General features: G+C 42.4%; 4 protein-coding genes and 1 long non-coding RNA gene across 6 annotated transcripts; 1 reads left to right on the plus strand and 4 right to left on the minus strand.

Moving 5' to 3' along the window:
• Positions 1 to 35,622: 35,622 nt before the first annotated feature.
• LOC308322803 (leukocyte cell-derived chemotaxin-2-like) lies at positions 35,623 to 37,993 on the minus strand. The gene is made up of 4 exons (XM_080774264.1): positions 37,856 to 37,993; positions 37,121 to 37,216; positions 36,719 to 36,885; positions 35,623 to 36,566 (listed from the first exon to the last, which is right to left on the minus strand). Exons 2-4 carry the CDS (start codon positions 37,210 to 37,212, stop codon positions 36,397 to 36,399), a joined length of 429 nt encoding a protein of 142 aa, XP_080630390.1. The 5' UTR covers positions 37,213 to 37,216; positions 37,856 to 37,993; the 3' UTR covers positions 35,623 to 36,396.
• A 5,488-nt stretch (positions 37,994 to 43,481) lies between these two features.
• LOC308322288 (leukocyte cell-derived chemotaxin-2-like) lies at positions 43,482 to 45,200 on the minus strand (the record flags this gene model as incomplete). Its single annotated transcript, XM_080773490.1, has 3 exons — positions 43,482 to 43,784; positions 44,432 to 44,608; positions 45,173 to 45,200. The coding sequence occupies 3 exons, from the start codon at positions 45,198 to 45,200 to the stop codon at positions 43,618 to 43,620; spliced, it is 372 nt and encodes a 123-aa protein (XP_080629616.1). The 3' UTR covers positions 43,482 to 43,617.
• A 1,509-nt stretch (positions 45,201 to 46,709) lies between these two features.
• On the minus strand, positions 46,710 to 49,983 carry LOC308322638 (uncharacterized protein). 2 transcript variants are annotated; one of them, XM_080774021.1, is made up of 5 exons: positions 49,922 to 49,939; positions 48,272 to 48,300; positions 48,073 to 48,155; positions 47,741 to 47,919; positions 46,710 to 47,205 (listed from the first exon to the last, which is right to left on the minus strand). In XM_080774021.1, exons 3-5 carry the CDS (start codon positions 48,104 to 48,106, stop codon positions 47,053 to 47,055), a joined length of 366 nt encoding a protein of 121 aa, XP_080630147.1. In that variant the 5' UTR covers positions 48,107 to 48,155; positions 48,272 to 48,300; positions 49,922 to 49,939; the 3' UTR covers positions 46,710 to 47,052. The 2 variants fall into 2 exon arrangements, with proteins under 2 accessions (XP_080630147.1, XP_080630148.1); XM_080774022.1 differs by lacking the exon at positions 48,272 to 48,300 and having other exon boundaries at positions 49,923 to 49,983.
• Positions 49,984 to 50,239: 256 nt separating this feature from the next.
• On the plus strand, positions 50,240 to 51,952 carry LOC308322364. The gene is made up of 3 exons (XR_013964701.1): positions 50,240 to 51,379; positions 51,429 to 51,681; positions 51,776 to 51,952. It is a non-coding gene; the product is annotated as an uncharacterized lncRNA (long non-coding RNA).
• Positions 51,953 to 52,065: 113 nt separating this feature from the next.
• On the minus strand, positions 52,066 to 57,023 carry LOC308322363 (proteinase-activated receptor 4). The gene is made up of 2 exons (XM_080773569.1): positions 56,590 to 57,023; positions 52,066 to 53,488 (listed from the first exon to the last, which is right to left on the minus strand). The coding sequence occupies exons 1-2, from the start codon at positions 56,717 to 56,719 to the stop codon at positions 52,419 to 52,421; spliced, it is 1,200 nt and encodes a 399-aa protein (XP_080629695.1). The 5' UTR covers positions 56,720 to 57,023; the 3' UTR covers positions 52,066 to 52,418.
• Positions 57,024 to 60,954: the final 3,931 nt, after the last annotated feature.

Genomic DNA, 60,954 nt, shown 5'->3' on the forward strand with positions numbered 1-60,954 from the left:
TTTTTTTACGCATTTTTCTTTTACGGATTGTTTTTTTACGCATTTTTCTTTTACGGATTGTTTTTTTACGCATTTTCTTTTACGAACACACAGATAATATTGGCATGGATCTGAGCCCATACCCACGGCTTATTTACTGCAAAAACAATATCCAATGTCCAATATAGCGCCGTCCATGGCAGCTGTGGTAACTGCATTCTGTAACTGTACTCTGCTGTTCACCGAAACAAATTCCTAACATGTTTTACACGTCATGGTAAATAAAGGCTTCTGATTCTGATAAAGGCTTCTGAGATAGAAGTAATTGAATGAGACAAAGAAGCATGAACGATTGCTAAAAGCTGTTCAGAAAGTTCAGAGAGTGACCGAGGTGACTCCTTTTTATGGAGATGGCAATGAAAACACCTCTCTCTATGTCTGCCTGTGGTTCTTTTATTTTCCTCTCTCCTTCTCAGACATTGTATGAGTGAATCCGAGGACAAACAAGCTGAAATCGAACAAAACTGGTAAATAGTATACTGTAGCTGTGCCTGTGTGGCATGATGGGAAGGGGGAAAATGAAATTGAAATGGATCATGTATGATTATGATCATTGTTAGCTATAGCTGGCTGGCATGTGGATCCTATTAGATGTTCACTGGGGACATATGTCTACCAGAAAGTGGCCTCATGTTAGAGGATCATCACAAATCAATACAGAATAACCAACCAGGCAATCTGTCACACACTGACTTCCATATACCTCTAGGCTAGTGGTAAATGTTTTTTTTAAGTACTCATACTTGTGCTCAGGCAGGCAGGCATGCAGGCAGGCAGGCAGACTGACTGACTGACTGACTGACTGACTGACTGACCATCCTTCCTAGCTACCTACCTACCAACCTACCATAGCTGAGTATTTGCCTACATACCTACAACTAAATTAAATGCCTACAAACCTGCCTGTCACTCTGCCTGCGTGCCGGATGGATGGATGGAGTGAGTGAGTGAAATGCCCATCAGTGGAAATGGGCATGGGCTCCTGGCAGTGCCGGTTCTAGGCCTTTTGAGGCCCTATAGGCAACATATTATACAGAGCCCAAAATGTTTATAAACAAATCACAAATGTTTATAAACAAATCACAAATGTTTATAAACAAATCACAAATGTTTATAAACAAATACCAAAATGTTTATAAACAAATCACAAATCCCTTGGTCCTACCCCCCCGACCATGAGACTTACTAGGTAAACTGGTAGTGGTCCTTAGACCACCTTAGACTTACAAATCCCAAATGTTTATAAACAAATCCCAAATGTTTGTAAACAAATCCCAAATGTTTATAAACAAATCCCAAATGTTTATAAACAAATCCCAAAATGTTTATAAACAAATCACAAATGTTTGTAAACAAATCACAAATGTTTATAAACAAATACCAAAATGTTTATAAACAAATCCCAAATCCCTTGGTCCTACCCCCCCCGACCATGAGACTTACTACAGGTCAACTGGTAGTGGTCCTACCCCCCCCATGAGACTTACAAATCCCAAATGTTTATAAACAAATCCCAAATGTTTGTAAACAAATCCCAAATGTTTATGAACAAATCCCAAAATGTTTATAAATAAATCACAAATGTTTATAAACAAATCACAAATGTTTATAAACAAATACCAAAATGTTTATAAACAAATCCCAAATCCCTTGGTCCTACCCCCCCGACCAATGCCTGGTGTTGTGTGGGAGATCAAATGGCACAGTATGTGCTGCTGTGGTGACTGACTGTGTGTGAGTGACGTATTCAATGCCCTCCACACCAGCTCTTCTGCAGTTCCACATTTGGTAGAGTATGTCTCCTGTCAATATCCTCCAGTTTGACAAACAAATAGACACCCGGAGAGAGACAACAAAGAATTGCGTTCCGGAGCAATAGTCATCAGTTCCGCTCCAAAGCCTGACAAACGTCGGGTCGACTGCTGAACAAATCGCGTGGCTCTGAAGCGCGGATACAGCGGCTTAGTTTGTTCCGCCATGTACGAAATGCCATTCTCCACGCCCCGGCGCGATGGAGGCGCGATGCGCAACCACATCTGTGTTGTCAACCAAGGTCCAATCTGCCAGACCACCCAGAGAGCGCCTGTCAATCACATGGCACGGGAAGTGGAAAATCGGCTGGGTGTTGTGTTTTTTTTCGCCCTCTTGTCCCGTCACACTCCCCGCTGCTTGCCATAACCCATACAGCTTCTGCTCAGCCTGACTCCATTACAAGCTTCATAGAGACATCATTTCAGAGGGACATGAAAGAGGGCCACCGTAGATCCACAGGTGTCCCAGACTGCTGAGGCGGCAAGTTAGGGGCGCAAAAAAAGGGGGCAGCCGACAACAGCCATCCAAAGTATACACGACGTTCCCTGAACGCCAACGGAAACCGCTGACACAGCAGTACTGCCGAGTCAGGGCTTTGAAACTAATTATGATGAAGTAGGTTGAACCATTTCCGCCTCCCGCCCACAACCCTTGTATACTAACCCATTCTGAACGGGAACCCATTTTGGTGTTAGCGTCATGTTATGCTTTAAGCTATTGAAAAATAGCAGACCTACAAGCTCATAGCGCGCCACCGAGTGGCGCGCTACGAGCTTGTAGGTCTGCTATTTTTTGAAAAATCGAAGAGCAACTGACATTTTTAGAATCTGATCTCAGGTCAGAATGGTGTCAATCAGACCAGTGTGTGTCCAGTGGAAACCTCGTATGAATCTGATCTCAGGTCAGAATGGGCTAAATCACAGCGGGGGCTATACGGGGCAGGCTCACTCGTCATCAGCCACTGCCCTACATGTTATAAATACACGGAGCTGCATGTGTACTGTACCAACGCTGGGGGTTAACACCTGTTTATTGGGGGTGCAGGGGCGCTCTCTGGTGTGAGGAGCTGCTCCTTTTGTAATGTCTTAATAATGCTTGTGAACTTACTCCACCACTACTTTCATTGCATTTTGCACAATGGAAGGAAAGAATTATAAATTATATTATATATACTATATATATATATATATATATATATACTAAGCCTAATATATTCATGGCATACATCTAATGAAACCATTATTGTATGAGATGGTCATTATTGATGACACAGTATATACCTTTTTATGCAGCCGTGATGGGACAGTTTCTAATTTGCTTTTGTGAAGCGATATATTGAGACATTTATTCCGCTTTTAATGACCAGACACTATGATCTATTATACTATTTGCCTTACCGGACATTTTTCTATGGGTGGGTCGTGTGTATGAATGTGCGTGCGTTTGCTCGGCAGCCAGGTCAGTCCGAGAGCCAATCAGAAGTCTTCTGTGGGACCACTCCTCCATGCACTCTGCAATAACATGTGCACGACACGTGCATGATTCATCATGTAAATGAGCAGTGTGTGGACTCTCTGTGCTGAGCAGGCAAAACATGGCACACTGATAGAAATGGCGTACAGTAAAAGTTGGCCTTTGCAGGGCCCGTCTCAAATCGGCCGTCCCTGACAATTATTAATGATGTTAAGTGGAACAGGACGTGCTATATATTAATGAGCTACCATAATCTGTCCTGAGTAGCTGTCAACGCCACTAATGTCCCATTAATTTTGTGCAAATGTTACATCAAGCAAAGTCATAGACTTACAACCTCCAAGTCCACCTGGACATTTTGTACCTCCGCTGTAGGTCAAATGGGACAAGAGATTGAGCGTGTAAATGAAGTATAAAATCCCACGGAAAGGACATTATGGGCTCGTACGTTGTAAGTAGGATAACTAGGGACATTTTGGAAGGATATATATTGAGCTGGGGGTGATGATAGACGCCACCTTATCATGGTCATCTCGTATTGACTATATTTGTAAGAGGATACAGCAGCATAATGTACGCCGACTTAGATCGTTTGGTGCTAGCAGTCAGATCTTGTCTCTTTTCTATACGTCTGTTGTTCAAACTGTGATGTTGTACTGTAGCATGGCCTGGTTTAACAGCCTGTCAATGGTATATAAGAACAAACTGTATAGCCAAATTAAGATCTGCGCTAAAATTGTTGGTAGACCAGTTGAGGTTGTGTTGGTTCCTTTAAAGAAGCCCAGACCAAGAGCATGCTCGGACTGGCAAAGAGCATCTCCTCTGACCCCTTACATGTTTTAAATGATGAATATCAACTGTTGCCCTCCATGAGGCGGTTTAGAGTCCCTACATTTAAGAAAAACAGACTAAAGAACTCATTTGTACACCAGTCTGTCTTGCTTCTAAACAAAAATCGCTAAACCAGTGGATATGTTCTCGTTCCTGATTGTTTCTGTTTTTTTTGTCCTGTAATGTCTACCATTTTGTAATGTATGTATGTCTATGTCTTGTCTGTTTCTTGAACGGTGACGTCATGGGCGCAAAACAAATTTCAGTGTAAGCTGACAATAAAGTTGTATCGTATCGTATCGTAGCTGAATTTCTACACCCACAAAATATAGCGGCACGTAAACTCGCTATTCTTTAGTCTCTCTGCTTGTTTTTTGTCTTTTTAGATCAGACTTCTTCTGACAATCAATCCCAATATATATGAGGAATAGAGTGGTTTCACAGAGATGTGAAAGAGTGGAGCAAAGCTTGGAGAGGCTGCTGTCTCAGGCTTTTTCTTCTCTCCTGGGGACTAATAATTGGTGGGTGCACTCAGCAGGGATAAACACGCCTTCGGCTGTGAGTGCACAACAAGAGACACGGTGCGACCTTTACAATACTGTTGATGAACATTGCCGACTGAGAGTTTGCCCTTTCTCCACCTGTGTCTCCGAACCGGCAGAAAATACTGCCTTCTAACTATAATTTCCCTCTCGCTGCTGAATCGCTATATTCACCCCTCTGCTGTACTCTATCTCAGCTCATAAAGTGTCGCTAGAACGACATACCAACACATTAAAGGCTTAACCACCTCTCAATCGGCGGTGCAGTGCACTAATGATGGCAATGTTGCTCAGCCCATCACCTTCATGCTCCACAGACGATGAACCAGAACCTTACAGATTTTCAAGGATCGAGAATAGAAGGTTTATTTGTCACTACTCGTACTAAAAGTACCCGGTATGTGAGGTCCTCATTTGTGACCTCATTGGTGGCTAAAATGACCACTTACGCCACTGCTATGCCTTATAGCCCAGGTCAGGATGTGTGCCTGACACTGACAATTCAAACATCCTCTCTTGGCGACCCATACTAATGCATCGCCCTGATGACAGGTTGTTTGCTTCACCAGTGCTGGTTCTGAATTGACCAGAACTGGTAAGTTCAATAACTAAGTAAGTCAGTCAATGCCTAGACAATGCCCCAACCCATGACTTATTTGGACAACTTCTGGAGACAATTGCATTACCGGTGGTGCCGGCTGTATAGGCGAACAGATAAATAAAGGACGCGTCTCTAATTATAAGTGTCACGTGTGATGTTTTTGGTGAGCAGAGAGCGTGTGTCTCCCTCGAGTCTCCCGACATCATTATCTCGCATTATTAATGCTGCTGCCGTAGATGCGGTTCAATGCAATTCTTCAGCGGAAAATAGTTTGCGTCTGAATCTGTCTTGACGGGCATGGGAGCAGGAGCACCTGCTATTTAAAGGACAGCCGACACTCTGGTTGGTTTAATTAATGTAATGCCCCAAACACACCTATGACTGATTCAGAGTCTATTGCATCTCACGTTGTGCACAGGTAACTCAGTTTAAATACCACAATTGGAGTTAATTGGACCAACCATTGCCATTGCGCTCTGCGTTATAGTCTATGCGCCATGTGCCATGTGCCATAGATCGTCTAAATAGGGCCCAGGCTTGTTGAGGTCATGATGTGCTTTGATTTATGGCAGTATCTGTTATACCATATCTAATCAAACCAAACCGAGGCATCAGACCAGCTTCACACCTCAGCAGCAGCGCAATCTCCTCGCTTTAACTGGGTTTTCCCTTGTGAGGCAACTAACTACGTGGGGCAGATGAAATCAGCCTCTCTTCTCCCCTAATCCCCCTCTCAATACTGCTACCACCAGACACATGTATATACATGTGACACACACACACACACACACACACACACACACACACACACACGCACACACACACACACACACACACGCACAACGCCACCTGCCTTGTGTCAGGCCGTCAGTGATGGGCAGGTCTCAGTGGCAGCCAAGGCAGGGACAATGAAGGACAACATCATTAAGTTGAAAACCAGCAGTGGTGAAGCAAACAACCTGTCTACTGTCATCAGGGTGATGCATTGGTATGGGTCGCCCGAGAGGACCTTTTAATTGTGCCCAAATGTGCAGTCACACACACACACACACTACACACACACACTACACACAAGTCCATACACACGTGCACAAATATACACATGCACAGACTTGAAAAAGGTCCCCACATGCAACACACAATCCATGTCACCAAATACGCATGTTTGTGATCATGCATGCACGAGTGATCATGTATGCACGAATGAGCATGCAGAGATGCACACAAACTTAGCATGTGTACAAACACGCACGCACGCACGCACGCACAGGGTACATTGTGTGAGGCTGCTTCTTTGTTTTCCTATTTGCTGTCACACACAATTTATGCATGTTGTCTTGCAGTATATCAGCTCTTAGTTGCCAGTATATGCTTGTCTCAAAGATTAAGCCATGCATGTCTAAGTACAAACAGCTTGTACAGTGAAACTGCCATTCTATGGACCAACTTTCCTGTGGCGTTTGTGGAATGTTGGCGACCTTGGTTGAATGTTACAAAATGTTTGCTGTTTTTCACTCTGCAAAGTATACTCTCACATTCGTCATATATAATAATAATCGACAATCCAGCCGTAACTGATCATTTACAATTTCTACTTAATATGTAATCTATTCCACGTAACTCGGGAACCGTTCGCCCCACCAACTTCAAATTTGACACACGCTCTCCACACCCCCACAGGGAGTGCAGTGCCCGGTGTCGAGTCGGTCGGACCCACGGTTGTCCAGAACCACCACAAAAGGGGCGGGCTCTGGACATGGCCCCTGCCCAGTGTCCGTATACTGTATGGAGCTGGACTGCTGGACATCTGCATATACTCCATTTGGGTATGTCTGACAAATAACTCTATATATGGACATAAAAGTTTCGTTTTTTCACAAGAAAAAGAAAGGCCTGGGCAAACGAGCCACGTACATTTCCTCAACTATATACATACAGTGCAGCTCCAAATTTGTCAGTCAGGAGGGGAGGGGAGGGGGGGAGGGGGGGACACTCAGATCGGTGAACCAATAGATCTGAATGTATAGAGCACTTGCATGGTTACTCAAATATGCTTTTCAAAATACATATAAACTTACAGTGCGTCAGTGTCATTTTACCTGTATGTGTGTATGCACTGTGCATGTGTTTCACTTGATTGCACTTCATTTTGCACTTATCAGTATAAACTATAATGGTTCGGACCGATACGTGACACCGCCCATACCCCTGTCACACCACCTTTTGTTTGGTGTATGTTTCCATGTATCTCTATCTGTCAGTCCATGTTATGACCATATATGGAGATCGCTGATGTCATCAGCATCTTCTTCTTTCGTGTATCGTCGTCATATGTCCAGCTCAGTGTCACAAAGCCACGCCATTGTTTCTGGTCCCACGTGGAAGAGGCCAGCCTCTGAAGGGAGGTCTGTACAGAGGACGGGTGGTAATTATGTGGTCGGATCTTGAGTCTGCATGGGGGCGCTGCCTTGGTTGTTATTTCGTGCAGGATATGCCAGTGGTTTTCTTGGGCTTTTTCTTCTCTCCTGGGGACTAATAATTGGTGGGTGCACTCAGCAGTGCGAGGGTTGCGGCCTCTCGTCGAAGGCCGGCTGGGGCAATTCCTGCTAGGACTGGCAGGGGTCAAACTTCCTCACGTGTGGGCTTCTACTCCAGACTGGAGCACAGTACTCTGCAGCAGAGAACCAGGGCTTGTGTGGAGATCCGTAGTGTCCTGGCGGAGGCTCCCCAAGTTGTGCCATAGCGAGGCTGCGGATAAGCGAGACCCTTGATGATACTTTGGCTGGACAGTGTCCTGTCCAGCCGAACCCTGAGGTACTTGGGGGCTAGTTGGTACTCTAGGCGCTTGTTGTCAACAGACACCGACAGTTCCCTCTTTGCCTCTCTGTTGCATAATATATGCCCATATGTGGGCATACCCCCTTTTGTGTCCATATATGGAGCTGACTGATTTGTTTGCGCATGATGCCAATAATGACACATTGAGGTTAGACAACACACTCCATATTTGGAAGTAGCTGCATTGAGAACTCCTTGTCCATCCATATGGTTATGAGTCATATAAGGTGCGTTCGGAAACTCGCACTAAGCGCACTGGTGTGCCCTCCTGTCGTTCGTTTATTTGGTGCACTCGGTGCGTTGTCATTCGAACATCTAGTGCCCCGGGTGTGCCGAGTGCCCGCACTGACCGACCCTATGCAGAAGTTGGGGTTGTCCAGTGTGAATGTGGCATCTCGAGTGCTTCTCAAGTTGGTTTTCCTTCAGACTGAAAAGCGAACACACTGGAAGGTGTGTTGCTTTAACTGGTCGTTCTGCCCAGTGCACAAAAAAAACACTGAGCCCATTCCTGGTGCGTATATTCGAACACACCCATAGTGACATGAGCATGAAGACATGGTCTTCCTTAAGCCAATATATAAATATTCTGCTTGATTTAAAAAGTATATATGTGAATTATGAAGCAATACTGTTGAATGCAGCATAATAAGTCCCATGTATGCCACTGCGGCCTATTGTTTCCACCTAGAGCAGTAGACGGATACAGTAGCCTACACTATACATTAAAGTACAGTACAGTAAATGCCACTGATTCTGACATGAATACATTTTGACAGGGTATCATCCGAGTGCAACTCATACAGCACACTACCGACATCCTTTACTTTTTAGGTAATTGCGGGATTAAAGTGATTCACATACTGAGATATGCAGAGAACGACCATGCAGGCTTTGGAGTTTCCTCCCAAATTAAATCTGCCTAAAAGCTGAGGGATTTTTACCTCCTATTACACTCGCAAATATTGGGCTCATGCATAATTTAACGTCCCGCCTATACCCAAATGGTGCAATTCACTTAATTATATATATTTTTACAGCACTTCAATAATTTATGCCCACGTATATGAGAGCCATTTGAACAGACTGACGCTCACTTAATTAACAAGGCTGCCAACTCAGTGAAGCTATCACAAAGAGCATTAGCCAGGATTAGCCAGTTTGAATGTTTCCCAAACCCACGCCTTATTTATTGCCTTCTAATGAGGAGGGAGTTTAGCTGTTCCAATGCTATAGCGTGAAGACGTCGCTGTCCGTCTATGCAGGACAATCATTACAAGCAAGAAGAGAGGAGAGGATGCTTGTCACATACAACATCCAAAACGTTAGGATTGGACTGTATGCACTGACCAGGCGCCGATCAATATGAGATTAAGCTGTTATGTCAATTTGGAGCTGATATAATTGGATTAATGGATTCCGCTATGGGGTGGGTCACTTTGGAAACAGCTCTGATTCACTCAGAAGGTGATTTATGGCTCCTGCCAATTTAAACAGGCCACTTAAAAATACGACTTTTTATAATAAATAACGTCAAGAGTGTCACACAGATCAATGTTGCCCAGAGAATGATGAAGAGATATGATTCTCGGTGTATGGCCTTGTTCGCTGAGAGAGTTGGAACAGACAGATCTCACTTAGCTGCACTTTAGCAATATGTACTTTAACATCTCATCTTGAAACTGCATTTCATGCAATGGAAGATGGATTACATGGGCTTTTTGGACTTGGAACAAATTCTACCGTGGCCCGAAATAGCTTCTTAGTGCCATCCCGGACTACTAATCAGTTTCTCATCATTGTCAGCCAAGATAAACGGGCCTCTACATTTTACATCTATTGAATGATAAGCATGAGGATTTGCATGCAGTTGATTACAATAATTTTCTAAATGGTGATGATTTTTTTTACAAGTAACACAAACAAATGTCAACCAATGTATATAGAACTATACTAGCCAGGTTGCTGAACAAAGACTTGGATTCAGATCTGCGCTCTGATTATCTTTCAGTCTAATGGCACATCACTGCCCGCTTTTACAGGAATATCATTTTGAAGAGCTGAAATCGAGTAATGCCGTCATCACAGCCTCATGAATAATTCCATTAAATGAAAACATGAAAAGAGAGAGAGAAAAAAAGTGATTTCTTACAGGTCCCCATAATGGCTTGCCAAAATATCAATTTGTGGAGGGGGAGAGTTCGTTGCATCTGATAAGTGAAAGCACTCAGTCTGAGACATCAAAACCGTATTATTTATCCCAGGGAGGCTCTGACAAAAGTGCACTGGTGCAGTGGATTTAATTTATAGCAAGTTATTTGACATAAGGCTGGAGCTGACAGGTTGAATAGGAAACAACAGCTGTCCTTTATTTCCAGGAAGTAAAGTTGGTTTCTGTCATCTTCGGAGACCAGAGCAAAGCATACAGATTGGTTTTCCAGACCTGAGGCCGCAGACTGGACAAAAATGTGAACTGCCATTTAAAGACATTGTACTCCAGTAATTCTATTTTCTTTGTCATACCAGACACAGGGGAATGATATGAAAGGAGCATTCCTCATAACCTGAAGGATTTGGGCAGAGACCTATATAGTTCAATATTCAGGGCCTTTTGAAATTGAGGAAACCTCAGCTATCCCAATAATCCCTGACTGCATTTTTCCTCTGAATGTTGAGTTGACGTTGAGGCACTGCACCCATGAACCTTTGAAAACAAAAGTTAAATTCAACCACTAAAAATAGAATGATATCACCACAGAAGGAGAATTATATTGATAGCATAGTAGAGAGTAAAGCAATTCCTATTTTTTTATCATAGTTTTATATATTGCACCCTGTGCAGTGGCCCATGAGGTAAATTTACTTTCAAAGATTTCCTCAGCAATGTTTTCTCTTTGTGTATGTGTCTCTCTCTCTCTCTCTCTAAAACCAGGTATAATATATCAATTGCTCTGATCTAGCACTGTTGGAGTGTGAACAAACAAATTGAATTGCGTCCCTGGCCCCAAATAGCTTTCCCCTACCCAAACCGTTTGACCCACGACGGGCATTCACCACATATTTCCATGGAACATCTCAATTCTCAGCCGATTACTCTGCGCACACACACACACACACACACACACACACACACACGCACGCACGCACGCACGCACGCACACGCGCACGCACACACTGTTCATTCATGGTGGCAATAGCACCCTTAGCAACACTTGCCAAGGTCAGAACAAATGGCTGGATTGTGCCATATAATGATAAAAGCAGTCCTAGAGACCTATTCCCTATTCTGTCACCCCCAATGTCAATGTGCCTTTCCAGAAGAAAATATGACCTCTCTCCACACTACAATCATGCACTTCATTCAGCTCGCTGGGATGCAATGAAATGCCAGCGCACTGCACAAGAACGATGGCGGCCACTTTAAGGTGTGAATCAACCAAGTCAAACCATGGACTGAACTGAGTAGACACCAGAGCTCAACTCACTCAGGCGCAGATTATGCAAGCCGGTGAAAGGATGAGGCCAATTGGAACACAATAGCAAAGCCAACTGGAGTTGTGACAAATCATGACAACAAACACACTTTGGACCAAACAAATAATTACAAAGAAGAAAATCAAGAAAAAAAGTGTTGTAACCCTTCCGTTTTCTTCTACTTTCGAATTATTTGTTCGGCCCGAAACTTTTTGTTTGTTGTCATGATTTCTCACAACTCGAGTTGGCTTTGTACGAGGCTTAAAAGGTCTTTAAATAAAAATGAACGGGGAATCATTTCCTGGGCCCTGGTAGGGGGCGGGACTGTGACGCTCTATACTGTAAAGTGTGTTTCAGTCTGTAAAATGATAATCCATTGAACCCTTGACTTAGTGACACCCCCCCACACTTAGTCACACAGCCCCCACACAAGCTTGCATTTGTACATGTATACTGTGCCATTACGCACATTCACAGTAGGGAGCCTCCAAATATAACAGTCTTCTCTTTTGGCCAATTAGAGGTGAAATTTCTTCTTCATCGTTTATCAATGGTTTATTTTGCCCGAACTTTGGACAAAGGATGTACTTCCAGTTGCAATATTGCGTCTCTATATGCTGTATAGTCTTCCACTGCCATCATTTTTGGTAAAGTATAGTGTAGAATGCTGTCTTCGGCCTTCAGCCAACAGTATAGCTAAGTGTTTACAAGACTGCAGCTCCGAAGATTGAAAATAGATGAGGTAATAACCTCTCAGAAAGCCTATACTGGTCAGAAGGTTATTGGACCTTTCGCTCACTAATTGTTGTCACTGCACACAGTGCACCGTACATCGTCCTCGATCTCTCACTTTGGTCACAAATGTAGTCAATGCAGATAAAACCATGACATGTCTCACCACATCCATTAAACTATGACCTGCCCTCTCCTGCCAAACAGGAAGCATGATAAAATGACCTCCATTGATTCTGTCCCCCTGTCCCTCCGTCCATTTCCTTTCACCACCACAACCACCAGCGGTATCTCCAACATTGCCATCCATCCCTCAGAGGAAGCTGTTTGGGAACTCCCTTCTCCGCATCCGACCGCTGGACCATCAAGCCCCTTAATCTAATTGTAGACATGTAAAGATTCACATTAAGCGGTTCAATGAGGCTTGGCGTAACAATTCTCTTCACAAGCTTCCTGTATCATAACTTACAGGAAAAGCCCCGGCTCTCCCTCGCCTCCCTGCCTCTGATTAAAGCAATTTATCATAGCGGGCCATTATTAAAAGGCATCTTCTGACACGTTGTAGCGTGGACAAGCCCTTACGCATCGCTGAAGACCATACATTTTGAGACAGAAGCTCAGCAATCACATAAAGAGTGGGTGTACAGCCCTGGCAAGCGCTGCCTCTCAGGTGGCATTTGTATAATTTTGGCTGGGTGGCTGCACTCCAAAAGAAAGGCTGTCACTGCTTCAAGCAAGGCTTTCGTGAGAGAGATTTTCAGCTGTTTTTGTTTTGTTTTCTTGTGTCTTTTTTGCATGTTTTTTTTAATTTATTTATAGGAGTGTGACATCCACCACTACTCAATTCAATTGTATTTATCCACCCGGGAGCGATTTATGTAGAGGCAGAGTGCATCTGACAACTAATAATCAAGCAACAGGCATAACAATAACTGAAGAAAGTAACAGAAGGAGAGACAGTGATAACTCAAAATGACAACCATTCATGAATTGAATGCCATTCATTCAACTGCCTCTGAACTTAACTGTTTCCAATTTCTTTTAAACAACAACCCATAGTGATAGTTTGTATTGTAATGGAAACTGTTGACATAATTTCTCAAATCTAACTTTCGGGGGCAATCACAACCCATGCATTCGTTATGTATAGTTAGAGCCTTCTTCAGCTTATAATTACCCATAAATCCTCAGAGGCGCCCGTACCTCCTATCCTGAAGACAAGGAGTGTCTGTAGACGTTGGCAGCAGAGACAGGGTCAGCCCTTGTTTTAATTAGCCATCTCCCAGTTGTCTGTCTACAGCTGGGGGGGGGGGTTATAGCCAGGTAAATAATGGCACAACTAATGATCTGAAGGGAGGAGAAGGATGTCATGAGGAAGAAAAGTGGGTACTGGTCTGGATGAGTATGGTTGTTTTGGACTTTTCTTTCTTTCAATGAAGTACTGTGGAAATGCTTTGCATTTGAAGCCAATTCATAGCCTTGTTTTGTCATACGTCATCAGTTGGTGCTTTTTCATCCCAGTTCTAGGTCTATGGGGTTAATAATAGGAAGATTCTGCATGATTCAAGGGGGGTGGATTTAGACATAAAAGACCATGTCCCCCGGATACTCTGTACTCTAGGCTATACAAACACAACTACTTCACAGGAACAATGTTGGAGTGATTTTTGGGGGGAAATATATGCTTTGCATGCCTAGATTATCAACTGCAACGCAACTTTGTCTGTAGTTTAGTCTGTAGCCTGGCTTGTGCTGGCAAATTGAATGGGACAGGACTGTTGTAATTGACCAGTGGATTGTGTACATCCCATAATTTAACAGTATAAGAATAATATTCTGGCCAGTTCAGCTCATGTAGTGTATTTATCCACTGACCTGACAAAACAGCAATAGCAATGCCATGGAAATTATGAACCTGTGTATTAACTTATGAAAATGTATTCTCCTGTCTCCTGTCTGACTACTGTTCCCTATCAATAAAGGCATAGAAGAATGACCAGCAAGTCCATAACTGAACGACCACCTCAACTTTTTTATATAGTACTACTGTATATATCACATTATAGCATTTTTTTTTTTTAAATGAATTGGCTGCACACTAGTACATGGCCCAGACGTCACCTGGACAACCTGTCAGTGAGCCCATGCTTCTTCATACTCAGTTAGTTAATTTCACCCAGGAGAGCAAAATAAATTGATTTTAACTCTGTTAACCCATTCTGAACGGGAACCCGTTTTGGTGTCAGCATCATGTTATGCTTTAGCTATTGAAAAATAGCAGACCTACAAGCTCATAGCGCGCCACCGAGTGGCGCGCTACGAGCTTGTAGGTCTGCTATTATTGAAAAATCGAAGAACGACTGACATTTTTTTAGAATCTGATCTCAGGTCAGAATGGGTTCATCAGACCAGTGTGTGTCCAGTGGAAACCTCGCATGAATCTGATCTCAGGTCAGAATGGGTTAAATTAAGTCTACTGAGGGACTCGGGGGCACCAGTCTCATGGGTTCATTTTATACCGATGTGCACATGATGAGGAGAGCTCCTGTGCCGATGGCAACTTTGTCAAGATTCGACAGAAAAGCTGAACTCTCTTGCGCGCTGTCTCTCACTCATTAATTGCACACACTCATTCTGACTCTCTCTCTCTCTCTCTCTCTCACACACACACACACACACACACACACACACACACACACACACACACAAAACCAAAGTTACACTTGCCATACACACGCATATAAAAAGACACATTTACATGTCGCATGCAACACAGCAAACTCTAATAAGAGATGTCTCTGTGAGGGGTTTAAACTTTCCACCTTTCAAAATCAGCAGCAAACCCTTAGTGTCGTCTGGGATGTCAATCAAGTCCAACCTGGTGGAAGCTTGGGGCTCCCTGTGGATACTGGAGAGGGAGCCAAGGTCGAAATGAAATGATTGGGAAAGACAGCACAATCCCCGCATATGCAAGGCTAATGGGGCAATCAATGGCTAACAAGCTACCGCGGAGGCAAAAACAAGCACGTCTGATGGGAAAGGAAAGCGCCATGGAGGTCAGAGCAGAGCTCTGCACTTGCAGAGCTGAGGGTACCAGGAATTGGTTAGCGACCCAGTGGGGATAGGAGATGGCCTATACATGCTGTCATCACTTAGTGGTCTGCTAAATTGTCTTTTTAAGAGGGAAACGGGAAGTGTCTGAGACTTAATGTTCTGATGCTTCTTTTAATGTGTCAATTGGTTGTGCTGTGATTACCTAGTCACCTCTATCATCTCCCACGGAGGTCAATGGAGAGATGAGGACAGCAGAACCAAGATTGTCCAAGGGGACTGTCCTGCAACTACAATATCACATATTATCACAGGTGCCTCTGGAAGACACCTATTTCATTGTCGATGGCATTTAATGTTTGTTAAGACAGAATCTACACTATAGCTGTTTATAGGAGGGGCTAGCGCCCCTCAATAATCATATAAATTCACAAAACCTGTGTGAGTGAGTGGTTGGACTGGTGTTGTCCAGAAGAGATAAACCAAAGAGCAAATGTCTATAGCCTGTCCAGTGTCCGTCTGTCTGTCCGTCCGTCCGTCCGTCCACAGGGAGTAATTGCATGATGTATAGCAGGTATAAATACAAAATGTAGTCATTCAATGTGTAGGTGAATAATCAATCCCCAGTAGTGAGAAATGGATTGAGATGCATGGAATTGATACAGCTCTACATATGGCAAGTTAAAGTGTGCCACCTCTCCTCCTCCCCTCTGTCCTTTTTATGGCATGTTCTCTGGTCTCTGCAAAACGTGCTTGTCTCCGAGATTATGGCAAAAGCTTAATATTTATGATTACTGAAAAAGGTTTCAGAGACTGGCTAAGCTACAGATGACTTTAAAATGCCATTTTCTAGATCACTACCCTGTAACACCTAATGCTGCTGTGCTTTAAGTAAAACAAATATTAGCATTTTAATCACAGCTATGCCCTCACAGCCAATTTTCTTTTTTAGAGAAACCATTACCAAGAAATATGTGTAAATATCAAGTGTTGCTAGTGCTTATAGCCAACACACTTCTCCATGTGGTATTGCCCAATACAGATGGCAATAGCCAGCTCTATTCACAATGGTAATAAACTTAGTTTCTATGTTATATTGCCTATTTTGGCAAATCTTGACATGGAGCCAGACTACAAGGTGCAACATACTAGAAGATAGACTCAATATAGAGCACTGAAGTCTGACGTCAATATCGGTAGAGGGCGCAAATCCACAGGTTCATGTACTTTTTATTTGCATTGTAATCCCCATAGGGGAATTTTAGATTGCCTCATATAAGTACTGTGAAAATAAGCATGTCATCCCGGCCGCTTCACTCATATGGATATGAAGAATCAACTGACTGAGAGAAAACGCTATGGTTACTGCTACTGAATTTGTTACATTTTCGCTAGAAACAGACTGTATCATATATGAGTGACACCTCCCTGACAATAAGGCAAAGACAGCTTGTTTATTTTTGCACCACAATGCTTATATGAAACGATTTTAGATGACCCCATGTTATTCTCCAGAGAAATTACTTCCGTGAACCGGGCAGAACCAGGGGATGAGCGAGTGACGTCAGGTCTTCGGCGCTCTATAATTAAAGGGGCATTCCACTCATTTTCAAGATTTTACATATGTCATTAATATACCTTAGAGCTGTTGTGTAATAATAATTAAAAAGCCCCCCCGTTCCTGTGTTACTGGAGGTCTGAAAATAATCATGGCTTGGATTTGATGGATTCTATGATGGCAAACCAGGCAACAAAGCAGCCTCAATCCATAATGCCCCTGCTATGCCACTATGCTATACTTTTGGTATACGTTATTTTGTTCTAAAGGACCGTTTTAGGCCTTGGGACATTGTCCGGAGCACTGCTGTTTATTCAGTTGTGCATTTCTTCTCTTTAAGAAGAGGTTTCTTATACTTCCTAATCTCCCATGTACATCAATTTCTGCAGACGGCATGGCCTGGAGAGAGTTGCTGTGGTCTGAAACGTTCTTCATTCTATAGATTAATAATGAATGACTGATTGCATGGGGAATTTAATGTAGGCTGCACATGCTACCCTTTTTCATCTTATTAACTAACTGAAAGGGTAGGAATATGCTAGGCCTATGCTAAACTGTACAATTCATGGTAACGTAACGACTACTGGGCTGGGATATTTGTTAGGCTACACTACCGCTCGGCGCAGGCAAGCATGCCTCAGTGCTCAAACCTGCTTCTGACTGGGCATCAGTCTTTTAAAGGTTTTTAACATGTTTTTGGTGTTTAATAAATGGCGTTTTCAATATGTCGAGTCTACATCATGGGGTGATCATCACAATCACCCCAAGGTTTAAATTTGATCACCCACTTGTCAATTACTTGGTCAAATGACACCACAGAGCGATAAGAATGTGCAGATGAACTCTGTCCATCCAGGCAGCGTGAGTGAATTAGTGACCACAATTTGCGACAGTCCACAGCAACAGTAGTAGTAGTAGTACAATAGTTTTCATGGAGTGTAGTTTCTTTTTCACAGCACTGTAAATAACGCTTAGTTATTTTACAGGCAACAATCATGGCAGCAGTTGTTGTCTTAATTGCAAGCAGTCTCGGTTTAGATTGGTCTCTCTTCCAGGCCAAAGTTCACCAACACTGTGTTTGCATGAAAATACATCTATCTGCCTTCCACGTCCTATTGAGGCCTGCCGCATCTGTTCAGACACCATGCCGGCGTTGCTAATTGCGCCTTGCGGTCTGGTCTCCATGGTGAGCGATTATGTCACACGCAGCAGCGGTGGTGTGAGTTTGGTGCCATCTCACCTAGCGCAGGCGCTCTAGCGGGAACGAGCTATTTATAAAGGCCCGACTCTACTGTACATCTGTTGTATGACAGCCAGAGGGAAGGAGCCTGAAGGAAGAGGGGAGAAGGGTCTCTAGGAAATGCAGAGACTATGGGGAAGTGGGGAGAGCAAGGGCGGGGGTGGTAGGGGAGGGCATTCATTCGTTTCAGGCAGTGCCGACTCGGGGAGGGGGTCTTTGCCGGGGCCTACGCAAGCCTTCACAGCCCAGATGGTTCTGCCACGTTGATAGCTTTGGCATCCATTCCAACGGAGCCTCAGCCGTCAATCATTTCACCCAGTAGGACCTTAGGCGGCACCCAAACTGTCATGACACAGTCTGATGCAGCTGTTGTGGAGCAGTGTCTGAGACTTTTAGAGTTTTGTAGTTTTTACAGTCCCACTGTGTGATTGATGGGAAGCTATACTTGCTGGTTTGTGTATTGTCTACAAAAGTTGTTTAATTGTTCGAGCAGATCTCCGTATGGTGAACAGGCCAAAAGGAAAGTCTTGTTCTTTTTGAGTTTCTGTTTCACTTAGAAGTTTTTCCTTTTCTATTTCCAAGCTAATTGACAGCAGTCTGAGTGAAGCAGACTGTGAAAAGGGAAAAACCAATCTTTGTCTTATTGCTTCTGAAAGCTGTCAACCATTAACTATAACCCCTAAGACCGACGATGTTTCACTGTGAACTGTGGTATGTCAGTAAATGCACGATATGCCTGAACTATAGTAACAGTTGTGTCCCGTGTCCAAAGGCCAACCAAGGTATACATCATTTAAAAAATCACACCTGTGTGAACTGAGTGGTGCAACTCCACCCACCTCTCTCTATCTCTCTCTCTCTCTCTCTCTCTCAAATTAGCAGGCAACAGTGCAGCACTATCCCTCTCTCTGTTTCTGGCACAACAGCGCCCCTACTGGCACTCATAGTCATATACCGGTGCTCATTAACCAACACATAGGCGGACACATAGGTACATAGGTGAACACGGACATTGCTGTTCCTTGGAGTGGTTGCACCACTCAAAAACGACCTAAATTCTTTGATCAGAGTCTGCCCGGGAAAAACGTCTTAGTCAGTGCATTGGAGAGCTATGACCCACGATGCAGAAAGGTTGTGAGAAGAGTATGGAAAAACTATGTTGTTTTAAACATTTCTGTATTCTTAAGACTGAAGAAGCGCTGTCTCAGGAACCTTAGGGTCTGAGGGTCAGGGGTGGATCGAAGCGGAGGTGAATTATCTGCTTGTATGCGAAGACCTTCTGGCTTTTGCAGAGTCTATTCTCCAATATTTGATTGAAGAGGGGTGAGAAGGAGTTTGTGAAAATAGCACAGAATGTAGAGATAGCATATGTAATCAAAGCACAGTTTGCGGTTCTCCAAACATATATAGCACAGGGAACTTGTTTCTTTATTTTTATTTAAAAAATAATAATGAATATAACATATGTACAAGCTCACAATGTGCTTCAATATGACACATTATGAGCTTGTAGATTGGCTATTTGTCAAGGACAAAGTTTTTGTTAGTTTTTTCTTTTAGAAATCAAACCCTGCATGTGATTAGACTATAGCCTATCCCCCAGGGATAAATAAAGTAAGTGAAGTATAGTTCTCTGAACAGCCTGAACTCAGACTGAACATATCTTAACCCTGTAAAACCCGGATTAATTTCTACTAATTTATATGCAAATATCATGACCAATGGCATTGCAATGAACATCAATGATGACGTTTAGGTGAAAAAAGACCATTACATTTTTTTTAACTAGAACTGCATGCACTCTGTTGAGTGCATACTTGCTTGTTGCACACTAGTAGGCCATAAATGGCCTATTAGGTTTAACTATTTGCTACCTACCTACTTTATGCATGTAAAGTAATGACTACTTGTGCCTGATATGGCAGTGGTGCCAGATTACATACATGTACGTATACACAGGAGCATTACCTTTAATCCTCCCAACACTAAAACATATCGTCATTACGTCACCATCGAAAACCAATTACACTCTGGCATTGGGTCCTTTAATCCACATCTTTATTACATCATCATTGAGAGCTAGTTATACATATACTATGTATGTATATGTAATTTGTAAATTGATTAGCGGTATACTGTGGTTACTGTGCGTATGCACCGTCCCAGCAAATGACGTAATGACTAATTGTGCCTGATACGGCAGTGGTGCCAGATTACATACATGTATACATAGGAGCATTACCTTTGATCCTCCCGACACTAAAACATATCGTCATTACGTCACCACCATCGAAAACCATTGATTTTATACATACATATAGTATATGTATAACTAGCTCTCAATGATTACGTAATAAAGATGTGGATTAAAGCAATGTTTCCCAACCTGTGTGTCGCGGAGCTTTGGTGCTCCGCTTGATGTGTCCAAGTGCTCCGCGTAATTTGACCGAAATTAAGTTATAGTGTTACTTTCTGTCAAATCAGGCGGCACACTAACTCTCCCCCTTAAGCAATATTATAGCTACTGGGCTGCTCTTCTCTTCTCTTCTCTCTCCTCTCAGCTGGAAGTTGAATCTTGTCTCTGCTCTTCTCTTCTCTCTCCTCCCAGCTGGAGGTCTCCACCATAGATCTGAGTGGCGACCTGGTGGAAGGTCCAGCCACTCTGGTAGTGACCGTCATCAACCAGAACGACAACAGGCCCATCTTCAAAGAGACGAGCTACGCGGGACAGGTTCTGGAAGGATCCCCTACCGGTAGGAGACACTGCTTACTTACTTAATCCTCTTGGTTCCCGGTGGAACATAAAGCTGCTTCCATCTGGTCCTATCCTGTGCAGCATGTCGTGCCTCCATCGCCCCATGTCAGATTTGCCATCTTCAGTTCTGAGGTCACAGTTCTGAGGTCACAGTTCTGAGGTCACAGTTCTCCGCCAGGTTGTTTTTGGCCTCTTTCCAGGTGGGGTCCATCTTAGGGCTACTAAGATGAATAGGAATAGGAATGCTGTTCTGATCCATCCATCCACGTAATGACGATATGTTTTAGTGTTGGGAGGATTAAAGGTAATGCTCCTATGTATACATGTATGTAATCTGGCACCACTGCCGTATCAGGCACAATTAGTCATTACGTCATTTGCTGGGACGGTGCATACGCATCAAAATTGGCGGGACGGCTGGGACGGGGCATACGAGTCCCGGGCGAAACTAGTACCTACGCGCTCTGCTTGCGCAAGTAATTAATTGATTAATTAAACTAAGTTGTATTATTGCAATGCTGGGTGTTACAGGGTTAATCAACAGTGGTCCATGACGTTCATTCAAGGCAATATTAGTAATCTAGAATTCTAGATTATTTGTTTTGTGTCTTTAGCACTATACAGTATATAAACAACCCCATGCACTGTGTGTGAAACTGTAGCCAAGGATGTTTGGTTACGTTTGTTCTCTGAGTGAAGAGACTCCACACAACATATTTCATATGGGTGTTTGCAGTTTGCAACCCTGCTGTCACTTGCTCTTATTATCATGTCTTTCTCCTGTTGGGAGAGAAGTCCTTGTTCTCCCAGCAGGAGTCAACCTGACGGCTGACGTGACTTGTCGGAAGAGGTATCATCATGTACGTTTATGTCATTCTCTTTATCACAGATATAAGTGATATTAATATCCTCATTTTGAACAACTGGTGGGAGATGATTATGAAGCTAAACTCTCTATCAAAAGGGCGCTGCTGCTGCTAGCCAAGCATGATTAGTTGATTGATAGGTGGCATTTAGCCGTGATGGAGCGCAATATACTGCCTTTTCTGGCTGGGGGCCTGGAGGGACACGGGGAGAGATCCCCAACCTTTCAATAATCGAAAGTCTCTCGCCCAGTGAAAGCTTGATCCTTTGTTCTAATTAACCTGTGAAATGAGTTCAGAGGGTCCCTTATACCCACAGCCAATCCTTTCCATCCACAGCGCTGGAATCCTAATAGGCTGTGAACGGCAGACCGTAGAGCAGAATGCCAAAAGGTGGAAGGTCTGCTGGAGGATTTTAAAGCAGCTTGGCGGCGGCGCACCCATTGCTGCGCGCTCCCTCTCCCCCTCTCTCTCTTGCTCTCTTTCCCTTCCTTCATTTGGTCTCTCCTCTCATTATGCGTCTACAGAGATAATATTAGCATTAGAAAAGGGGCTGTATTAGCTCTCTGCCACGCACAGTTTATTTAGTCACAAGAAAGAAATGGACTGTTTCAAACCACAAGGAGTTAAGGAGATAATCCACCATCAGATTGTTGGTTGTTGTGACAGAAAGGTATTTAATACAGTAGATGTAGCCGGGTGTATGGTCATGTCCTGCCCTTGTCCATCACAAGAAATGTGAGGTCCTGATTCTAGTAGCCTCTGTGTCAGCCTGGCCAGATCTCAGGCTGACACAATTGTCCATGCAGAAGAGATAGTATGTGGCCTTTGCTCTTAGGTCTGACTGGCTAAATATGTCTCCTCCTTTGTCACTTAAAAACTAATTATCCCCCTCAGGGACGAAGACAGGGACAGAGATCATGTATTTCCGTGTGTGTGTGTGTGTGTGTGTGTGTGTGTGTGTGTGTGTGTGTGTGTGTGTGTGTGTGTGTGTGTGTGTGTGTGTGTGTGTGTGTGTGTGTGTGTGTGTGTGTGTGTGTGTGTGTGTGTGTGTGTGTGTGTTTCTTTCCATTTATCTGTGGCTTTTTTGTATGTCAAATATTTGGGGGGCTGATAAGGTCAACAGATGATAAACTTCGCTCCATGTGCATTATCCGACGGACATCCGTGACATGTCACACGTTTGGATCACGTGACCGAAAACCCCCACTGACGCTCGATTCCTAAGGCTTCTGGGAAACCGAAGCTCAATGCTTGATCTGTGCCTTGTTTATGTTTCGCATCGCCGCGGTGGTGGAATCCCCGATTCAAACACAAACGATGAAATTCTTCAAAGGTTAGTGTAAACACTAAACACCGGCAGGGAACGGGAGTTAGATATTGATTTATAACGCAGTAACGGACGGAGTGCAAAACATACTCTCTCCCCATGCCTTCGGCCTGGTGGAGACAACAATCTGTTCAAAAGGTCCAACCTAAAGGGGTGAAAAGGTAATATGACGCTGGGTGAGCAATTGGGATGGGATTTCCAGTGCCCTTTCTGTTATTTTAACTCTAACTCTTTTTTTTTCAATTAACTTTTTATTGAATTTTAATCAAACATACATGTAAACGATTAACTCTAACTCTTTATAAATTCCACTAGTAGGCCTAGCCTATAGCCCTAGCATTGCTGACTCTTTATACCTTTCACTAGTAGCCTATAGACCTATAGCATTGCTAACTCTTTACCTAGCCTATAGCCCTAGCATTGCATTGAACATTTCTTTGTACTAATTTCCCGGACCGCTACAGCAGCTTATCAATTTTTGACCCAGTGGTGGTGGTGCACGACCAAATAGTTGTCTTTTAATTATCCACCATAAGAACATGTTCTCTGTTGTTTATTTCAAGCAGTTATAATTAGTTGCATAGGAACAGACTGCACAGCTTTTGGCTGCCGGCCATTGCCTGCACAGCCTGAGGCACGCACATTCCCCTTAAAGTCACCCTGGCCAATCACCACAAGTGACCCAGCCAGACCTTTATTTTTTTTTATGTCAAATAGGTTTTTATTGAGAACAGATTTTGTAGACTAGCCCTTACCCGTTGTGAGATATTTGCCCCCCCCCCCCCCCCCCTTGTGGCCGGGTGCGTTTGTAATTGACTAATACATTCATTAATAATCATTAATGTGTCAAATCGAAAAGTTCGTTACGCCCTCCATATGGTCAATGCTTGTGTGAAAAGTGGGGGTGATTGGTGCAGGCAGTAAAGAGCTACGGCAGTCACAGTGACACACAGACACACAGACACACAGACAGACACACACTCAGACATTGTTAGAATTATAGTATGATTAAACATTGTGATGTAATTAAAATTTTCTTTTATAGAAAACAAAAGGAAAAAAAGAAAAAGACAGTGACACCGCATACTATAGAATGAAATAGTAATGGAAAACATCTGAAAAGAAAATGGCGTACAGTCAACCATATCAGTGGTATCCTGTCTATTAATTGTTTCTACTCAAGTAATGGACAAGGGGCAGCCAAACCTTATCAAATTGTCTCTTCCTGTTCCTCAGGAAATACCTTATTCTCTCAAGATGAGCCAGACCTCTATTTTAATGGTCATCTTGTAATTAACATAACCAGCTGTTACAATAATAACAGTTTATTAAAAAACTAGACCATATCCACTTCAAGTTGTGTATGTAAATACAGATCAAATTCCTAAATGAACAGATACAAATAACTGCGCCTCTCCACATCCCTGACCCTACCAGAGGCATTTGAATTTGATACTGGCTGATAACCGCTGACTAAAGACACAGCAATGTGCCAAAAAGAAGGGAAAAAAGGATAACACAGTCTGTCAGTAAATTAGCAATACTATTACCAAATATGTTGCTTCAATGTTTTTGTTCCAATGCAACATTCTGCTTGTAAGGCTGCTCTAGCATCAGGCCAAACCACGCATAGTACATCAGTTAACTGAAATGAATATTTAATTATTTTATGGGGCAATTAGCTAAGTGTGTTATTATTATCTGACAGCTTATTTGTCCAAATCAACGCAGACAAACTGTTGGCACTGCAGCAGTATGCAGCCCCATAGCAAAAGAAACATTTCCAAACTTTTCCAAGTAAACACCAAGATGATCAAGATGTCACAGTGTCAGATACTGTATGCTACATCTTACTGTAGCACCTACTCACAACCAGAGCTAACTGTAGCCCTCGGCCACAAATGATGCATTCCTCCCTGCACCCTTCTGCTAATCCAAAGGCCCTCTGCAAGTGAAAAGCAGTTGGAACGCTTTGTTGTAAAAGCTTTCTCCTGTGTTCAGCAGGAGGAAGATGAAGAGAAGGCATAGATGTCTCTGAAACGACTTTCAGAGCCTGAGGCAAGATTTTTTTTCTCTCGCTTATTTTTTATTTATTTTTTATCTTTCACCTCTCCTGCAAACTTTAGATCTTTACAAATGAGGATGGAATATGAAAACTTGGCCTGTTACAGCGCCACCATGAGGCTGAGTTGAAAGTTTCAAGTAGCATTTCTTTGCCTAGTTGGCCTAGTGTGCAAAATATCCAGTCGTAGCAAAATAGGATTGAATATGAAAAATCCGAAAGAGCCGTTTAGTTAAATGACTAGATACTGTGTACAGATTTGCATGATGTTTTGACTAAAGCTGTAGTAGTATTATAAAAATATATACTGGAAAAAAAGCACTGGCCTACTTGGAACGATGCAAGTCGGAAATGCATGTTCTTTGTCAGGCATACCCAAACATGGGGAGGCCAATAGGCATTTCTGAACTCAGGTGCTCTGCTATCAATCTAGTACCGTTTCCCGCCTTGTCCAATTGAATAGAAGTATGGATTTAACCTCCCTCCGTCTCTCTAACATTTACTCTTGCATACACATTACCTACGGCTATTATTATCATGGTGCGCCCACTCAGAGTGATTCAGAGTTTGATTCAATGACCAGAGGCTGTGAGTATTGAGTCGTATTACAGTAGGCCAGAGCTGGGTTGGATATAATCAATGCAAACTTAGTAAACACCAAAGGGAATTTTGGCTGGGGTTTGTTTTTCTTCCTTACACAGGCATAGAAAGAAAGAAAGGGAATACAAATTTTAGAGCAGGTTTTCAAATGTCATACCACTAGCTTGTTTATGTCAGCAGGGTGCTGTTTTCAATGGAGAAAGCCATATCTAATCAGAATGTGCCTCTGCATATTATAATAGATAGCAGAGGAAGACAAAAAATATCTGTAGTACGGTATATAATCTAAACCCGTACCTAACGTATATACTAATCTATGGTCCAGCGACGAAGATCCTCCTCTCTACCTTGGAAATTAACTTTGTGTTAACCGCTTACCTTTGACTGCATTCCCCTGCAAAAGGAAAAGAAAAGTTAATTTCTGTTCTGCAACATTATTCAATAAATGCCTTTTGTGAATAGGCAATCCTGATTCCCGCACCTGAGTCAGTCGCCACAATATATATAATATGTATAGAATCAAGATTCACGTTTAATCACAATGTACAATAATGTGATATCTCACATAATATAGGCAAAGGGACAGACGGTAAATAAGCTGCTGCAGGCAGGGGTCGGCTTTGGTCGAAAGTCAGTCTGAAGAACGAGAGCGGCGGGACAGCCCGTTAGAACAATGAGCGTCACTGCCAAAAAAAGTTGTATTTATTTCAGTTTAATAGACAACTCACGAATACATTTAACCAATATTTATTATAGAATGAGAAGTGTGTATATAATATTGTATCTTGACGTTCGGCTCTGCTACATTTTTCTCCCTGCTCGGCACCAATCAAAAACCATCATTAAACATTAAGAGCAGGGAGATAGATAAAAAAAAGCCATAGGGAACATAAATAACACTCTTTTTGATAAAACTTCGTCGTGGGCCCTGGGTGTTACTAATTGAAAGGACGGTAAACTTCGTCCTGGGCGATCGGGGTGATAACGGAGCCCACCGGTGGTGGTGGGAGCAAACATCACATAAAAGCAACCAGGAACCATAGCAGAAGGAAGGCAGGCAGGAAGAGCATGCAGTCTAGTGAGCTTAAGTAGCCCGCCCAATTGGTCAGCTGACTGCCACGTCAGCGAATGACATGTGGGTCTTGCACACACTGAATACACCCACATAGTAATGCAGCATACTGTATTAACCCCTTGAGTATATGAATGCACCCTTGAGCACGGCATGAAACCCCTCGAGTATATTTGACTGAACTAACTCCGCAAGCTACGTATCATTTTTTACATTACTGTAAACTGGCCTGCTCAAACAAGTTCAAACTGCTCAAAAGGGAGTCTAATGCTGATATAAGGGAGTGTGAAGGTAGTGCAAATTGTGTCGAGCGATTAATTAGTTAACAATCGTGAAAAACTGTAATATCAAACAGTGAGCAATATTATCCAGAGCCTTTGGCTCATGCCCTTTGCACACAACATGGGCCAACTCAAACTAATTTACTCCTGCAAAATGTACAAACACGCGTTGCTCATTTCCCAGAGGTTTTATGCTCTGAGAACTGTTCAACTTCTTCACCATTAAATCACAACACAACATAGGCCCTATGTCTTGGTTTTGTCCAAGTATCGACAGAAATGAAGGGCCGATGAGGTCTTGGCTGAATTTAAGTATCTACAGTATGTGGTTGTCGACTGCTTCGGCAGCGCAAATAGGCCCATACAAAACGTAGGCTAATTAAAGCTAGAGAGTGCCTGAGCTATGATAAAATAAATTAAAGAATAGAAGAGTTTGTGTGTGTGTGTGAGAGAGAGAGAGAGAGAGAGGCATAGGTGAAAACAGAAGGAAGGTAGAGTAGAGGGAGGCAAAGGAGGTGTGGAGTGAAAGATAAGAAGGGGGACATACATTGTAGAAGGATGGTTAGAGCAATGGAACAATGGTACCTCCTGTTTGCATGAGGGAATCTGGCCATGGGACGTAAATGACAAAGTCCCCATTAAAAGCAAATGGACTTTACCCTGCCCCGGCTTCTCCTTGGGCCAGACAGCACTTATCGTTTCTCGGCCAGAGAACTAGCCTGCACTGAAGAGCCCTCGATAACGCATACCCACACACACTACACTTGACTGCGTATGCACACAGCAAGCCAAACAGTACTCTTTAATTATTGACTTAGATTTATTACACGGCCATAATTAGAGTAGGAACACATTGATTTCCTCTGTGAGTTCACTGTCATACAGGGTTCATGAGGAGACCACTCGCCCATGCTCCATAGATAGTATACACCACTATGCTTACAAATTATACTTTGTGCTTATAACTAAGCAACTGCACACAACAAGCTGTGGTATGTCTTGGGTGCATGGGTGTGTCACACACTTAGCTGTGATATAATGTATGCTGTGTAGATTATCACCTGGGCACAGTACCAGGCGATTTGTTTATCACTGACCAATGTCCTTATTTATTCACAAGACAACAAGAAAGTAGTACTTGATCAACAGTTAATTAATAGACGACGAACCGCCGGCTGGTGAATGAAATAGAAGTGGACCCAAGAAGAAGCTGTTACCACATGCAGCAGAACAGGGGATCCTAATAAACTAAGGTTACTAAGCTAAACTGCGACCAGTGCTGTCGCTCGACTGTCGAGACGAACGCTGCTGTGTGCCGTGTGGTCATCAGACTGATTCATGGCTGTGTTTGTTCTGTATAGCGGAGCAGGCTTTTTAGTTACATTGCTGTTATTAAAGAGGCCTCTAATACTGCCTGCAGGAGAGACAGACAGAGACACATCAAGGCTGCTGGTGTTACAGTACGTGTTGCTCCGTGACCCACCATGCAGAGCTCTCACTCTCTTTTCCCTCACATGTCTCTCTCTCTCTCTCCCCACACACACGCACACAACCTCATCCATAATTCTCTCTCTCTGCTCCCTTGCTCTTTCTCCCTCTCTCGCTCCAAACAACTTTTTCATCCACACTGGTATACTTTCCCTCTTCCCCCCCTCACCGTCGTCCTCCTTCCCCACTGCATGCATCCGTCTTTCCATTAGCTAGAAGAAGACTCACCACATCACAGTACATCTCCACCACCTGTCCAGTACATCTACACCACCTGTCCAGTACGTCTGCACCACCTGTCCATCTGTCTCACCTGCACGCGTTCTCTCCCAGAAGAAGACGGCGTGTCTGAACATAACCAAAGCGGTGTGTGAAGCATTGGAAGTATAGAAATCAGGATGCATTTTAATTTTAATGGCAAAATGCTTGAAATGGAACGTGCAATAAGAACGTCAGATGATTTCCCTCAAATAAAACCTCCAAGGCTCAGGTCAGCTCCTTATATGGAGATCTAAGGGTTTGAGGTTTGAGGTCAGATGTTAAGTTGATGGCCGGCTCCGCAGATCTAGGTGATGATCCAGTCTTCTCCATGCATGGTTATCCAGGGTTTAATGAGTTTTCATATATGGAGACGGCCATATATGGTGGGTCACGAGGCGTGATCATATATGGAGGCGTGACATGAGACATGGCACGACTGACTGACGGGATATGCAGGTTTTCATAGTAAACTGCGACCTACCGTTGCAATAAAATGTGAAAAAAGACTTGTCTGTATGTCCATCATCCATCAGTCTGTCTGCCCGTCAGTCCATCCATCCGTCTGTCTGTCTGTCTGTCTAACCACAGTGGTTGTCTAGCGGCTGGACACAAATGGAGTCTAGCTAGATGTGTAATGGATGATTTCTGGGAAGAGACAAGAGGCAAAGTCATAATGGTGATGAGGGGGAGGGGGCTGTTTTATAACCGGCCGGACTGTCAGTCATGGTGCCACATTCACCCACTCATTCTCTCTCTCGCGCACACACACACACACACACACGCACACACACACACACACACACACACACACACACACACACAGAGAGAGATATCACAGTCACATCCCTGCAACCGCTCCTCCAGCTGCCAGGAGATCTGTTGTTATCTGTTAAAGCCAGATCAGAGCAGACAAACCCTGGTTCAGTCAGATCAGTGAGACACATGTGCACACACCCACACACAGAGGAGATACTGTACATACATGCATATGCACGTGTACACTATACTATACATACAAATTGTAAATGGTGCAATTTATATACAGTATCGCCTTCATCCAAGGCGATTTACATAGATTGTGCATTACATTCACCCATTCACACACATACACACACACACATTCATACACCGATGGCAGCGGAAACCATGCAAGGCACCAACCAGCACATCAGGAGCAATTAGGTGTTCAGTGTCTTGCTCAAGGACACTTTGACACTAACTCTGGGGGAGCCCGGGTTCGAACTGACAACCTTGCGGTTCTTGCTTTCACTTATGTAGTATAAAAATTTTAAACATTTGCGACAAGTAGCAGCAATTTATTCAAATGTAATTGAATTAAAGTTAGTTGCTCTGTTTATATAACAGATTTTCTATGTACCGAGGTCATTTATATCTCTACATGGCCTGGCATAAGTTTTGCCAATTCAGGCAACTTTCTGTCTCTCCTTCTTTCTTTCCATGTCCACCTTTTCTCTCTCTCTCTCTCTCTCAGTAGGAGTGGGGGTAGGCACTGTGATACCTTATTAGGTGTCTACATTCAATGCTGGGGCCCTGATGGGAAATCCATCTTCTAATAAAATGGAGGGATGGATTATTGCTTTTTCTGCAGTGCAGGCAGCGCGCCAGACTCACTTCCTAAAACCTGGTCAAACACCAGCCTCCCCACACAGACACGGGCAGACGTGAACCTCGTCGGAGCCGAAATCCATCCTGCTGCCACGCAACCAGTGTTGTGGGAGTACATTTTCTTTCTTTTATTTTTCAACCAAGAGTTTTTTCTTGCCTAGTGTGTAGGGGTCTATAAGGACATGCAGGGGGTGTCGTTTGTTTCCTTTGTATGAATGTATGGGCAAAAGGCACATTTATATATCCCCTTTTGTCCAAAGTGCTTTACATTTATACACACAAATAACGGGATCAATCCGCTCATCGGGAGCAGTTAGAGTTAGGGGTTCAGTGTCTTGCTCAATTACACTTTCGAACGATCGGCGATCGAAACCAGGAACCTTCAGATTCCAAGACATAGCCTTTGAGACTGTGACTATAAGAGCTACTGTATACAAACAAAGTTGAGTTGAGTATTTGTGTATAGCTCCAAATTTCTATGTGTGTCTCCTTTCGCCAGCTTGTGTGAAACTGCTGTGTAAGCTAGTTTTGTCGGACCATTTGTCTTTGTACTCTGCATGCATGTGCGTAAGCAAGCAGGCACACCTGTAAGCTATGCGCACACACGTATACTGTAGAGTACAGTCTGTCTCTGTCCTGCACAAGGGTATATGTACACACACAGTCATACACACACGCACACGCACACGCACACGCACACACACACACACACACACACACACACACACACACACACACACACACACACACACACACCTGTATGTTCACACCTGCTGATGTGTTAGAAGGGCAACAGTCTATGCTGTCCTCTGGAGCCCAGCTGGGAGGTTTATTCCTGGAATGTCTCCACAGGCATCATGGACAAGGTGCCTACTGTGTACAGAGCCGCTGTTTCATTACTGTAATTTACACTGTAGTTCTGTGCAATATAATACCCACACAGTAAAATCGGCAGTGTTAATCTAACACAGAGAGTGCACTAATGGAACCTGTGTGTGTGTGTGTGTGTGTGTGTGTGTGTGTGTGTGTGTGTGTGTGTGCGTGCGTGCGTACCAGTAAACAGGTTACTGATGCCATATAACATACTGTAGGCCTACTTGTTTGACCAAGCTTGTTTGGAGAATACACCTTTCATGCGGAAGGCCATGGGTTCGGACTTCGGACCCTGCCCGTTCCTAACACCAAATCGAAAGGGTTCGGTCGTGAAAACAGACTTGATGCAAACAACAGTGACACAACAGTCACTGTTTCCTAATCTCCAAACTTTATGGGAATTAAATTCCAACAGGATTTTCAGCAGCATGTCTGAAGTCAAATCCTTTAGAAATATGGTTTGCGGGTAAAGGATTGCTGTATTTTGCTCACATCGTTTCAAAGTGGGCTGTGTGGCCTGCGTGCGTGTGTTTGGGAGTCAGTCTGAGAGTATCTGGGCCTCTGTCTGGGAACTGTGTGGTGCTATATGTGCTGCATGGTTAACTCGAGGACATTCCGTTTGTTTGCGGTGTTTGTTAACCTCGATCGCTCACTCGGTCCTGGCCAAAATACCCAGCCTGCAGTTGCCTATCATCTACGGAGCTGCAGTGCACCATCTTAACAACTATGTGCGTGCGTGCGTTGAAAGAAAGTTGAGAGAAAGAGTCGGGGATTGAAAGAAAGAAGGAAGAGAACATCCATGGGATAATTCACGCACTCGTGAGCACACACACACACACACACACACACACACACACACACACACACACACACACACACACACACACACACACACACACACTCTAACCCTACAGTAGTTGTGGCAACGGAACAGACCTCAGAGAGAGCCAGGCACACTGAGGGAGAACCCTTCAGCCCACACCACTAATGAGAAACACTGACGGAGCACAGGAGAGGTGTTTGGAGGAGCAGATAGCAGGACAGAGGGTAGAGAGGCGGCGGTATGGGAGGTGGCGGAGGTGGGAGTTTGGGGAATAGCACTTTTCCAAACCAATTAATCATCTGTGAAAAAAGTAATGAATTGTTTTTTCCTCACTATCTCAACGCCCCCACCCCTCTCACTCTCTCTCTCTCTCTCTCTCTCTCTCGCACTCTCCCCACACATATACTTTCTTTCCGCATTAAGTTTTTTTTTTAATACAGCAAGGAAATGGTACCTCATCAGAGCTGTCGCAGCTGTTTTGGCATCCATTAGGCTGTTGGTGGAGATACAATAGAGGTAACGATACTTCCTCTGGAGTACTTCCTCAGTTCGCTTTGCCGTTTTCACAGAGCAGATACAGAAACGTAAAGTCTGTGAGTGATGATGGTGTGTATACTGTATAGTGTGTACTGGAGATTACCGGATGCAGTAGACATGCTCTGGACCGGATCTCACTGAACAGCAAATAGAACGCAGGCTTTCCCACAGGTACTGCATAAAGCGTGGTGACACAGCCTTTCACATGTGTGTACGCAGACATTCAGTTTCACCATGTGAATCCTGATCTGTAGTGTGCAAGCAATCTTCAGTACATTAAACATTCACGTCCCTGCTAAATAATGTGCATTGTGCACGTGAGGTAACTCAGCCTAAATATTTATATGATCATGCACTGCGTTAAACACACTGGCTTTTGTTTTAGTGCATGGATTCTGTCGCAACGTTGACTCGTGGGCGAAATATTATCTCCTTAAGAAAACATCCAGGGAGCTTTCAAGAAACAGCTGGTAGATGTGCAGCACCTGCAACGCAACACATCAGTAATGTAATAATGCTTTGTCGACATATTCTCCAATGGAAGCGCATAAATGTCCTTTGGAGAGCAGTGTATTTGACGTCTTAAGTGTGATTAAGCGAAGTATTACTGGAATAGATGCAGAATTAAGGTGAAAAGCTGAGAAATATGAACAGCCCAAGATTCAGTGCCCTTGGCTGGGATGAGAAGGACTCACACACAGCGCCACCAGACACATGCATAATTGCATATACAGTAGCCTACTCTAGGATCAATGACAGAGAATCTTAGGAGCTAATAAATGTTTCTTGTTACCTTGTAAGAGTAAATTGCCAGCCAGTAGGACCACACATTTTGGTTTATGGTCTTTTGAGAAGGCTATGAGCTAACGCTACAGATCTGGCCACTGAGGCACTGAAAATCCATTTGATGTTGTTTGTTTGTTTCTTCTTCTTGTTCTCACAGCTTCTTTCTCTGTTGAATTGGATTTGGAGAAGAAAAAAACATGTGGATGGAGGAACATAAATAGCTGGTAAGTCCCTTTAAAGCTCACTAGAACTCATACAACATATTAGATTCGCTGGCATTAACTCATTCTGTCCCAATCGTCTTCATCTCCATGATCTCGTCCTGCACATGTTGTCTGTGCTCTTCCCTTTTCTGTATTCATCTTAAAACATTTTGTAATTCTACAGTTTCACATTTCACAGACTATCCATATACAATGAGCAAACGGTAGAGCAAGCTTACATTCTCAATACAATTGACTAATACTATCACGTGAAGAATATATGGATTTATCATGCACCAATGAATATGGTATTGTGAGAGAGATACCACTTACTGTACATTAGGATGCTCAATATTTAGTTTTTCTCCCTCATCTATTTTCTCTTTAAATCCCTTTCCCTCACAATCCCATCACTGCTCAATCAATCCCCATTGTCAGGCTGTATCTTGCTTCCTCCTTTGCTGGATGCAGAAGCATTTATCATCCCAAGAGCAATTCAGTTTGCATGCAGCTCACAGGAGTGGACAAACAACTCACAATACTCAGTCACTACTTGATCCACTTTCATTGTTAAATGATTAGGGACATACATTCTAATAATATTGCCAGAAACCGAAGCATCCAAGAAGGACATGTGTGTCAGCAGCCTAATAAGTCAGTTGACAGACATGCATGCATTCATGAAGACAGACAGATCGATAATATTGCTAATGTGTACATGGACACATAGTGTATTTGGTCCAAACAACGCATTATTCATGCACATTGTTACAGAACATGCTAACAGTGGTCATTTCAGGAAGTGCCTGAGCAAATCAATACATCCTTGCTGTATATAGCCGAAACAGAGGTAAGACAATGCTCACTGTTAAATGTCTCCTGTGCAACGTCAAAAGCAGCTGGATTACATTTGTTGAAAACATGCACAGCACAGCAAAATGGTAGGAATTCACTAAACGTTTCGAACGCGGTGCTAATATCCAGTTGCACACCCACTTTGCACAATCCATGTCTGAAGTATTTCAGTCTGTTACATCCAACCCCCTTAACCCCCACCCTCCCCATTGTGGCAGTAATCTATATTTCTTAGTATATTCAAGAAATATGTACAGTGTACATAATGGGTGAAATAAAAGTTTTCACCTGGATTCACCTGGTCAGCTGCATGACACGCATAGTAGGGCAGAACTCATAGTTTGTGCATTCAGTTTGATCAGATAACAGACCATATGAAAGGGGTTTGTGACTCAAGTTTGTTTGTGTGGTAATTATAGCATTCATATGATATCTTCATCTCTCTCCTCACCTATTTGTCTATTTATCATTGTAGCCTAGGGCTAGTAGTAGTTCAACAGTATTGCAGTTTCATCACATACAGACATAGAGTATCTCCCAGAGTGCTCATATACTGGGCTCTGCTGCCCTCTACTGTTGCCTATGCTGTTTAGCACCATGAACCACATATTTTACAGAGGCATACTCTAATCATGACTGGTAGTGTTTACTATGGACATCACCACCAGTGACTTATATATCGTTGCTGTCAGGAGAAAACCACCTAACTCCATGTTAGAGATTTTAGATATGTTTTTTGTTTGTTTTTGCATAAATCAGTGCTATTGGAACACCCTTTGCGTCTGTCTGTTGGTTAACAAAATATTTAACCAATACACCAATCGGACAAAACCTCTTAATTCCATTGGCCGTTCAAACTGTCTGCTAAAGCAAGTAACTCCACCACAACACCAACTTTGATGAGGCAGTATTGCTTTGTTTTCAAAATAAACTGTGTAAGGTTTTCTTAATTTCCTGAAAATTCTTTATTTCCTGAAAATAATTGGAGTTTCTGAGTTTCTTCCCGACAGCAGAGATACAAGTACATTACATTTTATTATATTAAGTTGATGACAGGACAGAGTGACCACAAGTTTGCGTTTGTGGACCTTTATTGTAATTTTTTTCTTTCAATTCTGTTCAGTTCTCTTTCTCAATGTTGTTGTTCCTTAAGGTAAAGACAATGTTTTCAGTGAAAACACATTATAAATCTCCATAATGTCTATAAAGACGAACACAAGTTTATAAGACCAGAGAGGGGAGGGGATCAATAGCTACAGTACGGACTAGTACGGACCTACTTTTTAAAGAACAGTGTGCTTGTGTGCGTGTGTGTAGCCTACTGCACCCTGTAAACTAAAAACTAAAAACAAATCTATAATTGCATTCCATGGGGGCAAATATATTTTCTTACACACCAAAGAAGAACAAAATCACTACTGAGAAAGAAATACAGGCTGAAATGTACAGTGCAGAGACTGTACGGAGTACGCAGAAGGCCGACACATCCATACTCCAATCCTTTCCTTTTTTTGCACAATATGCCCAGGGATGTGTTCTAAAGCAGTGGTTTTCAACCAGTGGTCCTTCAGTGGTCTGAACTAAATGATGGAGAGTTGGTAACCAAATGGACCCTTGTATATCTTCTCAGTCTGTGTGAGAGGCTAAATCTCATCAAATGGTGGTCTGTACGTTGGTCAAATGCCGAATAAATAATGGACCTTTTGATATGAAAAAGGTTGAAAACCACTGATCTGAAGCGGTTAAAAGGCATTTTCATTCCAACTCGACTTTAATATTCATCGTTGACTTTCTCATTTGATGTAATGAGTGGGATCAGACTTATCAAACATCTGAACATGAATGTGAGAGGTGATTCCTGGGTAGACACTTTGCATAGGCAACATGGTTCCAATCCTCTCCCCTTTCTTCACCATTCCAAAGTAATTGTCTGGCTTAACATAGAACAGCTTGAAACACAAACCTGGGGAGACACACACACACACACACACACACACACACACACACACACACACACACACACACACACACACAGACACAGACACAGACACAAACAATTAGTTTGTGTTTCTTTATATTGAGGCAATGTTTGTGATCTCTGACATACTTACTTACCCTCCACACCCTCAACGCTGATGTTGACTCCATCGTTGATGGATGCTTTCTTGGGGTCATTGTATGGGAAAGACTTGCCGTTGAGCACGGCATCAAAGGGAGCGAACACAGTAGCACCATCCTCACACTCTACATCCACCCCCAGGTGTCTACGACTGCCTCCATCCCTTATGTCACACAAAGTTAATGTTGTGACAGTTATTTGTCATTTTATCTGCAAAAGCAATTATGCATCCGTACTTGGTAGGCTGTTGTGTGTAACAAAGGAGTTTACTAAGCCCACTAGTGTCTCTCTCACACACATAATATGTGTTGTATTATATTATAATACAATATGGTACAACACATACACATTAATGCCACACCATATGACCAATATACAGTACTGTACTTCCGTATTACCTTGGAGCTCCGTAGTGTCCCTGCCCCCATCTGTCACTCCCTCTGATCTTGTTTAACGGGTTTCCACTACAGAGGGAACCAAACTTCATCATGTTGCTTTAGGGAGGAGGAGGAGGAGGAGGGGGAGGAGGAGGGGGAGAAAATAAATAGCAAAGATCCATCAGGGTGTTTAATTGGGTGTTTTTTATAGTTATAATCTAAACTGTGTCAACCTGTAGTAGTGGTAGAAAATTATGTACAGTATGCAAACAGACATGGGAGGGGGGGGTGCTTCTGGGAGGTCACAGATTTATGTAACTTCTTGTTTGCGGTGACACTGTATCTACAGTAGAATGTTATATTCTTTGCAATTTGTACGTTTTCACAATATAAAATAAAGTGTATCTACTGTAGGCTATTGTTTGTCAACCTGTGGATACTTACAACAAAATATTCTACTAGTCAATAGCAATTTTCATACCCATTGAGAGGCTACAAGCACACTCTTGAGCAAGGATAAATTTAAAAAGCTTTTAATATCTTGGGACTATTACACATTAAAACTATAAAATGACACTCAACGACGACCGGTTTTGACACACCACCGTGTCTTCTTCAGGGCATGGCTAGAGCAATTTTCATAAATTGGGATTTTGAATGAGAACAAGTTAAAAACACTTCCATGGCGCAGCTATAGCGGAGGTAGACATTTGTACTCCCTTACCCCTGTGCCCTGATTGCCCTGAGTGGACTCACCTGGGTGTGCCAGTGGAGACTGTTCAGGCGGATGAGCTCCTGTGACTATTTAAACCTGTTTAATTATCTTCATGATGGATATTTAAGGCCCATTCACTAGTTTCAATGTATTGTCTACTCATGTAAATGAGTGTTTCATGCTTTATTTCCTTTGCTGGACAACAAAAGGCGTGGCTTAGGAATAGTTCAGCTTTTGTTTCTGAATTAAAATGGGAAGTGTAGGAACATTGTCATTATTGCTGCTAAAGTGTCATGCGTCACTGAAAGAGGAAGATGGCTGATGTTGTGGGAAGTCATAAGCACCACATTAGACATCAGTTCTCATATTTGGTTGAAGGACATCCTCTTGACTCACATGAAACAGTGAATTGTATTCAAGGACTAAGGGCCAAGGACAACGAGCATAAAGAAATATGGAACCTGTTCAGACAGATGAAAATCACCTTTTTATCAGCTAAGATAGCTAAGTACAAAATATCTAGGCCTAGGGCAGCATAGAAACAACAGTATTGTGATAATAAAATACCCCCGGAGGAGGGATGACCTCGACTCTATTCCGCAGCTGACACTCGGTGGGGAGGTGGTGGAAAGGGTCGGCAGTTACAAATATCTCAGGACCACTATTGACAGTGGGTTGACCTTTAATGACAACACACAGGCCATCTTCCCAAAGTGCCAGAAGTGGACCTACCTCCTACGGAGGTTGAGATACATGGATGTTGCCCCCCCCATCCTCTGCAGCTTTTACATCTGCCATATAGAGAGTCTCCTTACATTTTCTTTCCTGGCTTGGTATGGACGGCTGTCAGAGTCCAACAAGCAGGGCCGGTTCTAAGGGGGGGCAAGGGTAGGCCCACCCAAACGTGCGTCCTGCCCACCATATAGACTTATAGAGGCAGAGTAGTTCCGGAGCAATGGATTGTGTGGCCTTGCTCATTCCCTGATGGACTGATCGAGGGTAGCTACTGGGACGTAAGTCGGGATTTGATCAACCCCGGCTGGGTCGCCTGAGTGAGGGGTATGATGTTGGTAGACCCGAAACCCCGTTGACCTCATAGCAAGACATAGCAAGTCAGTCTGATTCCAGGCTGAAGCCTGGAAACAGTTCAGTTCAGTGTTTACCTTTTCATTCCGGAGTGAGGAAAAAAAAATAAAACAAGAAATGATGACTTTCGTCATATTATTACCAGCAGCTTTTATATGTGCGGCGGTGGTGGTCCACAGAAGAAAAAAAAATAGCAGATCTACAAGCTCCCAATGTGTGAAGATATGAATATGATGCAGTGTGACCTTGTAGATAGGCTATTTTAACTATTTTATGTATTTTTGATTATTATATATTTTGTAAAGGAATGGTTTTGGTCATACAAGGTTTTCACCTGACAGCAATATATCTGACTATCAGTATCGGTCAGTTAGACCAGATTGCATTCAAATTGGCTACTATGAGTATGAGGTTTCCACTTTACGACAGATTGTACACATTTTGTAGAGTTATGGGTCTATTTGGTTGCATTTGTACATACGCTCAGGTCGCCTATTCTCCAAACCATCATATATCGCATGATTCACATCGCTCCGCACGCACAGGCTGTCGGTAGTGTTAACAAGCTTGGCAGGTCTAAAGAAGGTGCCGCGGTAGCCGGCATGGGGGTCCGTGGGTAGAGGCTGTGGAGGTCCCAGAGGAGTTCGGCGCGGGGCGGGGGGGTCCGTGGTAGAATGCCTGGGAGTCCGTGAGTACAGTCACTGAGACCCAAATGTGTTACTGTCTGTTATCCATTAAATCAGCAAGTCTGCTGCCACGTTTTAGCGGCGCTCCGCTGTTATTTGCCCCCTCAAGGTCGTAACTGTTCTATTAGTTGGCTCTGGGACTGGTTGAAACCACTGCAATCATGGCTAATGGCTGGGAAGGTGCGTCACAGTGCGTGGCAGGCGAAATAGCCAATGCGAACTGTCTAATCGTAGCTGCTGGTAACACCTACTACGTAGCTGCTGGTAATAAAAAAGGATTTTTATTGCAGATGATTTAAGTACAGTGTCCTTTTGATAATTATGCTTTTATATTGTTCATGCAGTATATATGAATCTGTCCGACAGCAACACAGTTCCCTAAAAGGTGATCGTCCCAGCCAGTATATATTAATCTGTCCGACAGCAACACAGTTCCCTGAAAGATTATCGTTGTGCTAGTATATATTAATCTGTCCGACAGCAACACAGTTCCCTAAAAGATGATCGTCCGTGCCAGGGCCCCTCCTACGTCACACCAGGTCCACTCCTGCTCTCACCAGGCCCAGGACCTGTGCGTTGCACCAGACTCCCAGCACCAGGCACTTCATTCAGGAGTGGTGGATTATAATGGCCCTCCTAAAGGCCTCACCAAGGTTTGTTGGGCTTCCTCCTCACGGAGGACACAGGCTGGGGCTCTAACCCATACTGCTCACCCGGTTGCCGTCTACAATCCGGCTGTCACCTGTCTCTCCGGTGGTCACCAGACTATACCCAGTTGTCACATAGTCTATTCCTATGAGTCACTATAAATAGAATAACTAAAAATACATCGCATGGATGCACCTGGGACATATACAGTGATGTATCCTGAGGTCAACGGGGTTTCGGGTCTACCAACATCATACCCCTCACTCAGGCGACCCAGCCGGGGTTGATCAAATCCCGACTTACTGTACGTCCCAGTAGCTACCCTCGATGAGTCCATCAGGGAATGAGCAAGGCCACACAATCCATTGCTCCGGAACTACTCTGCCTCTATAAGTCTATATGGTGGGCAGGACGCACGTTTGGGTGGGCCTACCCTTGCCCCCCCTTAGAACCGGCCCTGCTTGTTGGACTCTGACAGCCCTCCATACCAAGCCAGGAAAGAAAATGTAAGGAGGCTCTCTATATGGCAGATGTAAAAGCTGCGGAGGATGGGGGGGGGCAACATCCATGTATCTCAACCTCCGTAGGAGGAGGTAGGTCCACTTCTGGCACTTTGGGAAGATGGCCTGTGTGTTGTCATTAAAGGTCAACCCACTGTCAATAGTGGTCCCGAGATATTTGTAGCTGCCGACCCTTTCCTCCACCTCCCCACCCAGTGTCAGCTGCGGAATAGGGTCGAGGTCATCCCTCCTCCGGGGGTATTGTATTATCACAATACTGTTGTTTCTATGCTGCCCTAGGCCTAGATATTTTGTACTCTTAGCTGATAAAAAGGTGATTTTCATCTGTCTGAACAGGTTCCATATTTCTTTATGCTCGTTGTCCTTGGCCCTTAGTCCTTGAATACAATTCACTGTTTCATGTGAGTCAAGAGGATGTCCTTCAACCAAACATGAGAACTGATGTCTAATGTGGTGCTTATGACTTCCCACAACATCAGCCATCTTCCTCTTTCAGTGACGCATGACACTTTAGCAGCAATAATGGCAATGTTCCTCCACTTCCCATTTTAATTCAGAAACAAAAGCTGAACTATTCCTGTTTTGGTACAGCAGGTTATGCAGATTACCACTGTGAAACAATTCAGATAATATCATCGAGGTATGTACAGTAAGTTTCCACCAGGTGGTATTCCCTACCTCCAGGGCCGGATCTACCATATGGGCACCTTGGGCACGTGCCCTGGGGCCCTTGGGCACCACACCAGGACCTCAAGAAATAAGTTATATATTTTTTGGCCCGGGAATAGACCAATATAACGGCATAAAACCACCCCAAAATGCAGGGGGCCCTTGGAGCTTCAGTGCCCAGGGGCAGGGACGTGCACACAGACATCGAAGGGGGATTCAGCCCCTGCCCTTTTACCCGTCCTTAAACTGCCCTTTCCAGACCACGAATGCAGCAGTTACTATGGTGAAACAAATGCAAATGCCACTCCTTTCCATGCCATACTTTATACCGGAAGGCAGCATTCAGGAGAAGGTTTTTTTTAAACATACCGGTATGTTTATTGATTTTCTTTACAGCACAATAAGTAATTTCAAAACAATTATTGACATATATTCCCCCCCCCCCCCCACATCCCCATGGCAGCACAAATACAAACAAAATCTTCAAGAAACATCAGGAAATGTTTTGACAACAATAAATACAGAACAAGAAAATGGCATTCAGGAGAATTGCTTTTTTTCCGAAGTCTCCTGAACTTGAACACAGTGTTTTGAAAAACATGTGGTGCAACACATCTCATAGTGGGGTCCGGGGACCCCCAGGGGTCCTTGAGGGAGTTCCAGGGGTTCCCCAGCTAAATTATAGTTTGGAACCAAATGGTCTCTTATGGTTCTGTAACTCTGAGAGTGTACAAATCCATTTGGGTCCATTTAGTTCCATTTGTACACTCTCAAAGAGTTAAATTAACATTGATTTTACTATATAAATTGGGGTCTCAGAGATAGAAATGCCATTAAATGGGGTTCCGTAGACTAATGCATGTCAAACTGGAGGTCCTTGAAATTAAACAGGTTGACAATCACAGAGCCTTAAAAACCTTCTCTTATGGGGGTCCCTGAACATATCTCTTCAAATGGGAGTCTGCGGGCTAATTAGTGTCAATTTGGGCGTCCTTGACATGAAAAGGATACCTCAGCGGTTTACTACAAGATAGCCTAAGTCAGACACACACAGCACTTGTCATAGCAAGATTCAGTTCCTGGTCAAAACAATTTATTTAGCCAATGCAGACGTTACTTAAACCCGCATTCTGTCTCATGGACAACATAGGGAGCGACTTGACTGGTTCCCACAGTCAGTGACAATGACATTTTTTGTTTTGTTTTGTTTTGTTTTATCTTACACATCAAAAGCTTGTACTGTAGCTACAGTATATCTGCACTGTGTACAGTACAGTATTAGTGCTAGTGCACTGGACTCAGTAAAACTTAGCACTCTGCTTTGTAATGGTCAAAGTTGATTATAGGGACACTTTAACAAAATATATGTTTAGAAGATTTTGAAAACTTTCCTGCGGTCTTTATGTGTGTACAATGTGGTTTTAGATATTTTAGATTGTAGCAGTGTCTATGATGTCACAGACACTGGGCTCACTTCCTTCCTGTAATACAGATAACATGAGTCCTGAAGTAAGTGAGCCCAGTGTCTGTGACATCATGGACACTGCTAAAATCTAAAATATCTAAAACCACATATTACACACATGTTCTAAATCTTCTAAACGTCATTAACATACAGTATATATTTTTTGCAAAATAGGTGAAGTGTCCCTTTAAGTGTTGAGTTGAAGTAGGATAGCCTTTATAATTATTATCCTATAGAAATTCAGTTTCAGCTTCACTGATGGCTATGATGGTGAGTCTTGCTCAGGGAGTGGGACACTTTGACATAGACTGGGGTCAGCAAATAAACCAGAAACCCACTAAGCTACGGCCAATGGTGACCCATTGTCACCTGGGTTGCAAATACTATTGATTGTTACCATAAATTCATTGCTCAATGTTTCAAAATGTATGGATTTAATATTCATATGTTTCTCATTAGCCAGGTAAATAGCTACCTACATACAACAACTTTTATACAGTAATCATTTTGTGCATTTGATCATCTAATCACTGTCTGTCCGTTTTCTTTATGTATTTATTTTATTAGTAACCATGACAGAAGACATCTTACATTTTATTTATTTTTCTTTTACCACAGTTTGTGGTTATTAGTACAGTTGATGAAATTGGAATGACAATCAAGAATATGCCATACAGGCTCAAGTTAAGTATGATTACACTTTACTGAGATCAATGGTGAGTTTGTCATTAGAAGTAGGGGGTGGGATCAGATCTGTCACACATCTGAACATGGACGTGAGAACCGATTCCAGGGTAGACGCTCTGCATGGGTAACATGGTTCCAATCCTCTGCCCTTTCCTCACAGTGCCACTGGTTCTGTCTGGTTTCACGTAGAACAGCTTGAAACACAGGCCTAGAGCACAGGAAAAATAAATGAACCGTGAAAACAATTCACAAATAGTGGTGTGTGTCACAAATAATTCGGGTGTTATATATAATTATTATATATGATATAATTCCAAAGAAAATATGTTGTTCAGTATACCTGACTGCTTGCCATGTTGTGCAGTAATATAGAAAAGTGTGATGCATTGCAATGTATATCATAGAATCAAATTGAATCGTTACTTGGTGAAATGTAATCGAAATTAATTGTGAGGGCATGTAGTGGCAATGCACACCTCTATTAATCAATTGTTCAGTAGGCCTACAATAATTAACCAATTAGGTTCAACTTCCTAATTGGTTAATCATTATTAATAATAATAATAATAATAATAATAATAATAATAATAAACTGTCTGAAAGTTACTAAGCCAAATTCCAGTACATTCAAGTTAAAATGATTGTGACTGGACTCAACTCTCTGCATGACTGCAGGATTGAGGAATCGGCTTGCACAGACATCTGCGCCTGGTCAGCTAACCCCGGGACAGATGTTACAGTTATCTGTTCAAGGATTATATTAGGCCTTGTGTATAGAAACTGTGACTGAAAGAACAATGGACGATCTGTACTCAATGTCTTAGTGGCTTATAAATGCATTTATAACAGACCAACCTGCTCCTCTGAGGTTGATTCCATGATTAATTAATGGTTGCGTGGGGGGTTTAAACGGGGGGCTGTAAACGGTGAGTGGGCCAGTGAGGGTAACGTCAAATGGAGCAATAACGGTGTCTCCATCACGACACGCGATGTCCAGGCCCAGGTGAGGTCTACCAGGCCTGAGCACGGAGAGACAAATGGTTATTCACACACTTCACTTTACAGTAGCCTTATCACTGTTTCCCAAACAGTGTTAAGGCTGAATTGGTCACAGACCAATTTCACAACTCAAGTAAAAACCCTATTTTCTTTTCCTACATTTAAAAAATATATATTTCAAAATATAAATAAAAAAATATATATTTTTAATTATTATTAAAATAATTGTTATGAATTCTAAAACAAACAAACAAACAAACAATCAAATCGAAGAAATTCCATGACAAAAAAAACCTTAAAAGTTTGGGAATCACTACCTTAAATGGTGTGCAAGTATGATATTCTCCCTTCCAAATAAAGTATGAATAATGCTTAAATAAAGGCACTGTAATGCGTTAACTAATTTGTGTGATGCCGCAAGATTCCAGAAAACCCTGACCCCGTCTTAGCAAATCCACAGTGTCTTTTACTGATAACAATAACATGCTCTGTTTATACTGCATGCTTCAACTGGTGAACTCATGGTTGCCAAGCGTTGTGTACTCTTTGTTTATTAAGACAAAGTGCTAGGCATGGTTGAAAGTGTGGTTGCCTTACCGATCTGCCCCGTAGTGCCCACATCCATGTTTCGGGTCACACGTTCTCCTTGCATTGCTGGGGTTTCCACGGCAGAGCTGGCCAAACTTCACGCTCTCACACACATGCACCACAGCTAAACGCATGCATGCACGCACACACACACACACACACACACACACACACACACACACACACACACACATTATATTGTATGTATTATAACCATGATATTATATTACGATATCATGTTCTCTTATCACAGGGAAACTTTTTTACTCAGACTTTCAGACTGTCCTTGCTGATCATCTTGGACAAAGATTTTTGTTTGTTCACAATTAATGTTTCTCTTTGTTAGATGCCAACAAGAGCTAAAAACACATTTTAAGCCATTTCTAGGGCTTCTAAGTATACTAACCCACTTCAAAATAGGCCTACTGTGTGAACATTCCCTTTGCCATGGATTAAAATTCTGTAGGCCTACTTACCCACAAGGACTGCAGCCAACAGCAGAATACATGTTTTCATGGTGTTCTGGATCACTTGCAGAAGGTATCGTATAGTATCAAAGTTCTCCGTATGGCCTGTGTGTCTAATCACACTTTATATAGGAAAATTATTTCAATGGCAACACCCATTTTATCCTTGCTCTTGCAACAGAGTATATAAAAACGACAGTGTCATAATCACTCTTACTGGAAATTCAAGAGTTCACTTTTGATAATGATAATATGATGATAATAAATGATAATAATGTCTAATCACACTTTATATAGGCCAATTTGTCAATGGCAACACCCATTTTATCCTTGCTCTTGCAACAGAGTATATAAAAACGACACCCTTACTGGAAATTCAGTTCACTCTTTAATGCTGTATTTCCCCCTATTATGCTTTGTTTAGCGAGGTTTGTGGAATTTCCCTTTATCATTGATCTATTGTGTTATTATTATTATTATTATGCTCAGAATTGTTCCCTGGAACAACATTTTGTATGCACATATCATTGAGGCATGCTGCACAATTGCAATTCTTACTTATTTGATTTCTCTATACTTCTCTTTTAATACTTCCTTACTTCTCTTTTAAGATTCAAGAAATGGAAATACATTCTGCATAAGGTAGAATTTAACAATATTTCTCTAGAAAAAGAGGAAGACCATTGTTTGTTCTGTAGGAAGTTGGAACATTAAAGATATGATGGTGGAAAAGAAAGGTTACATCAGAAGGCACTGGCAACTGGCAAGTCATATTGATAAACAAATGACAAGACAAAGACAAACAGAAAGACAAATATGTTTCCATGCCCGGGGGCAGAGTCCAGCACCGTGACCTCGCCAGAGGGAAACATTGAGCAATAAAGGAATTTCCTGCTTCTTTCATATTGTGCTGCTACAGTATTTAGAACTCCTATATTCTTTATGGTTTCCAATTAACCATATTTCAGAGATATAATTGTGACCTTTCTGAAGACGATTTCTTTCAGTAGTCAGTGTTTTTCAAATGATTGTACTGTGGGGGGAATGAATACATTATATCATAGTTATAAAGTGATACATTGTTTATAAAATATAAAATGTTTTATGTTGGCCCACACATTGAATGCATACATGTCAGTGCTGAAAAACATGAATACAGAAACAATTCTCCATTCCAAGGCAAAGAAAATAGTTATATTGAGGAATTAGATTGGTTTGTTTTCTGTTCCAAATTGACAAAGCTATTGTGGAAAAGAACAGTAAGATACATATATTGCTCTTTTAATTTACTGCATTTATGATCTAAAAATAATATATACAAAATGTATTAGACTTTTTTCAAAGATAAATGCACAGCAAAAACATAGCATGACATTGCAAGTCCTAGCATAAAATAGACAAATCAAAGATTGTATAGTATTTCTACATTTCTCCTTCCCCTTGCCGCTCCTCTTCTTGCTCCTCCCCTTGACCCTCTTGCTCCTCCCCTTTCCCCTCTTGCTCCTCCCCTTTCCCCTCTTGCTCCTCCCCTGGCCGCTCTTGCTCCTCCCCTTCCTCCTCTTCCTCTTCTTTCTCCTGCAGAAACAGAGGGTGAAACAGCTTGAGAATCAGTAATAAATAATCAACAGAGCCTGTCCATGGGGCATATTCTGCAGTAGATCGTTCCTGATCATTCAAGGTTCAAGGTCTTTATTATTATATGAATGTCCCAGAAGGGCAATTAGGTTTACAGCAAGAGTAGTGGTTTAAAACATACAAAAATACAAACAATACAGGACAATGAGACACCGTAGCATAAACAGAGGTCTGGGCACATCTAGTGCAGGTATAGAATCAAAGATAAAAAATAAGAAAGGCTACAACGTGCTTGGTTTTGGAGTGCCAGATGGCCTGGGTTTGCCACATCAGCACAATCCATTCAATGTCAGGTTAGCTAGCCTGTCAATCGTAAAAAACTTGACCTTCAAATAATTCCCTATGCTTGTCTAACCTACGTGTCATGTTAAACTCCAGCCATCTGCCTGCACACACAGGCAAAAAACTTTAAAACACAGGACATTTCTAACATTAATATTTGACTTAAAAACCCTGTTGTATGAACCACTTTTACCACACGTCTTAGTGTCCTGGGAGCAGGGCTCTGGGGCACTTTGAACACCGGCTGCTCTCTGTCATTGTCCCGTGTCTCTGAAGTGTCTCTACCGTGGCGTGAACAGAACCACACTGTAGCACTGACCACAGCCAGCAGGGTGAGCAAGGCTCCAGCTGCCACAGTGTTGAAGGACAAGTCTGAATGAGAAAGTGCACAAAGAAAGGTCACTTCAGTGATCGAGGATTTCAGCTATACTGTACATTTTCAAATGTTTTAGAAGCTCTGCTTGAACAGAGAGCACACAATGAACTCTGACTCTTTGGTCATATATTTTTCTTACCATATCTTACCATAATATGGATATGCCAATATCTGTGGATCCATTGCTCCATGAAAGATGACGAGATAGGAGATGCAGTGGTTGGAGTATCACCTGCAGATTTTAAGAGTTTATATATGTTTAATTCAAAACGTCTGTCGTTGTGTTACTCTGTTTGAGACTATATAAAAAGAAAATATAATATAAAAGAAAAAATAATTCCTGCACACCTTCCAAGAAGGCTGATCTTGACGAAGGTCTTGTGTGATAGAAACATTTTAATAAATGCAGTGCAGAAGTGATCTAATGTGTGCTGATATACTTTTTCGATGTAGCCTACTTATGGGGCTTTGGATTCCCTGCACCACAGAAGACGGTATAAAGCAGTATGCTGTGTGCAAAGTTGCACATGAATAAATGTAAACTAAGCATAGGATACGGGTAGAGTCCATGGTTTGAAGCAATGAAAACAACACAAACTAGACTTTGGAAAAATGTCAAGTGACATTTTCTACCTCAGCCTAGTGGGAATATGCATGCACAATTTCACTACAATCGGACGTTGTGTTAATGTTTTGCAGCATTTTGTACAAAACGGGCCATTCCTGAAAAGTTTGGAAGCCAATGTTAGCCAATCAGGATGGAATATGAGAAAACTCATGTGGCATTTCTTCCTGCCTAGTGGGAATGTGCATGCAAAAGCACTGGGTTCATGATTTCAGGCCAACTTTGGAAGGCAATCTTAGCCAATGGGGATGGAATATGGGGAAGCGGACAGGTCCGTGTCGATCACATGACTATAGAGAATAGAGATAGTGTATACCGAGTTGTGTGATGCATGGATGTGTATATAAAGAGACATGTTTTGCAAAAATCTGTCTCATGGTGGCGCTATAACAGGCCATTTTGGAAAGATTGGGGCAGAGGTTCATCGTTGGCATCCAGGGAATGTGTGTGCACAGTTTGGCATTGACCGGACCAATGGTGCCGGAGATTAGCTGGTAACAGACTGATGGAGTGCAAAACACAGCTACCGGTATGTCATGAACATTTTGATATTTCAAAGTGTCACTTGACAAGTTGCTCTTACTTTCTTGTTGACCTAAAATAACCCTGAAGCCAGGGCCCTGAAACCTTGACCATAAACCGCTTTTCTTTACTCTGCGTCTAGCTGTGTTAACTGCTATGTATGTATGTATGTAGTAACAAACATTGTCCACTAGATGGCAGACAACACCCAGTCAGCCTGTCACATACTGTACAATACATCATAAAATGCCTTTTAAAATATTAATGTTGTATTTTGAATGAATTGAGCATGGTAACAAATCTGCAATGTTGCTGGTAGTTATAGTTTCCAGAAACACACTGGGACATATCGCTGCTAAAGAAAATAGAAAAGAAAGGCATGATCACTGGGTTGCGTGAGCGAGTGTGTTAATAGCACATTAAGCACCTTGTCACAGGTGCTTATGCTGTTGAGTGTACTGTACAAGCATGCTCTTTGGGGTATGTCAATAAGTGCATTCATTTAACAATTAGAATTATGCTGAAATCAATGTGTATAGGCCACAGTAGCTCTCACAGTAGAATGTGAATCATTGTTTGTTTCATGATGAATGCAAATTATGAATGTTCAAGCCATAGGACAATCTAACCAGTCTGTTCTGAGCAGATATCACAGGAGATATTTTGTCGTTATTTCTTGTGTAGCAACATGTAGCACAATACTTCATACAATCTAATGAGTCAACCTTTGGCACAGCAAAATGTCACAAAACCAGTTGTATTACTCACATTATGACATTAAATAAATTGCACAATGTACTTGACATTGCTGAATTTGTGTGATAGTGAAGCTGTAAATGAGACAGAGCCTACCTTAAGGAATCTACTATCCTATGTGTTCTTGTTGTGGCATACACAGGCGGACAGTAACGGTTGTCCTGGGTGTCACTCATTTCTCAACCCCATGGGGCTGTGGTGTCATGATAGCTCTTATCAAAGGGCTACATTCGGTAGGTCTATAGAACAGCGACTTCCAACCTGTGGGCCGGGGACCACTGGTGGGTCAATATTGCAAGTGGGCCCCCAAATAAATGGCAAAACTCTTAAGATTTTAATGATATTATATAACGTTAATACAAAAAATACAAATAAAAAGATGAATGTTATGTTTATTCAACTTTCAGCATGATCACAGGTTTTAAAAGACAGAGGTGCCATTAAAACACAATTATTTTGCCGATCACAGATATAAAACTTCAAATCTAAAATGCAATAGCCTATCTAAAAATCCAAATGGTGTAAGACTCAAATCAAAAATCCACTATCATTTAATCTCACGGTATTTCTTCCTAAAAGCCTAAAAACCTGTGACACTGATAAATTGGAACTTAAGTTTACTAGATCAGTTCCATTGATCCAATTTGGAACACGGTTGATAGATAGATTGATTGATTGATCATTAATAAACTGTGGTCAGATGGGTGGGCCACAAACACTTTTACAAGTGGGCCCTAAATGTGATCCAGGAAGGTTTGGGAACCCCCTGCTCTAGAAAAGTCATTGAGTCTGCAGCTTGGAAGATGAAAGGAGGTAGTATGGACGTCCCTTAAATCTTTGATAAGATCCTGTTTTAGACTAAAAACACTCAAAGCTTTCTAAGAGAAATGACTTGTGTTGGTTCAGGGAGTGGTCAGTGGTTGGCGGTATACCAGTACTGCCTTGTTTCCTGTCGTGTGTGTGTGTGTGTGTGTGTGTGTGTGTGTGTGTGTGTGTGTGTGTGTGTGTGTGTGTGTGTGTGTGTGTGTGTGTGTGTGTGTGTGTGTGTGTGTGTGTGTGTGTGTGTGTGTGTGTGTGTGTGTGTGTGTGTGTGTGTGTGCGTGCGCGCGCGCGCGTGCGTGCGTGCGCGTGCGTGCGTGCGTGCGTGCTGGCTCTCTCTTTTGAGTAACCATCCTGTGGGATAAAAAACCAAGTGTGAGATGAAATGTTGAGGACATATTAATGAGCCTCTGCTTTCTTTGACTATTTTCACATCATTAAACTATATAGTCTACACGGTAAACTGAGTTACTGACCTTTTTGTTTTAATAGAAAAATGTACATTTGATCCTTTGTCTCGAAATTCGCACACATACAGTACTAGCATATAACATACATTGTATCTTGCAGACAAAGAATCCGCACAAAATCCTGTATCAAGATATACGTTTGTTGTCTCAATGTTGAAAGCTAACTTCAATCAAGTGTACAGGTTTATTTTAGTTTGTCTTTTTTTTGTCATCCATCAAAAACCTTTGAGCCTGTGTGTTGGCCTCTGTTTCATAACCAAGTAGGCATTACACTGAGGAGACTCCAAATGGATTATGTTTCATAACCAAGTAGGCATTACACTGAGGAGACTCCAAATGGATTATCACTGTATACCTAAAATAGGACATTTTTATGGTCAACCGGTTGCATATACAAATGCATAGGCTACAAATTACGTAGGCTAAGTTGCCATAATATTTACTGTAACACTGACATCTTCAATTAACTACACAGTACAAAAACACACTACATCACTTGTGTGTGACTATATGATGACGATGCTGTTTATGGAAACCTCCAAGAGCCTCGTAACAGATTGTTGTGTGTTGTGTGCATAGAGTTATTATGGAAACCTCCAAGAGCCTCGTAACAGATTGTTGTGTGTTGTGTGCATAGAGTTATTGTATATATACTCTAAGGTTGTGTGTCATTCAAATACTGGGACAAACAGTTCCAACAGAGGGACAGTAATAGTATACAGAACACACTGGTCTGGATGTGTGTGTACATAGAATGTAAACAAGGGGGCCTGGGCCACGGCTCAGGTGGTCCGGCCTGGCGGCATGTCGCGGGTTCAGGTCCCGAGCCCGTCGGCCTTTGCTACATGTCTTCCCCGGTCTCTCTCCCTCTTTCCTGTCTAGTTACTGTACCCTATATCAATAGAGGCAAAAAGAAAAGAAAAGGGGACGAATGTGAAGAGGTGTGTGGCTTTAAACAGTTTGGTCCTAACACAATTAATGTAAGCTGTCTTGCAAACGTATACATGAGACAGTCCCACACATAACACAACCCAACCAGCCTAACATCAGACTAGCTTGAAAGTTCACTCTGTCCACATTTTGTCATCTTCCCTCTGTGGAGTTACAAGATAATTAACTTTAACCTCCTAAAACCCTATACTTCATTGACCGGAGTCCCCCAGGGGTCTATAAGGCCCCTTCCCTTTGCACCCTCTATCCCATTGCCGAAAATAACCAATATACAAGCTCGCCACAACACAAAGGTAGATTGGCTGTTTTGGCAGAATGTTCACCCCAGGATCCTGGATACGGGTTTAGGTTGTTAAGCAACATCGCTATCAAAAGTCCCTTGTCGGCTGGATTTGGACAGCAAGGTCATCTTTGATCTTTTCCCTGAAGAAGATGAATACATCTGGTTTCCTGATGATGATGACGACGTCAGAGTCTTAGAGTCACCACTGCAACACAAGGCGTTCCTCACTTTTCCCCTGAAGTCGTCCGACACATAGTAGAAGATGAACGGATCGATGCAACTGTTGAACGTGCTAACTGCTAAGCTAACCATGTAGGGTAGGTAGATATCCTCTCCATCGCCTATCAGGGAGCTGTCATTGTAGGTTAGGAGAAGAAGGATATTGCATGGCAGCAAGCACACAATGAACACCACCAAGACCAACACTGTCACTCTCACCGCATGGGCGTAGCGCTCGCCTCCGGCCACCAGGGTGCGCAATACGGAACCGTAGCAGAACAGGATGACAAGGAAGGGTAGCAGGAAGCATACAGTGAAGATGGTCATGAAATAGGGCAGGAAGTAGTTCTCCTGCTCTTCCTCAGGAAGGGCGTCGTGGCAGGTGGTTATTTGCAGCTCGTCCAACACGTACGATTGCTGAGACATCAGCAGCGGCAGCATGGCGGCTACCACCACTACCCACACCCCCACGCTCATGTAGAGAGACATACGCTTGCTGCGTAGAGTCTTCGCACCAAATGGGTGCACCAGTGCTATGTAGCGGTCTAATGCCACCAGCATAAGGCACAGCACGCAGCCATACATGTTCCCGTAGAACAGCGCCATGACGACGCGACAGAAAGGCTCGCCAAATTCCCAGTTGTTTCCCTTGAAGTGGTACACGATGCGAAAGGGGAGCACGAGCAGGAGCATGAGGTCGGTGGCCGTGAGGTTTATGAGCAGCGTGGTGGACGGCAGTCTCTTCGTCCTGAACACCAGAATCCACAGAGCCAGCAGGTTGGCCGGCAGGCCCACGGTGAAGGCCATCAGGTAGAGGACGGGGATGTAGAGGTTGGTGGAGGGTGCCTGGATCTGTTTCAGCGACTTCTCTGTCAGGGTGGTGAAGTTGCACTTCGTTATATGCTTGAAAGCCCTTAGACCTGTGTTGAATGGATGAGATAGAATGAATGGTTTAGTTGAGCAAATAATTCGGAACTCCTAGAATTGATTATTTTCAACAACATGTACTGTATGTCTCATGTATATAAAGTAGTTTTTTTTACAGCATCATGAAAACCCCTTAGTTTGACACGTCACATGCTAGATAAAGCATGATGACATTTTGAATATTTTGCCTTCTATAGGTTGTTAATGGTATGGTCACATATTATGCCAATTATGAAAATTGCTCAACATATACAAGGTAGCATCCGGCAGTTTCTACATGCTGGGGACCCATACTAAACATTTCTAACATAAAACGTTGGTGTACTCAACATGTCCGGGTACATTTTCTGGCTACTAGGCTAACTGCTTGATCATACAATGCAGGTGGAAAGCGATGACAGACATTCCTTTAATAAAAAGCACACTTTCTTCACATCATTCCATCAACATCATGGAAAAATATGTGAACTGATTCACTGTGTTCCCTGTGTCTGTACGACCTACTAGAAACATGCCGTCAGAATATTAATACATTGGCAGATTTAATTAATAATTAGTATTTCGTTAGTATATGGAAAACAAAACAGATTAAAGCACACAGCCGTGAGATGTTCCTGCATCAGTGTTAGTTCCACTGCACCTCACTCTATGTGGTCGATCTGAGGAACTCTAAAATCCTCTCTCATTTATTCAGAGTATCTGTAGAGTACATCAAAGTATAGCTTATTTCGGCTACAAGCGGAACTAAAATCTAGCTAAAATGTTGTTTAATGGGTAATGCAACGTAATCCAATTAAGTTGATCATTTCCGGCCCCATCCATGTCTGTGCTAGAGAAAGCTTTGGTTAATGACCCATTCGGAAGGGGGATAATATCAGATTTCTATGCTCTATTGGTTGACTTTTCTCCGGAATCCTCGGAAGATAGACTTAATGCCTGGAGAACAGATGTTCAGGAGGATTTAACAGTGGAACAATGGAGTACGGCTTGTGCACAAGCTCAATCGTATTAATATCACTATAGTCCAAGATTAAGTAAATTTAAAGCAATTGACAATTTAAAATAAATAATTAAATAATTATACTGTATACGTGATAACATATTTTATTTCAGTTTATATACTTTTTTTTCATCGGATATCGATGATTTATTTGTCTTTGAAAAACTAAAAAGGGATCCAGAATAATTCTAAATCGATAAAACTGTATTTCTTTTATAGATAGAAACTTGTACCATACTTCATAATGCTACTTTTTTACATGCATAAAGTAGGTGGTAGCAAATAGCTAAACCTAATAATTCAACATTTCAAACGTTCCTTCACAGAGCTGAGATTTGACCGTTTGTAGCGGTCGACAGTACTTGCACGCTCTGCTTGCACACTAGTAGGCCATTTATGGCCTACTAGTGTGCAACAAGCTAGTATGCACTCGACAGAGTGCAGTTCTAGTTTTATCTGTATCTTGTTTTTTTGTTGTTGCCCCCTGCATCTCTTCCCGAAAAGGACTACAATGGAAATTGACTTTTTGTGCATTTGTCCTTTTGAATTAATTTTCAATAATGTATTCCAGCTGTCTAGAGCTGTCTCAAAAGCTCTTCTCCTTTAAAGGAAATTGTGGCATGTATCTGGTTTAAAAACAACAATAAATAAATTGTTAGTCCCCGGAGAGACCCCAAAGGAGCCTTACGATGACCGTTGCTCTCTCAAAAGTCAGTCAACACTATGCTGTTGACTGCACTTGAAAGCTCTTTACATCATTACTGTCCGAAGATCACGATACATTTATAACCCGAAGCATGTTTCCTCGTAAGGGTTTTATTTTTGGGGCGGAGTGAAAAATAATGCTCCAACAAATTATCAATTATGATTTTATTTTGTAAAGTTACAATGATGGCTAATATCATCAGTGATTTGCCATAGTGAGTTATGCTTTGTTCATCACTTAAATACTGGAAATCTCATTTTTGAATAGAACTATTGGAACCCATGCTTTATAACCATGTCTCAACCTTGTTGTGGGACAGTAGGTATTCATAAACAGCAATTGTGTGTACTACTAAATGTCTTATTATCTGACTTGACACTAGATTACTATTATTAGAACTAGAAAATGTGCTCTGTAGACTAGAGCATAATATATCTCTGCTGCCCGGAGAAAACCTCATAACTCCAAAATGTTCATTTTTAAGGAAACACTGCCAGGCTGGATTACCAGCCAAGGTGCCTGGACCACTGAGCCAGCAGACAGTTTGAGGGTCCAATGTCCACACTCCCGTTTTTGCCAATCAATGTGACAAGGTAATCAGTGCAACTTTCGTGTTGTTCAAATCCATTTCTGCTAACATTTTGCTAACAGACAGACCAACTGACAAAAACATTACGTCCTTGGTGGAGGTAATACGCTAAACAGGAAACATTACGATCAGAGCATAATTATGTCACCTGCATTTCCACAGTACTTTACTGGTCAGTGACTTGTGTGTGACACACACACACACACACACACACACACACACACACACACACACACACACACACACACACACACACACACTCTGGCCTACAGTACTGTATACATCTGAACTCTGCCTCCAGCTAAGTGGACAGTCATTAAGTGCTAACAACATAATTGGGGGTAATAGTTTGAACATAACACACCATTGCATGAAAATTGTAGGAAAATTCCACTGAAAAGTATGGCATGACTGGTAGGGGGCCCATGTCTCATGTAAACTATCGCAATGACTGGTAGGGGGCCTGTCTCATGTAAACTATCGCAATGACTAGCAGGGGGCCTGTCTCATGTAGACTATCGTATCATGACTGGCCTGTCTCATGTAGACTATCAACAAAATCAAAATCAACATAAACAAAATCACAGCAATAAAATAATACCGGTATATGCACTCTCCCTCTTTTGCTTTCTCCCCTTTCCCTCTTTATCTCTCTAGCTTTCTGATTGCTTTCACCTCACCTCTTTCTTTCTTTCTTTTTTGATACAGTATGTTTCCTTACACATACTCAGAAAACATGCATACAGTACATTAGCCTCCATCTAAAGTGAGGACAAGAAAGCAAGGGATTCGAACTCACGGATACCCATTCCTGAACACTCCTCCGTAGAGTTGGATGAACATCCAGTGAAGTGAACCGACAGGAAGGCGAGTAAGGACAGGGTCCAGACGAGCCCAGGCAGACGCATGGTGCTGCTGGCGAATGTCATTGTAAAGTTCCCACACAAACTGCAAGAAAACTGCAGTTAACCTCAGATTACAGTTTACAAGCAAGGGACGAATCCTCTCTCTGTTCCCCTTTCCACCGATATGTTCTATAACCACTGTCAGCTGTGAGGGAGGAGTGAAAGTTGAATTCAGTCTGATGCCTTGGCTCAGACCCTGTCCACGTTCAGTTGACAATGCTTGTTCCTTCTCCCTCGTCTCCTCGATATGCTCAGCAAGTCGACTTCAACAGACTGATTCAGCTCAGAACTCTGCTAATGGAACCCAGCTGTGGGGACCTATGACATGTGGTTGCGTATGTGTGATATGTGTGCATGCGTGTGTGCGAGAGAGAGAGAGAGAGAGAGAGAGAGAGAGAGAGAGGGAGAGAGAGGGAGAGAGAGGGAGAGAGGGAGAGAGGGAGAGAGAGAGAGAGAGAGAGAGAGAGAGAGAGAGAGAGAGAGAGAGAGAGAGAGAGAGTTGGAATTTCAGCCTTGCTTACTCATATGGAAACACAAGCATCCAGTGTGACTTATAACAGGAAATATGACTGTTTGACCTCTGGGGAATTATGACTGTTTGACCTCTGGGGGCTACCGTGATGTATACACAATTACACAGTGACCCCACATACTCTCTATGACAGATTTCCACTCCGGCCTAAGTGACCTCTGTCTTTGTTCTCTATCCAATCTACATCTCTATCTCCATTCCTTCCTTCCTTCCTCTCCTCCTCCCTCTCTCCCTCTATTTCTCTTCTTCTCCCTCGCTCACCATGCGTGCCTGTACCACGCAAGGCCAGATAAGCACATTTCCTGTATTCACAGTAGTTTTGTCTGTGCAAAACATCAGTTATGAAACAACTGTTTCTCATATTACTTTTTTCGACACACACTGAGAATGCAATTATTCTCAGAAAGCTCAATGTCTACTCTCTGTAGATTTTTACTTGACACATGCCATATTCCCAGGCTTTTTATTGCATAAAAAAATGCATCATTAGGCACTTTGTTTGAAATAGACACTCATGCTTTCCAAGGTGTGATTTGGGGTCATAAGGATCAATACAAAATTAATATCAACATCTTAAAACCAAAATGTTGAATTGTGAGTTTGAGCTCACATGCCCTTTTTGATCTACACAGAAGGGTGGAAACTAAGGGAAAGCCTGTGGCATCATGAAGGATTCCTCTTACTCTTTTCTAGGACTGTTTGACCCATTGCCTTCTACGGCTGAGGAGTATTAAAACCAGATCTACCCGGTTCTTTTTTCCACAGGCTGTTGCATTCCTGAACCGTCCCACCTGATCTATATACTGCTATATAGATTTATATATTTATTGAAATTTATTGAAAAGATTTCCAGCACAGGATGAAATCCTCTACGCCAGACTCACAACAGACATAAATACATATTTAAAATTCACAAGTACATACATACATACATAAATACATTCGTATTCTTTTTTTCTTTTTTTTTTACATAATACTCTTTCAAGTCCTGTATTTACCAGTCTATGACCTTACAAGCCAGCCCTATAGTTATACAAAAAACCTTTTGTTGACCAAAATTTGTCAAGTCTATTCTTAAAAGTATTGACTGAGGGAGCCTGGACCACTTCCTCCGGAAGTGTATTCCATGCTCTGACAGCTCTAAGTGTAAAGAAATTCTTTCTCTTTTCTGAGTGACAATTTAGTGGTAAGAGTTTAAGAGAATTCCCTCTTAACTCATACCTGCTGTCCCAAAAATGGACAACAGGCTCGGCTGTAAAGTCATATATCTGGTGAACAAGTTTATAGACCTCGATCATATCTCCTCTGTGCCTCCTGTACACTAACGTTGGTAACTGTAAGTGTCTTAACCTTTCTTCATATGACCTTTCTTTCAACCCTGGTATTAGTTTAGTAGCCCTTCTCTGAACCTTCTCTATTTTCTCTATGTATTTGATTTTGTAGGGGCACCAGACTGAGCTTGCAAATTCAAGATGTGATCTCACCAAGGATTTATATAACGGAATAAATAGTTCTTTTCGTAAATTTAAAAAGGTTCTTCTTATTATCGCCAACATGGAGTTTGCCTTTTTTACTTTTTCAGAGATGTGTATTTCAAATTCTAGTGAACTATCAACCACCACCCCTATATCCTTTTCTTCCTCTACTTGATGAATCACTAGATCTCCAACTGTATAATTAGCCAAGTTGTCAGTTCTTCTCCCAATGTGCAACTGTTTGCATTTATCTGGATTTAATTTCAGTAGCCACCTGTCACACCATTTGCTGGTACTTTGGAGGTCTGCTTGGAGTTGTGCTGTGTCTGTGTCATTGAGTATAGTTCTAAATATTTTTGTGTCGTCCGCAAAAAGGTAGACGTCGGATTGTATCTCACTTGGTAGATCGTTTATATAAATAACAAAAAGTACAGGTCCCAATACAGATCCCTGTGGGACTCCAGAGGTCACTGACTTCCAATCTGAAGTGGCTCCATTAACCACCACCTTTTGTTTCCTGTTACTGAGAAAGTCCTGTACCCAACCTATAACTCTGTTATCTATAAAGTAAGACCTTAACTTTGACACCAGTCTCTTATGGGGAACTTTATCAAAAGCTTTTTGGAAATCCATATAAATGCAGTCAACCGACTGTCCTCTATCTAAAGATGCTGACCATTTATCAAGAACTGTAAGAAGTTGAAGTGTGGTTGATCTTCCAGACATAAAGCCGTACTGGCTGTTACTAAAAAGTTTGTTGGACTTCATATGCTCTACAATGTGTGTCCTGATTAGTTTTTCCATTGTTTTACATATAACAGATGTCAGGCTGACAGGTCTGTAGTTCCCTGCCAGTGCCTTACTTCCTTTTTTAAATATTGCACTGATTTGTGCCTCTTTCCAACCACTTGGTAAAGTTGCTTCCTCCAGAGTTTTGTTAAATAGCAATGTTACTGGTTCAGCAATCACACAGGCTAGTTCTTTTACTATCCTAGGGTGTATTGCGTCTGGCCCGGGTGATTTGTAAATATTCATGCTCTGTAGCAGTTTTTTTGTGTCCTCAGTTGTTATTATAAACTGTTCTGCATGCTGAACTTCCACTCTTGGCAGTTCAGGTATAACATGCCCTTCAGGTTCATTCACAAATACACTACTAAAATAGTCTGAAAGTATTTCTGCCTTATCCGAGTCCTTCTCTGTTTTTGGGGAGTTCTTATTGTCTTGATTGACATATAGATCTCCTACTGTTGTTTTAATTTTTGTCCTTTTATTAATGTAGTCCCAAATAACCTTCGGTTTCAGTTTAGATTGTCTTGCTAACTCTTCTTCATATTGAATTCTCAGATTTCTTGTTCTCGTTCTCACACAGTTTCTCACTCTACGGTAATCTTTTTGTATCTCTGGATCTTTACTTTTCCTGGCCTTTTTCGCAAGAGCGTTTTTCTCCTTTATTTTATTTTTTATATAGCAGTAGTCTGCTGCTCTTACTATTTGTATGATCAGTTTTTTTTGCTTTCTTCTTCCTTAAAAAAAAGCCTACTGTTTTATGTGTTTCACTATGGCCCCAGGTACCCTAGCTATATTTGTTTTGTTTGTTCGCTTTTTGCATAACCTGTAAACATATACTTGCTTGCTTTCACATATGACAAACGCAGGGAATTAATACCTATACCCGATCTCATCTGCCTGGTTATTTTTATAATTTTATTCAGAAGGTAGTCAACCTCATGTGGATCTTAGCGGGAAGCGTTAATGTGGTGTCACGTCAACATTTTTGTAACTTCCACAGGCACTTGAGTTTTGAAAAATGTTGTATACCCCGAGACCCACACTGTCTACAGCATTGCCTCCCCATTCGAGAAATGAGCCTTCTGTTTAGGTAATGAAGAAACAGACAAGACACTTCCACCCAAATTCCCTCCATACATGGAATTGGCATATCTCAGACCAGTCATCCTTTGATATAATGATGTTAACTTCTGTTTCTTTATTATGTTGTTTTGTTCTCCATGAAGCTGAAATAACACCCTTAGCTAAGCAAATATCAGATCTTTGTTTTTGCGCCTTAATTTATTTTTATAGAGGGAGGATAGGTTACAGTATAGGCTGACAGGAAATGGGTAGGGAGATGGGGGTGACACGCAGTATCAGGAGTCGAACCCACGGCACACTGCCACACTGGATTACCAGCCAAGGTGCACAGACAGCTACGCCAGCCGGCCAGGCCCTGATATCAGATCTACAAGCTCACA

Source organism: Protomyctophum bolini, assembly GCF_963924005.1.
Source record: "Protomyctophum bolini genome assembly, chromosome: 10".
NCBI classification, from domain to species: domain Eukaryota; kingdom Metazoa; phylum Chordata; class Actinopteri; order Myctophiformes; family Myctophidae; genus Protomyctophum; species Protomyctophum bolini.

Bases quoted from the DNA above. Each gene is read 5' to 3' on its own strand.
- LOC308322803 (XM_080774264.1), bottom strand. From the start codon at position 37,212: ATGATGAAGTTTGGTTCCCTCTGTAGTGGAAACCCGTTAAACAAGATC. The intron at 36,886-37,120 runs GTAATACGGAAG...GTGTGACATAAG, and splicing joins GGACACTACGGAGCTCCAAG to GGATGGAGGCAGTCGTAGAC. The intron at 36,567-36,718 runs GTAAGTAAGTAT...GTGTCTCCCCAG, and splicing joins CAGCGTTGAGGGTGTGGAGG to GTTTGTGTTTCAAGCTGTTC.
- LOC308322638 (XM_080774022.1), bottom strand. From the start codon at position 48,106: ATGGATCCACAGATATTGGCATATCCATATTATG. The intron at 47,920-48,072 runs GTAAGATATGGT...TTTCTCATTCAG, and splicing joins ATTGGCATATCCATATTATG to ACTTGTCCTTCAACACTGTG. The intron at 47,206-47,740 runs GTAAAAGTGGTT...CTGTTTCTGCAG, and splicing joins CCAGGACACTAAGACGTGTG to GAGAAAGAAGAGGAAGAGGA.
- LOC308322363 (XM_080773569.1), bottom strand. From the start codon at position 56,719: ATGACATTCGCCAGCAGCACCATGCGTCTGCCTGGGCTCGTCTGGACC. The intron at 53,489-56,589 runs GTGAGTTCGAAT...CATTCAACACAG, and splicing joins GTGTTCAGGAATGGGTATCC to GTCTAAGGGCTTTCAAGCAT.